Here is a 72,089-nt window from a genome sequence, read left to right on the forward strand (position 1 = left end):
GAAAGCCTTTAGGACCAATAAGCAGCCAGGAAGAGTGTGGCTGCTCCAAACAGCATACCTGATAATTTGATTGGGGCTACTAAGGAAAAACAGCATGGTAAAAAACCTGGACATGAGATAACTACTTGTCAGTATTTGAAGCAAACATCTCTGGAGAAACGTTTCAATACAGAACCTAGAACCAATATAGAATTAGATGAAGCAATAAATTCATGGTCAGGGATTATTAAACACTCAAGAATCCCATCAATATTTAGTGAAGTTCTGAAGAAACAATATGCAACTGATTTTAATCCTATGGATTATTTATATTGTGAGTGTCAATCACAGAATACAGAATATCTACATATAAAATGTTTAAATAAACAATTTATGCAGTTTCTAAATAAAGCATTCCAGAAGGGAAATGTGAGAAAAACACTTGGAAATAAAACTGAAATGGAAGCATCTAGAAATAAAAAATAACTTTGTTACAATAAAAAAAATCAATAGATGGTTAAGTCAATTGCTAAATTATGGGAAAAAAGAATTGTCTCACTCTGTTAAAAAATGATATAATTTGATGACTATTACTTTTAAAAATGCTTAGACAGAAATCCTTAGGATATTTGTAATATGCCAAAAATTATTTAACCTAATAAACATAAAGTAAAAATATTTTCAATAAACATAACTCTGAGTACTGAGAGAGGTATCTCCTTCATAATCAGGGGCAGGCCCATTATCACTATGTATATTCAACATTGTAGGAGGCAAATAGCTAGAACAAAGAAAAATATACAAGGATGAGGATTATAAAGACAGCAAGTAATCATCACTTGCCATTGACATGATTGTTTAAAAGTAGGATTGGGAGAAAGATGCTATAGGCATATCAGTATTAGCAATAATAAGATAAATAATACTGTGGACTGAAGCAAGAATAATAAGCAGATTGATCAATAAGCAAATTCAAATGCTTACAAGCAATATTTAGAAATTTAAATAGCAAGAAAAAAATAAAAGCATCTATATATTACTGTAATAGCCTGGCGTGGTGGTGCATGCCTGTAATCCCAGCTACTCTGGAGGCTGAGGCAGGAGAATTGCTTGAACCCAGGAGGCAGAAGTTGCGGTGAGCTGCGATTGCAATATTGCACTCCAGCCTGGGCAGCAAGATCAAAACTCACTCCATCTCCAAACACAACAACAAAAAAAGAAATTACCATAATAAACGTGCAAGACATGTGCACAGAAAATTATATCATTTAACTAAAAAGGTTAAAACTCTAAAATAATGAGATATACCCAATATCAATAGGTAGAATGAATAAATATCATAAATATATCATTCCTTTTCTACAGATCCAAACTTATCTACAGATTCAATGACTCTAAAATTTACATAAAGTAGTGAATGACTATAAATAGTTTAACCCTCTCTCAAGAAGAAAAATGTGGAAGAAATGTCTTTGCTAAATCCAGAGGCTTATTTTAAGTTATAGTAATTCAGACAGTGTAAAAAGTGTACAAAGTTAGGCAAACTGACATATAGAACAAAATAGTGAACCCAAAAATAGATCCACACAAATATGCCACTTTGATTTAGGGCTGAGGTGGCGAAATGAGCAGCAAAAATTTGTTATCCATATGGAAAGAAAAATGAAATTGAATTCCTTCATCAAAACACATCCATAATTGAAACCCAGATGGCTTAAAACTTGAAACACCACAGACAAAGCTTTAAAATGTTTGAAAGAAAATACAGATGAATATATTTTTGATATTCAGAAGTGGTAGATTTTTGAAAATTTGCAAAAGTGTTCACTATTAAAGCATGAGCATTTTAAATGTGGATATATTAAGTTCAAAAACTTCTATTCATCCAAAGATAGGTTAAAAAGCTAAAAATCAAGCTATAAACTGGGGGAAATATTTGTAGCTCATAACTCAAACACTGGAATGAAAAATGTATAATAAGAAAACAATGTTTTAATAGTCAGTTGCTATATAACAAACCACCCCACCATTTATTGGATTAAAGCAGGAACCATTTTAATTTATTTATTTATTTATTTATTTATTTATTTATTTATTTAATTATTGAGACGGAGTCTCACTTTGTCGCCCAGGCTGGAGTGCAGTGGCGCTATCTCGGCTCACTGAAAGCTCTGCCTCCCAAATTCATGCCATTCTCCTGCCTCAGCCTCCGGAGTAGCTGGGACTACAGGCGCCGGCCACCATGCCCAGATAATTTTTTGTATTTTTAGTAGAGACCAGGTTTCACCGTGTTAGCCACGATGGTCTGGGTCTCCTGACTTCGTGATCCGCCCGTCTCGGCCTCCCAAAGTGCCGGGATTACAGGCGTGAGCCACCGTGCCCAGCCGGGAATCACTTTTTTAAATTGGTCTGTAATTTAGGCAACGCTCAATGGAAATAACTTGTCTCTGGGCTCCATTGTATCGACGTGACAGACAGACAAGGACAGAAAAGTCCAAGATGACACGACTCAGACATTTCCAGCAACTGCTTTGGAGTAGCCAAATGCTTAAGAACCGGCCAGGACTCTGGTTTTTTGTTTGTTTGTTTTTTGTTTTTAACTTTTATTTTATGTTTGAGGGTACATGTGAAGGTTTTTATACGTAAGAAACACGTGTTGCAGGGATTATTGTACACATTATTTCATCATTCAGGTATTAAGCTCAGTACCCAATAGTTACCTTTTCTGCTCTTCCACAAGCCACCCTCCCGCTCAAGTAGGCCCCTATGCCTTTTCTTTCCTTCTTTTTGTCAATAAGTTCTTATTACTTAGTTCTCACTTATAAGTGAGAACATGTGGTCACATCTTTCAGGTCTTATCTCCATGTGACTTCTTCATCTAGCTTGTTAGTCAGACTTCTTTAACTGATGGCTCAGGATTTGGAAAAGTGAAAACAGAAGTACTAAGAGCTGTCTAAGTCTGGGCCCCAAAGTCACACAGCATGCTTCTCATTTCATTTGTCAAATCAAGTCAAGGGCCAGTTCAAAGTCAATGGGAGGAAATATAGAACCTAACTCTTGAGGGTAGAATTGATATCAGACCTTTGGGATGAAACAAATGACTGGGGTCATTTCTAAAACAATCTACCATGTAGCCCTATAGAAAAATTAGCAAATATATGCAGTCATTCCCCAGCAGGAAAAAAAAGATCACCGTAAAAAGAGATCCTCAGTCTCATCACTTTCATGATTAATGAGAGCGATGTTTGACCACAATGAAATTTCATTTTACACTCCTTCGAGTGGCAAAAAAAAAAAAAAGAAAGAAAGAAAGAGAGAAAAAAAATCAGATAACATGAAATACTTGAGAAGTATTGCACCACTGACCTGTCCTATTTTTGGCAATGAAAGTGCCAACTGACACAACTTTCTGGTACAAAATTCAGCATTGTCTTCTAAAGTTGAGCACCCCATATGCTATGACATAAAAATTACTCTGTGTTCATATGCATCACAAAATGTTTCAGAAGTCAACCAAAAGGCACGTATAAGAATGTTCATAGCAGTGTTGATTTTAACAACAAAACCTAGAATCAAACCCGATGTCCCCTGATAACAAAAATGGATAAATAAAATGTTGGTGTCTTCACACAAGGTGTCTTAGTAACTGTGGGCTGCTAGAGTAAGAATAACATAGACTGGGAGACTTAAAAGACCAATATTTATTTCTCAAAATTTTAGAAGCTGGGAATTCCAACTCTGAAACAATGGCAGATCCTGTGTCTGGAGACAATTGCCATTTCATTGTATCCTTACATGGCCTGAAGAGAGGGAAAGAGACAAAAACACACACAAAGAGGTAAGTGTAGTCTCTTTTCTTCTAAGGGTACTGATTCCATTCATGAGGGCTCTATGCTCACAACCTAACTCTCTCTCTCTCTCTCTCTCTGAAAGTCCCACTTCCAAGCACCATCACCTTGGGAATTAGGCCTCAACATATGAACTTTGGGGGGACATAAACATTCAGTCTATAGCATTATAGAATACTATTTAAGAGGGTAAACAAATATTATGATACATATAATAACATGGATGGATCATAAAAACATAATTTTGAATGAAAAGATCAAATCCAGGAAAATTACAGAGTATGATACTTGTTTTATACAATTCCAGAACTTCTATATACACACATATATTAATCACTATATAGAGTGATAAAATTATGTGTAAGCATAACAAACAACATGAAGTTGTAAGGACGATATTTGTACAGGATGCAAGAGGAGATCAGAGTCAGATAGGTGCCATTCAGAAATGTTTTAGTGCTTGGGTAATGATTTATGAATATTATTTATTTTTTAAGAAGTTGTACTATTCTTTCCTTCAATTCATGCTGACTAGTTCAGGAAAATTGGGATATATTTGTGCATTCACCTACGATATGAATTATAAGATTATGTATTTCATATTTTCCTTTTTTTCTTTTATCCCTTTTCTTCCTCACATTACTACAATTATTTTTCTTTTTGTATCGTTTATTTGGAGATACAAACTTATCCTCAAACTGAGCAGCACACAACAACAAATATGTATTTTATCACACTGTTTCCGAATATCAGGAACCTGGCTATATCTTAGCTGGTTAATTTTGACTCTGGGGCTCATGAAATTGCAGTCAAGACATAGGCAGAGGCTGTAGTCATCTGAAGAGTTGACCTGGCTCCTTAATGTTCCAGATTCACTTACAAGGCTGTTGGCAGGAGACCTCAGTTCCTTGCTGGCTGTTGTTCGGAAACCTCAGCTCTTCATCATGTGGGCCTTTCCATAGAGATACTCATGATTTGGCTTCCCATAGACCTAGTGATCCCAGAGAGAGCATTTAAGACAATACACAACCTCAGGAGTAACATACCATTACTTTGCCATATTCTGCAGGTCACACAAGACAATTCTGATATAAGATGGGAGAGAATTATGGGTTGTGAATATCTGAAGGTAGGGATCATTGAGGGCCATCTTGAAGGCTGGCTATTATGCTGATAAAATTTTATTTATGAATTTATTTATTTATGGATTTATTTATTATTATACTTTAAGTTCTAGGGTACATGTGCACCACATGCAGGTTTGTTACATATGTATACATGTGCCATGTTGGTGTGCTGCACCCATTAACTCGTCATTTACATTAGGTGTATCTCCTAATGCTATCCCTCCCCGCTACCCCCACCCCATGATATAACTTTTAATAACGAATACTAAAAACATATTACCAATATAACTATGTGAAGAAAAATGTGAATGAATAATACATTTCTCAATTTAATTTAGCAACGTGAAAACACTTATACTACCACATTTATAAACTTTATAGTCCTCATAAATTTCTCCAAAACTTCTAAGATAATTCCTGTATAGTTTTTAATACCCTCTTAATTAAACCCTCCTTCCGCTTACCAGTTTGTAAGAAAAGCAAAAATTACTATTTCAATTTTTGTTTACTGATTTTTCAGTTAAAATTATAACTTAGTTTGCAACTGATTGCCACTGCTTTCAGCACACAGATGTAATCTTTTATATTGGTTTTGAGTTAATAGTTTGTGTAAACTACTATAAAGAAAATCTCTCCGCATTCATTTTTTTAATGTTCTTTCTATACTTAAATCAATTGATACCTCAAACTGTAAGTATTTAAATAATCATGTTGGATATTTTATTTACCAATAAAAAAAGTAAAAGTAATTCTCCAATTGTCTCATCTCTGTTAAAATATGTCCTATATTCTTTCCATAAATTTCCACATATATACCTGTGCACACACATACATCGATTTTCACTTTCCAAAAATCTTGTTTGCATATTGGTAGTTTTGATTGTCCAGCATGGTAATAGGAGGTTTCTGCAACAATGAGGAGGTGTTCTTTTGGTGCAGAGTATGGACTTCTTGCTGTCAATCATCAGAAATGCATACTACCTTGAGTAGACAATAGGTATAATGTCAATTCAGAGATATTGGCAAAAATAGTTGCTGCTTTTAGTATTACTACAATGTGACACCACAGAGGGAAGAAGCCAGAGAGAGGAGTTAAAGACATTTTTGAAGTGATCTATAGAATTATCTGAAGTTTGTGACCCATATCTAGTAGAGATGCCACCAATCTCCCATAACTCCAAGCATCATTTTAGAGAAATTTCTGGATGTGTTCAAAATTTTGCATGCCTAAATGAAGGCAAATTCAACAAATTTCTGTTTTTTGACAATTATTTCCAAGCCCCTTTTATAGTCCTTCACTGCCAACTCCCACAGACACATGCAGTCTGGCCTAGAAGAATAGTAGATACGCTAATAATAGTTTCATTTTCTGTTTGACTCAGTACTAAAGAGGCATGGAAACAGAAACTATAGAAAAATTAGTGAAAAGAAGAGAAGAGCTATAGCTTGATAGTAACACATGGTTACTATCAAACGTTAGTTTGGATACTCTCCTGATTTTGTTTATTTCACATACCGAAAGGATAACATAATAAGAGACACTCAAAAAGACGTCTGAGTTTTATACGCAGGTACCAACAGGAAGCTGTTGAAGATATTTCACAGACAATACTAAATTTTGGCCTCGCTGTCTGAGGATCACAAAAAGTCATTTAGAAATATTGGCATGTTATTTTCTTATGAGTATATTTTAAAATAAAAGATTAAGCTTCTAGAAACTTATACATTCCAACTCCTTAGACAACTTTAGATATCACACATTTTATAATTAACAGATTTATCTTGAAGAAGACAGATATGTAAATGTTATAGATAGTATGTATCACACATACGTTGCACCTCTTCAAGAGGAATTTTTTCATCACAAATGTTCATATCACATTTAACATTTTAATAAACTACCTTTGGATTGATGCTGGTAGATGAAATAATTACTCCCAAACAGAGTCATGGAAGGTTCATTCTTTTAGTCACAAAATAAATATCTGTTGTGCAACTACTATGTGCCAAGGCAGAATCTAGGGAAAATGCAGTGGCACTGGGGATATCTTTAGTGTCTCTGAATATACATTAGTGCACAAATCCAAGGGAGACTATGACTAGTTGTCCTAGAAGCTAAATTATGTTTTTACATAGGAAAAAAAGAATAGATGAAAAACATTTGATTGTATAAATAAAAGAAACTTGGGCTTAAAAGCAACTTAGACCCAACTCTTCTCATCATGCATTTAACAGTTGGACACAGCATTTTGATTTTAAGTTAGAGGACTTTGTTTCTTCTCCAGGCTTAATCGTTTTCTAAGCTGGGGCCCTCAAATAAATCACTTACCCTTTCTATTTCTAAAAATTAATCCTACTTTAGAGTATTTTTTGGAACAATCAAATGAGATGATATAAATGGTACTCAATGTAGAACTCTCTGCTCTTATTACTAGAGATCTCTTCTAGTGAACATATCTTTAGAATTTTTGCATAATTTTGAGATTTTAAATACAATACAAAATATACTTTCTCAAATTTTTTTCTGTTTCTTTAAGACTTGTGGTTAACCCATGGGCAGTTATATGGTTACTAATTGAGGTGTTGATATTCTTTTTATCTGTTCTGGCAACTGTTGTTCTAGAATAAGATATAATTACTTTATCAAGGCGAACCTTTTCTATATGCTTCAACCTAACATAATGAATTAATATGATCTTAACTTTCACGATACGGTGAAATACGATACCAGTTATTTCATAGATTCGATACCCTTTATTCACAAATGAAAATATAGAGACTAAAGTAATGTTTGACACCTGCTTTTAGTGGCAAGCCATATAGGGAAACTGGACATTAGGAAAAAAAGGTAATGCTTTACTTTATTAGAGAGTAAAACTAGACAACAGACACTATTTAGGTGAACAAAAGAGGATGGCCCTCATATATTTTAGTTACTTTGAATACAAACTCTGAGGAGAAATGGCTCCAATTATTTGCTTCAGTAGTACTTTATTAAACCTTATCATTTTGGAAAATCATAATACACAAACACAAAACAAAACTCCCAGAGTTAGTAGTACAGAGTCCAATATCTTGTCATGGAAGCATATACAAAGTAGACATTCACATAAAAAAATTTAAATTTGTGGGTCTCACACAGTTAAGGAGAAGAGATTATGTAAAATATTAATCATAGTCCAGTTATAGGTCTCTAAATAAAACTATGGGAGTACATAAAATATGGTTGTGGTGAAAATTAGAGATCAAATACAGATACACAGAGAGATACTAGACCACTTTCATGAAACAAATTAGCAATTTGAAATACCACATTTTTCAAAAAACTAAGATGAAAAACATCAACTAAAAGAAAAAAAATACTGTGTGAAAGTATTTCTCAAGGTACTTATTCATATATTCAGTTTATTTGTAGACAATGAATGACCACAGCTTTGTTAATGCAGTTAAATAATGGAATACAATTTTGTATTTAAACATAGTAATTATGTGTGAATCACAATATAACTAATAATGCCACATCTAACATTCTGTAATTCCTGTGTTTCCAAAAATATTCCAAGTATTATAGAAACAATTTTCTAATTCTACTTTTACATATTGATTTATTTATGTATGATGTATTGTTCTCCATTTAAAAATATTTTACTCGTTTTTTTGAATAATTAACTTTGCTGTTAATTCATTTCATATGTGTGTCCAATTGTGATTACAATCTAAATTATGTTATATTTTGATAATCATAAATCTTTCTCAAATCACATAGTTTTTCTTTATTACCTTCTGATCCATTAAACATACTCCTTTAAACTACTCTGTATGTATCTCTATAGGCTATTAATACTATTTTTTATAGTTTCTATTCTGAATACAAATATCTCTTACAACCAGCAATATTACAAGTATAGTAGCATTTACGTGTATTCTCTGAAGGAATGTCTAGATTGAAATATCATAGAAATAGCCCTGAAAGATAGCCATGATATGCTATATTATTTCATCCTGAGTATATTGTGCCAATTGAAGCAGTTTTTTCAAGATTACATCTGCTTGGCAAAACTTTCTAACGATTAATATGTAGAAATATTTTGACAAATTGCTACTTGATCTTAATGTGGTTTCATTGATTTCTTAAAGCTGAGACTGCATATTTTTTTCAGTTCTTCATTTAATTCCATTGTTCAAGCTTCTCTTTCAGCAAATTTACAGGGAAAAAAAGCAATGCATTGAGTACAATGCTGAAAGCATTTGGATAGTTAGGCATTTTAATTATGATGCTTTTCATTTCATGTCTTTGTTCGTAATAAAGCAGATAGTCATGGAGGCACTTAAAGCTACCTGAACATAACGTAGACTATTTCAAATGTTCATGGTAAAGTCATGCATCTATCTAAAATTTAGATTTAGGTAATTTACCTGAAATTATGTTTGACTGGTTTATTTGTCATCTCCAAGCAGTCCTACATAAATCACTAAAGAATTCATTCATTGATTTTCAATATAAAATGATTCTTGATTATAGAATATGATAGTTGAAAAACACAGTTTCTCCCTAAATTTTTACCTTGCAAAACAAAAGTGTTCCATCTCTTCCAAGGGCACAATAATTCAAGGCTAGAAATGTAGTTTGGTTCCATACCTGAATGGATTGAAGCACACTCTTTGAATACTGTCTACACATATAAGTAACAGGATACAAAAAATACACAATGAAAATTTATGTAGTACAGTATGTTCTCCAATTGTCAATCTACCTTTCCAATTGTAAAGAAAAGTGACTGTTTTGTAAGAGTTATTCTTTTCTATAACTTCTGTCTTTTAATTGATCATATAATTGGTACTAATTAAAGAGCATGTAGCAGTCACTAATCTTTTTAAGTAATGAAATGAAGCAAATACGTAATGTGAAAGCATAAAAAAGATGGATAAATTGATTCAGATTTTAATGGAAATTCCTTGAAAAGCCTTCAGTGAATATATTTTTGGAAGTAAAGAGATTAAAAAAAAAAAAAGTCATCAGTTAAGCACAATAATAGTTGAAGAAACAAACAGAACAAGGGTTTGAGATGGAGAGAAAATTCTAAGAGTTGAATATGGAGTTAATAACGTTTTTTGATGCTAACTTACACAATATGCAGGTTTTATTATTTCCAGAAGCTCTTCACCAGAGTATTTGGTATAGAATAATGTATGTTTTAAATCTATTTTGAATAAGATAATTGTTTTATCTAACTTCTTATTACCTATTCAATTTAGACTAATTACTTAACTTTTCTGTTCCTCAGTTTCTTCATCTGTAAACTGGAGCTATTAAAACACCAAATGTACAGTGCTAGTGCAAGAATTAAGTGACATTATAAATGTAAAGTGCTTTAGGAAAGTATAGACTAATAATGTGCATTTAGTCAATGCCAATTATTGGTATTATGATTCTAATACACACCCTTAAAGGTCTTTACATAGTGATATAAGAAACTTTTTTTATTTAGATAGGATAAATATGTTCATAAAAAGGTTTTTTTTAAGTAAGTTAAAAGAGTGACATTGTTTTTACATCAATTTTCTATTTTCACCGGCATGACACCATCATAGCATTCAAGGAGAAACACTTTATTAAATATTTTGCTGGTGGAATTGTTCTTTACAGACTAACATCATCATCAATACTCCATATCAGTAGCTAAAGCATAGTTTAAGTTTTTGTTTATATCTGCTTTTGAAAACAAAAGTCATTGTACTAAAATGAGTCTTCAAAAATATCTAATATATTAAAAATAACTTTCCATTAAATTTTTTGGTAATTCTTCAGCCTTCCAATAAAACTATATTACTATCCCATGTAGGTGAATTATTTAGTATAATAGTGATTAAGTTTGCAACAAAGCACTGTTTGGCTTTAAATTCTAGTTTTACTATTTACTTGCTGTGTGAATTTAGACAAGTAATATACTACCAAAGTTTTAGAGTTTTCATCTGTAAAATAGGAATAAAAATAGTATCTACCTCACAGAGTACTTTTGAGGACTAAAGAAGCTCATTTATTTTGAAACCTCTTGTGTAAGTTAAGAGAACGCAGTTAGTATAGGTGTTGTCTTCACTGTAATTCTTCTGTTTTGTGATTGTCAGGGGTACTATTACTAAATCTGGCAATTTTCTCTTGTCCCAATGAAAGTCTCACCTCTAAATTCTTTCTCTCTCTCTTTCTTTCTTTCTCACACACATATACATATATACATATATGTATATATATTCTCTCTATTTTTTTTAGCTTCCTACTTAAATAATGTTTTCTGTGTTGGTGTCTAATTAATATATAGGTATTTCTTTATTCAATAACGTTGTTTAATTAGTCCATGTAGTTTGTGAATAGAAAAGGCTTTAGACCTGGCAATGGTGCTATGCAAAATATAAATGAAAATTTTGATTAACAGAAAAAATAATAGATGACAGTTTTTCTCTGAAGTGAAAGTTAAAATTAAGAATAAATTATTAATTTATTTAATTTTACAAAGAAATAATAGATTGAAATTCCAGAATTATTTGTGAAGGATCTGTGATAGAGGATGGGAAAAAACTTATCTGAAAATTCTGCAAAACGTAGGAATTTAAAGAAAAATAAAAGATTGAGCAGAAATGTATGCACCTAAAATTAGGATTTTTTTTGTTCCATCTTCATTTTCAATTCATTATTTTGCTCCATATTTCACTGAAAAAATTGAAGTAATTGGAAGAAAACTTTCAGAAACTTCCATCTGTGTATTTCTCCACCTGCCTGCATATACTCTGCTTTGCTTCCTGCTACTGTTCAAGGGTACTCCCTGAATCCATGTTAGGTCAATTCTGCCCCTTTTTACAGATGATCTGGTCTTGTACCACCATTGTTCTAAAATAATACTCTTATCAAAATCTCAAATTACTTTCATATTCTTAAATCCAATGACAAACTATCAGTTTTCATTGTATTTGACCTGTCAGCAGCCTTTAAGCTGGCAATGCACTTCCTTCTTTTTCATATACTTCATTTGTAATTTTGAAGGCATGATACTCCCTTCCTTTTTCTCCATCTTACTCCTACAACTCATTTAGTACTGCTACTTGTATGCCTTCTCTTCATCCTTTTAATATTGGAATGTTTAGAGCCGAATCTCTGAAACTCTTATCTCTACATGAGATTATTTTAGTAATTCCACACAATTATGTTAATTGACAGACCACTTATGTTGTGAAAATCCCCAATTTATAGCTCCATCTCTGATTTAGCTTGCAAAATATAGACTCTTACCTACAACTAATGGACTCAGTGTTCCCATTTGGAGCTGGAACACTCAGTTAAACATTACTATGAACTTCTCGTACTGTGCACAAACTCATTCATCTGATTTTCTTCTCATTAATGGCACTTCATTCTACCATTTGCTTCTTATCTTCTTTAATTTATGTTCTTTTAATGCCCATAGCTAACCTATCAGGAAAATATCTTGATTCTATTTTTAAGAGAAAAATGTAGAATCTGACCACTTCTCACTAACTTTACCTGATTTTTTTTCTCCAAATAATTCAATTATTATCACAGTTAGAAGATTAGCATTTTTCAAGTTTGAATGCTTATTCATTAGAATCTATTGTCAAAGCAGCATCACACGTCAAAAAATAAATCAAATCACTTTTTCAATGAGTCATACATTGGCAACTGTAATTAAAATTCCCTATCCCTTTTGTCCTTACCTGCTTTATTTTTCCCATAATAATTACCACCTTTTAAAAATTACACAATTATGCTTATTTGTAGGTCTCACGGACTCAGGAATGTTTTTGGTCTTATTCCTCAATGTATCTTTACATTTACCAAGGACCATTTACCAAGGACACACAGAAGAGTCCTTGGTAAATAAGTAGGTACTCAATAAATATTTGGCAAATAAAGAACAAAATATGCATTTTATAATTTAGGCAGATAGTACAAAAGAATAAGGATGATATGTAGTTTACAATTCAGTAAGGTACTAACTAAATAAGGACCAAAAATTTATATTTTAATAAATGTATAACAAAAGAATTAAATGAAAAAGGAAAAAATAAACTTTTTTTAAAAAGTAAATGCAATATTCAGTATTTTCTATGATTATAAACTTTTTTTCCTACCCATTTTAACTGATAAAACTTAAAACACAAAGACAGAAACTTCTCAACTGGGTATTAAGTTAAAACCATCCCCCAGTGCTCTCTTCAGATTAGCAATCCTCTCTCAAAGTTTTATTTGCAATGGAAAGCAGCTCTAATTGTGTCTTAGTTTTTTGTTGCTTACAACAGAATACTTGAAAATAGGTAATTTATTTTTTAAGAGACGTAGGGGTGGGGTAAGGTTTAGTTCTTACAGTTCTGGAACTGGGAAGTTCAAGTCCAAGGATGTACATCTGGGGAGAGCCTTCCCACGGACGGGAGCTCTCTGCAGGGTCTCGAAGTAGCACAGGGCATCCTATGATGAGGGGGCATGTTTGCTCAAGTCTTTCTTCCTCTTCTTACGAAGCCATCAATCTTATTCTAATAATAAACTATTAATTCATTAACTTATGAATGTTTCAACGCCTTATGAGGGTGCAGACCTTATGACTCAATTACTTCTCATGAGCTGCAACTGTCAATCCTGCCTTATTGGGGATTACATTTCGACATGGGTTTTGGAAGGTAGAAATATAAACAGTAGCAAATGTGATACCTCTTTGAATCGGCTTTTTGTATGTTTGGAGTTTTCTATCTAATCCTTCATAAAATAACTGAGGTAGAAGAGCTGTTAATATCTTGACATATTCTTGGCCTATGTAGTTGGTTTCAATGGAGAATTAATAACTTATGGCATTTCAAACTTAATTGGACCCAATGTCACAATAAAAGATTCACTTTAAACTTGGTACTGTAGTGATCTAATTTCTTTATTTTCTTACTAGCTTTATGCTGTTGATTTATTCATGCATTATTTATATAAAGTTTTATATGAGCACATTTACAAGATGCTAAATGCACAAAAGTTGCCACCAAAACAAATCTATAAATATTTATTAAATAGTACATAACAGTATTTACCAATCATAAGTAATATTTCAAATACAGCACCAAATAATGAATGGACATGATTTCCTTATATCCTCTAACTTCCAGAAGATATCAGACTTCCGAGTCTAGTCTCAATGTCTATCTGTTATCTTAAATTTCACTTGGGTGCTTATGTGATCTGACTTTTCTTTTAAAAAATGATATCATTTGGTTTTAAAAATGAAATTACTGCAGTTACACGGTTTCTACTTTTAAAAAGACAGTTGGCTATTTCAAGTGTTATCTTAATTCTCCAAAAAACATAATATCTTGTTTTCCTTTGATTATTTCAAATTCATCTTGCCCCAAATTGGAAGTCAATATTGACTTAGTCCATTTGAGCTGCTGTAACAAAATAACATAAAACTGGGTGGTATATAAATAAAAATTATTTATTTCTCCCAGTTCTGGGGTCTGGGAAGTCCCAGATCAAGGTATTGGCAAATTCAGTATCTGATTAGGGCTTGCTCCTCATAGATGGAGCCTTCTCACTGTGTCTGCATATGGTGGAGGGGGAAAAACAGCTCCCTGTGAACCTTTTTTATAAAGGCATTCATCCCACTCAGCCTTCGTGGTTAATCATCTCCCAGAGGCTTCATCTTGAGGCTTAGAATTTCAACATATAAATTTGGGGGTGGCAAACATTCAGACCATAGCAATGTTCTCTCTGTTCCTTCTGATATGAAAGTATCAATTCATTCAAAACTATTTATGAATTACCTACTATGGGTGAAGCAGAAGTGTAGGCACTGGCAACACAGTGATGAACAAGATAAACAGAAATGGAGCTACCGTCTAGTGATCAAGAAAATAAATCAGTAACATAAATAAGTAAAATACATTGCATGTTGGTGGTAAGAGCTAAGATAATCATGAAGGGAAGAAATACAGGAAATTTAAAACCCATATGACAGGAGAGGCAGAACCATGCATATATCGAGGGAAAGCTGTGCCAGGCAGGAGAAACTTCCAAAATAAAGAATCTGAGATGGGTATGTCCCTGCTAGACTCCAAGAGGACAACTAGGGGATAGGAGCTCAGAGAGGTGAGGGAGGTTAAGACAGATTATATACTATCTTATATTGCTTTATTTTCCCTTTATGTAAATGTATTGTCTACTCTTTTGCTATTCTTTAATTGGTTACCCTAAAGATTATAATATGCATTATTAATTCATTCTAACACAAATTATGACTTTTACCACTTCCAAAATGAAACTAGAACATTAGAACATTTTAATAGCATATATACTTATGCTTTTTGTATAATTTTGGTTATACATTTTAATTTCATATATAACAGAACCCCATAAAACATAAGTCTAATTGTTTTATACAGTTCATATTCAGTAAATTTTTAGTTATGTTTATCCTCATTGCCCTTCTCTTAGTTCTTTGTTACTGTCTTCATTTTTATGTTTCCCTCTCAGGCCATTTTGCTTCTGACTCTTCAAAGTTCTTCCTCTCTGGAGTCATATACCTCTAGTTCTGTGTCTTCAGCAGCTCTTAGCTGCCTTCAAATCAGTCTTTTCTATTGTGTGTGTGTGTGTGTGTCTGTGTGTGTATGTGTGTATGTTTGTGTGTGTTGCGTGGTCGTTCTAGGTATGCATGACCAATGCATTTTCTGTGCTATTTCATTCCACATCTTATTTCAGAACTTTATACATATTATTTTGTATGTATTTCTCACAGCAACCCTTCAAGAAAGGTAAAGTCAGTATTTCTGTTTACATATCAGGAATGTGATGTTCCTGAGACTAATCAACTTTCCTGAAATCACTCAGTTCGTAAATTCTATAGTCAGAATTCAAATGTGGGCCTGTAGAATTCAAATGAGTGTGTGTGTGCCCACACTCTTTCTACTTAGTAAAGACATAACCAAAGGCTCCATGAAGCTCTTGATTAGCTACGTGAATCTAAAGATAACTTACTCTGTTCCAAGCATCATACTAGGGGTTGAATAGAGTGTGGTCTGTGGAGATAGGATATAGAGAAGGCATACAAAGTTAGTACACCTCCCATAGTCTTAAGGAGCGAGTAAAATACACATATAACAAATTACCAAGAAATATAAGTGCTATCTATAGAAATAAAAGCTAATATCAGGAGTGGATTTTGGGAGAAATGTCTTCTTTCATAGAAAGAACTTATATTTGAACAACTTCAAAGGTGAGAAGAGGTTGTCAAGGTAGCAAATGAATAGCAGATCAAAATATTATGGACATTATCCTGTACATGATGGGGAACTGCTGCTTATTTGGGACATAGAAGAAATGTTAACAGCACCCTCATAATGATAGAAAGGAAATGGTTAAAAGAGAAAACTGGAACTGCTCTGGTGGGGTAGAGCTTGATACTGATGAGACATATTTCATAGTGTCAGCCTGTTCATATCTAGATTTCTTCCTAATGAGAGAGTCTACACCCTCAAAAAGAAAAAAAAAAAAAGAATATAACTCTCCCCATTGTTACAGATTGACAATTTTGTCGACAGAAGGTGGGAGGATCTCAAATTAGAGAAAAAAATAAAATATAAATCTAGGTCAATCATTTTAAAGTTAAAAATGCTATGAAGTACTATTCAGGCATATAAAAATAATCAAATTATGTATTTTGCAGCAACATGTATGGCACTGGAGGTCATTATCGGAAATGAAACAAGTCAGGCACTGTCAAATATCACGTTTTCGCTCATAAGTGGGAGCTGAAAAATATGTACACATGGACATAGAGAGTAGAATGATGGATAATGGAGACTCAGAGGGTGAGAGTGTGGGAGAGGGAGGATAATGAGAAATTACTTAATGGGTACAATGTACATTATTCAACTGGTGGATATCCTAAAAGCCCTGACTTTGCCACTACGTAATCTATGCCTCTAATAAAATTGCACTTGTACCCTATAAATTTATTTTAAAATAAATAAAAGGCTAGTGTAAGTATGCTTTCTTAAAAAAGTAAATAAAATATCACAGTGATTTAACAAGTGTACACAGATTATGAATACATTGTACACAGTACTAAAATCTCTGACAAAATCACAACTACACAGTAACAAAAATAGCCCATGTATCTATCTCTCCTACAAAATTGCAAATCCAAGATCAGAAATCATATTATTATTTGTTTTATTACTCCCTTGGAATACTAAATGACCTAGTTGAATGACCATGTTGAATAATTTACTAAGTGAAATACAAAAAAAGGAAAGAAAAATGACGATATAAAATTTTTCATTATAACTTGAAAATAAAGGATTCTAGACTATATGAGAAAAGTAAATATTTTCCCAGTTAACATCAGCTGAGGCGTTTCTCCAGTTCTTTGTAAAGAGAAACTAGATTTCTATTTGAACCCAACTGAAATGCTTCAACAATATGCATAGTTAAATGAGCAGTAACATATAATTAGTTTTGCTTCCAAAGTTTGTTTATTCTGTTATTGTCATTCTCTCTTTGTCTCCAAGACTTGAGATAAAGAACCCCCAGCAGTTTTTCTGGGTAGCTGTCTTGTCTACAGATTACACATGACTATTATAATCAGATACTGATGCAAACAAAGTAGATTAAACAAGGAAAGAAAGAACACCATCTACTGAATGAGAATCTAACAGTGTGTATGTGCTACACGTTGCTAGTGCAACAGAGTATTTTTAAAAATAACCGGAAAGGAATTATTTAAAATGTTTATTCTGTTGATTCACTTCAAGATTACTTTAAAAATTTGGTTAAAGAAGTTCTGATTCCTCATGTACATTTTAGATTCAATCTGATTTACACATTAGTTGTATTTATTTCTAGTGTTTCTTGTGATATGATGATAAACTGATGCCTTTGAGTCTATGATAAAGGAAAATTTTTATCTCTATCAACTTAGTTGTGCCACAAAGTTCTCATTTCTGCCTTCAAAAATTGTATTTTGATATAATTCAAATTAGTTTAAAAAATGCAGAAATAGTTAAAAGGATTCCCGTAGACTTTTTACATAGTTTGGCAAACTATTCATACATTCCCCCATTGACCTTATTATCTCTGTCTTTTTCTCTATGTGTGCATGAATATACACACAAATATGTATGTATGTATGTATGTAGATGTATAAATTTTCCTGAACCAGTTGAGAGTGATGGAATCATGTCCCTTTAGACATATGTGTCATTGTATGCTTCCTAAGGAAAAGCATATACTCTTACATAACTACAGTACAATTTTTAAAAATTGATACAATATTATTATCTAATCTACACTTAACACTCAGATAACATCAATTGTTCCAATAATGTGGTTTATAAATATATTTTCCTGGTTCAGAATCCAGTAAGGTATCATGAATTAAATTCTGTTTTCTCAGCTTTCTTGATCCAGAGCATTTGCTTGAACTTTCTTTGTGTTCCTTCCCTTTGGCATTTTTGGAGATTACTGGTGAATTGTTTTTTTAGACTTGTTCTTCAGGTTGAGTTTTGCATGTTTTGGTAGGAATACTGTAAAAGTGAAGATTGCCTTTCTCAGTATGTTATATCTGGAAGCACCTGACGTTCATTTGTCCCAGTATTGTGATATTAATTTGATAACATGGTTAAGGAATCTAACAAGCATTCTTACTATAAAATTATTATTTTTTTGTAAGTAATAACTGGTTATATTTATCAAAATTTGACCTATTGGGTTTACCACTTGCGATACTTTTCCAACTCTATACTTCTTTTTATATTAGTTGATCCTCTGTAAGGAAGAGATTTCCTTCCTCCCTTATTTATTAATTTCTTCATTTTATGCCATTATGAATTCAGATTATTATTATTAACATCTGGACAGTGACTGTCCCTGCAAAATAACTTCTTGTTCTTTACAGGTATTTTAATTATTCTTTGGCTATTTCTTACCTTTGGTACAACAAAATCATCCAGGCTCAATGTGTACCTTCCCTGTCCCAGACTCAGGATCAACTTCTTCACTAAGAATTCTAAATCCTTTTACTAAAGGGTATATATTACTTTCTTTTATTTCTAATGTTTTCTTTATTTGCCACTACTTTCTATGTCTCAAAAATAATTCATAGTAGGACCGGGCGCGGTGGCTCAAGCCTGTAATCCCAGCACTTTGGGAGGCCGAGATGGGCGGATCACAAGGTCAGGAGATCGAGACCATCCTGGCTAACACAGTGAAAAAATACAAAAAACTAGCCGGGCGACGTGGCTGGCGCCTGTAGTCCCAGCTACTCCGGAGGCTGAGGCAGGAGAATGGCGTGAACCCGGGAGGCGGAGCTTGCAGTGAGCTGAGATTCGGCCACTGCACTCCAGCCTGGGCGACAGAGCAAGACTCCGTCTCAAAAAAAAAAAAAAAAAAAAAAAAAAATCATAGTTAAAAAAGCCGAACACAAAGTTTGTATTTTTAAATTTACAATTACATAAGCAGCAAGATTATGAAAAATAAAGAGTAAGTTTTCTTTCTATTGGATATGTATAAAAAATAATTTTTATCATTATAAAATTCTCCTGGAAGTAATCTTTTGAAAAGATGAGTTAATTTTACCATTATAAAAGAGCTCAACTATAATAATTGCATCCTTTCTTGTATTAAGCACACACGATTTTAGACAAGACTATTAAACTTTCTGGGCACAACTCAGGTTTGGTTCTGCAGGTAAGCAAACATAGAGAAAGGATCTTCAGTTTCCTTACACATTTTTCAATTAACACTTACCCTTTGGATCAGCTTACTTCTCCCCAAGGTAATGCCACGGGCAGCTAAATGATGAACTTGCTTTCTCAGACTCCCTCAAAAAGCACAGGAACACTTTAATTGTGGATCCATGTAGAGGGATGATTGATGTGAAAAAGAAATCAGAGTTGCTCACTATCACACTTTATAAAATTCCCTTCCATTTATCATTCACTATCTAAAAGCCCTCAAGATTAGTTTTGTTTAAAGATTATTTGCATTTAAATTGTAGGGATATAGTAGAGTGCTTGCATTTTATGACTGAGGTTAAAAACTAAAGTCATCAGTGGTTTAATCTTTTTTAAAACAACATCCCCTAAAGCCACCCAAAGCATTGAATATGCTACAATATTTAGTGAAAAGTTCTTCAGTTATGGGGCTACTGTGGAGTCAAAATGTAAAAGAGAATTTAAAAAATGTCTTTATTCTCTGCTAGGTTAGAACTAAAAATACATTCCTGTAGAATAATTGTCCTTGATGTGAGCTACTCTAAAAACAAAAATGAAGCTTTTTATTTTCTGAAATTACAATTGTATAAGCCAATTTTTCTCAAGTATCATGCAGAGTTAATTGATTTCCAGTAACCTAAATTATGTTGTTACCTTACAATTCAATTTAAAATTGTTAAGCAGAGAAATTCAGAAATGCTTAGAATGAAAACATTAGGCATAAAATAGACTGTAATATTATATTATAGCAATTCTTAGTAGATTGTACACAATGCAGATTATAGCTGTGAGTATAAAACACAATTATCTATATTCCTTCATTTCAAGAGATCATGGGGTCATTCATATCAAGTAAACTATCACACTTTCGAATTTTTACCAGTAAAAATTCCTTATTTGAATAATTCTCAAAACCTTTCATTTTAAAAGGTTCAAGATAACTATTTTATAGCATTTATGGAATTTTTAAAAGGACTGTTTTTATATTAATAGTAATTTTTTTTACTTTGATAAATGCGGAAACGCTGATTTATATTTTTAAAAATGTTTAACATGACCATTTGTTTGAGGTTAAATCGACCTGAAGGTCTGAAGTGGGCTTGCTGAGGGAGAAACATGATATTTACTTTTCCTGGTTCACACTGCCTGATGCATCTTGATGGGAAACATGCATCTAATATCTAATGATTTGATTTTACAATAAGATATTTGGCTTGTCAAGTTTGATAGATTCTCCTTAAGCCATATGTTTATACTATATTATGTACAGTATTATTAGAGGTGAACCTGAAAAATCTATTTCTTTTTTATATCTTAAATCAGATCAATGGGAAAACTCCATGTGATTTTTTAAAATACGTTTCATCATTTGCATACTTGTTAAATTTAATAGCTAAACTGCTAAGAACATCAACCAGTTATCTACATCAATTTATTTTTATATTTATATAGTTACATAATTATTAAAACTCTTATCAAATATTCACAGCCTTATTTTATCTAACAACACACACACACGCATAATGTCTGAAGAAATATGTCATACAAATTTTAAATAAAATCCTAAAATAGATAACTGTAGTTTGTACATAATAAATATTATTATCTGCCCTGAGTATGAGGTATAAAGCAAGCAGAATAACATTAACAAACACATTTGTAAAATATGAAAGGAAGTCAAATGACAAATACAGGACAATATTATTTTTCACTGATCACCCCATCTCCCAGTTTTCACAAGCATTAATTGCCTTCCTTATGTTCCTGGATATAGGATAAAAAGTTATCTTTCAGGAACATCTACATTTTTACCTTTAAATAGCTCCTTTCCTTAATTCAAATATATTAATTATGCATTTAAGTCTCTGATATTAATCAGATATTTACAAAGTTTAAGTAGCTTTTAGTGGACCCAAAAATGGTGCTAGTTTGCAGATACTAGAGCTAGTAACCTATAAAAATTATTTTGGAACAAATAGGCTTCTAAGCACTCTACAAAGTAACTCTTTGTGTGATTATATCCTCTCAGTTTTTGGATTATTGACACACAATAGATTATTGAAATAAAGTTATAATTATTACCAGAGCTTAATCTTAAATGCCAAATATTCTAACAGGAGTAAGATTTTGAACTTCAATGGACTGTAGCAGATAACAATGTTCTATTAACATTATTCACTATTATTGCTTTGTTGCAGATGCAGACATTTCCTTTTTGTTTTTGTTTCTTTGTGTTATCCCAACTTTGAGGTATTTTCCTAGTGGTGACATTTTCCTGGTTCTTCCTGGGCATTTTGGATATTATGTTATATGCCCCTGTGTTTTATTTGAACCCTCTGTTTTATCAGGCCTCCTGTGACACCATGCCTGTTGAGGAAGGAGGCAATGCATCATTACTCCCAAGTGAGAGTGGAAGTTGAGGTTCCCCACTTGACTTGTTTGACAGTCCAGAAGGGAAAGTTACTTCGAGTAAGGGTGAAATTCAAGCTTCTCCGTTGGACCTCTGCTGACACGATTATAATAGTCTTTGTAGGAGACAATCATCATCAAAATTTGAGGAATGTCTTTGGAGAATGGCAATCAAAATTTAGTTGTAAGAAACACAGAAGAGTTAGAATAAACTCTTCGGTGCCGTGTGGAAGGTAAGGAAAGAGGAGTCAAAGATGGCATCCAGATTCATGTTACATGAATTAGTAAATGGGAATATTATGAAAAAAGCATGGTTTTTAAATGACTTTTTTAGTAATTTGTAAAGCTTTTATATGAGAATCATGTTTAATGTGAAAACTTCCTAATTTTAAAACATATAAAACATTTTTATGTGTTGAATTTATTTCTACATTTTTTTCTTTGGTACAAGAAAAGGGGTATACCTGCATTGATCTTTCTGATTGCATTATCATGACTTTTTATGAATTATGCCATTTTGATATTTAATATAGTGTATCATATGACTAAATTTACTTTTTAGTCTAGCTGCTTAATGACTCCTAGTACATTTTATATTCTCAGTCATATTACATCATTATTGATTAGATATATCATCTTTAATTAGATTGTAATTGGATGGTATTCTTCTCTGAAATTATTTTATAATTACCCATTCTTTTTGAAATTGTAGTTGTTAAAAACTAGTTTGAAAGAGAAAAGTGAATAAATTCAAACCTTCACATTCTTCATGCATTAAGAAACTTCACATTTTTTTTAAAAAAATGAAAAGGTGAGAGAAAATATTAATTGTCATAGAACAGAAATATAGACAGGTAAATTTAAATGCATGAAATATAAAATGTGAGTAACATCTAAAATAGTAAGCACAATAAAAAGAACAAAATCAAACTTGTGAAGTTTCCCTTCAAATATGGCAACATAGAGCTCATATTTGTAAAAGCATTTGCTAATAAATAAAACAGAAATAATTTAATTTAAATTTTAAAAGAAGACATGAGTAGATAACAGCAAGAAATTTAGAGATAATACATTTAATCAAAGATCTTTACCATCTTTCAATGTCTATAAATTTTCTTATTTGGAATTATCTTTAAGTTCATCCAAATACATTAAATATTATAATGTCAATATACATTTATCCTTTGATAGCAGACTTAATTTTTTGAAATGACTCAAAAATCATGGTTCTGTAAATCTGTGGGCAAAAAAGCGTCCAAGGAAGTAAATGTTATTGAGAACATGTACAAGAATAAAATCTATTTTCACATGAGATGTGCTATCACTGAGATATTCACATGTTAGCTTAGTAGAAAGTGAAAAAGCTATCAAAGATATTTAGTCCATCCTATGGAGAGGCAACGGAGAAGTAATTATCAGGAGGAATTAAAATTTCAGCTAAATCTTGAAAAATTACTTTGCAGTATTTGGCTACACAAGAGTTGAAACAGAGTTCTTGGCAGATGGAGTAGCATGGAAAAATGTCGGAAGAGTTCAAGAATAATACAATTTTAAAGGAATTTTATGTAATATGTTCTGACTGCCAAAGATAAATGACAGAATTCAAGATGAAAGTAGGTCAAATTATAAAGGGCTTAAAGATGCAAACCTTGCCATATAAGTAATGATGCACAAATATGAGGTTTGAAATAGAAGACTGATGTACAATTTAGGGCAATTTGGAGGATGTGTTGAATAAGTGTATGGTAGTTAGCGTCATTGCTATTAATAAAGTTTCTTATAACTTGGTCCGTAGCCCCCAATTTATTTATATATACTTTAATGTAACATTCTCATCCTATACCTTGTATCCTTTTGATAAGAACTACTTTTAAAAATTCTAAACATATTGCATTATAGTTATTTCATTGAAAAAATCTCCCAGAATCCAGAATATTTAAAGTCAAGAAAACAACAGTTTTAGAAGAGACATCATACTATTAATGGAGAAATGGTATGTTTTCAAACTTTATGTTTATATTAAGGAAATTTTCTAATTAAATTAATATTAGGCTGATCACTGGCTAATGTGTGGAATAACACATTTTAAAGACCATTTCCAATGATTATATGCCTATTTTATATATATTACATATTTATTTGTTATAAAACAGAAAACTTTATAAATAAAATGAAAACCTGTGTAAGTTCCTAAGACTGTATTACTTTTAAAAGCGTTAGAAATAAAATCGTTTTCTATCTCTTTCAAAAGCCTCTATCTAACAATTTTAAAAATTAAGTGTGGCTTTGCAAACTTTTCACTATTCGAATAGAGTGAGAAAAAATAAGTAACACATTTTATTTTTAAAATGTTTCAGATGCATTTGTTTATCCAAATAGTATATGCCACTTACTTTGCTTCAAATACTGGTAAATGTTACATCATCAAGAACCTTTTAGCAAAATCAAAATTCTGTAATTTCTTACAGAGTTTACAATAATCACTTCAACAATTATAGTAAATGTATGCCTCTTGCTAAGCATCTTGGAACGTATTTCAACTTTTAATGCACATTTTATTCACTATATGTATATACACACACAGAATATATATAATTCCTTCTTAACATGTAATAAAATTTATTAAATATTAAGCTTTGTTAAGAGGATATAAGTTATTATTACATTAGAAAGCTTTTTTTTTTAATTTTTCAAATTATTTATTCATATTAAATCCTTTCAGGTATTTCTACACATTACAAACACTGTGAGATAATCATATTTCAAAGTAAAAACAAAACTACTTCTCCACAAATCACTTTTACCAAGTGTCTTCATCAATGTTTACCCTTTCAAAATATTTGTATCTCATATACAAGAGATAAAGTGATAATAACATAATTAGGGGTGAGTAGAGTGAGTAACCAGTTTCTCTGAGTATGTGCTCCAATTACTTTAGGCAATGTGATGAAACAATGATTGGTGGGACTATTGGAAACTATATGAGTGGAAGCAGAGAAAAATAAGTTAATCAGTTACTTAGGTAAAAATGATCAGTTCCATCTGAGACCGTCCTCTACCAGTCATCCCCAGAAGCAATGTCAGCTCATCACACTTACTGTATGTTCCCTCATCCACCAATCAACCTCTCAGACTTTATCTTCAGTTTCATATCACAGGTGGTTAGAACAATCCCTGGAAAAGGCAGTTGGATCAATTACAATAGTGGCCCCAAGTTTTCACACCCTACCTGCATTTATGGCTTTTGATGGTGCACTCTCACACGGCCTCAGCGCTTCACTTGTGACTTTTTATTCAATTCAGCAGTGGCAAACATGACCCAGAGGTTTGAAAAGGTAATTTCTACTTTCAAGTTCTTTCTTGGACACTGTCACTGCCCAGGATAGCCTGCTAGAAGAATGAAGAGGTGTGCAGGGTGTGTTGTGTCAACCGTCTGAGAGGTCTCTGAAAGCAGGCAGCCTCCAGCCAAACTGCCACTGGGGTGCATGAGCAAGCCTGCTCCAGATGAATAGAACTGCTCAGCCAACACACACAACTGTGAGAAATAAATGGTGATTGCTTAAGTCACTACATTTTCGAGTGGTTAATTGTCAGCAATAGCAGGTATTATACAGGAATAATTCCTGAAGTTTTACATAAAGTGCATACAGGGGTGATTTCCAAGGTGTTACATAAATTATTGATTTCCAAGGACTCAGCCACTGGATCTCCAGACTCAGAGGTAGCACCCAAGAACTTCCAGTCATTCTGGGTGATGGATATTCACGGCAATGCCCTGCCAGTGCAGTAGCTGTTGGCTTCCCAAACTCTATGGAGCAGCAACATTTGACTAATGCAAGGAAAAAATATATATGTAGAAGGAGAAGAGAGGGTAGAAAAGATGAAGGCTGGGGCTAGGGGACAAATAATGCTGGACTTTTCTAAATACAGCTTTTTGTGAAGATTTAATTTTGAACCATGTAAATATTTACATGATTATAAATCAAAATTACATTTTAAAATAGCAATTCATAAAATCAGAGGCAATTTGAAAAAGTGAAACTGTTGTGTTCCTGTTTCAATTGATCTTAAACAAAGAAAGCAACTGCACATTTTCACAGATATAGATTAAAAAGTAATGTAAAAAATGTTATAACTATGTTTAGCATTATATAGTGATAGTGTTGAAATGTGTTTTGTTATTACAAAACTGTTGTGTGTGTAATTGGTGATAAAGACATTAATTCTGTATTTATTTCATTAAGAACTTGGATTTTGAGTTGAAGGAAAGGTCATATAGATGAAAGATTATGTAAGAAAAATTATATAATTTCAAAACAGAATCAGATATATTACTATGCATTCATCATGCATTTTTCTCTTTAAAAATAAATCTATTATTTGTATCCACTAAAAATGTTTAACAACAAAAAATAAACAGAATCTATGGACAACTTATAGCACCAAAATTGTGATCTTCAAACAATACAATTTCACATTAAAAGGAACTAGAGCTCTTTGGCAGGAAATGATTAGTAGTGTATCTGAGAATAAAATGTAAGAGATGAAACAGACAAATCTTGCCATAACAAAAAATAACAAACAGCAAGAAAGTTATCTAAGACTAATGATATGTCAGTAGAATCAGGAGCCAAATTGAAGACATTCATATTTTTTAAAGGATATTTTCAGTATTAATAAGACTAATAAGCACAATGAACAAGAAAAAATATATAATTAAATCCATGGAATGATAAGGATACTTAAAACAACAAATTATTAGTCAACTTAGTGGTTTCCTAGGAAACTATGTTAATTTTCTATTGCTGCATAACAAAGTACCACAAACTTAGTGGCCTAAAACAACACATACTTATCATCTTATAGCTTCTGTGAGTCAGGAGTCTGAGCCCAGTTTAGATGAGGCCTCTGCTCAGGGAATAGTTGCACAGTGCTATAATCAGAGTGTTATCCTGGGTATATTCCCATTTAGTGGTTCAACTGGGAAAGAATCTGTTTCTAAACTAATTTAGAATTGGAAGAATTCATTATGGCTTTAGAACTTCATTTCCTTGTGGCTGCTGAACTGAGGGCCCCAGCTAGCTATCAGCTGGATATCACCTTCATATCCAAGAGGCTTCTCACAGTTCCTTGCCTTATGAATTTCTCCAAAATGTCTAATTCATGGGACCTGCAAGGAGAATCTCTACCTCTAGTCTGCTCAGATGGAGTCTTGCATAACATAAGCACATCAGTGACAGCCTCCTACTCCCTTTGCTACCTTATTTTGGTTGGAAGCATGTCACAGTTCCCACTTAACTCAAGGCAAAATGATTACACAAAGGATTGAAACAGAGTAGAAGAATCATTGGGAGTTGGGGTCACATAGGAATCTGCCGTAGAAACCACCTTAATATTTTGAAAGCTGATAAATAATTGGAAAGAAGCAAACATTTGTCTTACCTTTTCTGTGAGAACAATACCTCAGAGTAGAAAAATAGTTGTTGAATGAAAATTTATCATTATAAAGGACATGGTAAAGAAAGAATGCCGAATTTAACGTAGTACTGTGTTGTAATCACTAAAATAATAATCACTTATGCTTGTTAACAATGGCATTATTTGCCTTCTGATAGAATTATGCAACACTGTATACACAGTCTTTTTTTCCTAAAATGTCTTGTAAATGTTATAAAGTTTTTTATGTTTAGCTGCAAATTTATTGGCAACTAACCAAGTGTAATTCCAGATAGTGAAAGTCTCTAAAGAAAAACAAATTTTTTTCCCTTTGTTTTTAACACAAGTGGAAGAAATAGATAGATCAAGAGACTTAATATATATATAAACATAGTTGATATATTTGTATTTATTTCATTTAATTCTTCATTCAAACACTATAAAAATGTGAAACAATCATAGATATTTGATCACTTATGAGACAGCTGATGATATTAAGAAATGACTATGAAGCACTTTTTAGTTGTGAGAATGTTATTGCTGTTAATTTAAAAAATAATCCTATTTTTTACAAAACTATTAATTATTAATTAAATGGCATGTGTTGAAACACATCCAAATAACTGGACAGGGAATATTAGATGGAGAGATCGACGAATAAAGATGGAGAGATGGATGAATGATAAGGTGTTATTGGCCAACTATTGGTAAAGAATTGTTGAGGGGCATATGATGGTTTATTTTCCTGTTTCCAGTGCTTTTATACATAGCACTTTCCCTTTATCCACTGTTTTACTTTCTGCACTTTCAGTTACCTGCAGTCAACTGCAGTATGAAAATATTAAATGGAGAATTCCAATTTTAAAATAATTCATAATTTTAAAATAGTGAACCAATATGAGTAGCATGATGAAATCACACACTGACCTACCTGGAATGTGAATTCTCCCTTTGTTGAGTGTATCCAGCTGTCTATGCTACCCTTTCATTAGCCACTTATTAGCCATTTTGGTTATCTGTCATGGTCACCCATTGCATATGTTCCAGTTACCCTTAATGTATTTAATAATTGCCTCAAAGAGCAAGAGTAGTGATGCTGGCAATTTGGATATGCCAGAGAAGCTGTAAAGTGCTTCTTTCAACTGAAAAGGTGAAAGTTCTCCACCTAATAAGGAAAAATGTAGGGTTTGATATTATCTGTGGTTTCAGACATCCATTGAGGATTGTGGAAAGTATTCCCCATGGATATGTTTAAAGATTTTTTTTATAATAAAATGTTTTTAAATAAATCAAAAAATTAAATATTATAGTAATGTGATATCCAAACTACAAAATGATTAGCAAAAATATGCAATGCCCGGTCATTGGAGTCATTCATTTTCTTAACATATGGAAAGTTTATTAAATATGTTTTATTAATTAAATATTTTATAATTTAGAGTCATCTTTTTAAAATGATACATTTAGAAAGGGTTGGGAAATTTAAACAGTTTAAAATTTCATTTTATCATTTTATTGCAGTATATTTCTATTGAGGTATATTTTACATACAATGAGGTGCATAGATCATAACAGTACAGTTCTAACATCATTGACAAAATCATAAAGCTAGGTCGTCCACACCAATGTCAAGACTGATAATATTTTGATTACTAAAAGAAGCCTAATAGTGCCTACTCCTAGTCAATTCCCTACCTATTCCCTGAAAGCAACTACTGTTTTAATTATTTTATCACTGCTTAAGTTTCTCTGTTCTATAAAAACAATGTATGCAAGTGGAGGAATGGCACTAGAAATCTGATCTGTGAGCTGGCAATATGTGGTGCATTGCTGGTAGAGAATTTAAAACAATAAAATCCAACTAAAATTTAGTCACTATAAACTGGTGATTTTCAAGAAAGTCAGTGTTAAAATACTCCACCCAGAGGAGACACCACTTATACTATTACTCTCTCCTTTTTGGAATGCCATTGTCTAAAATTATATATACCAGAATGATGTTCTATACAATCCTATGGTAAGATTCCTTCAGATAGCATTTTTGAAGAGATTCATCCATGTTATTGTGTATATTGATAGTTCATCCCTCTTTAATGATGAGTACATGTCCATTATGTAATAGATCACAAATTATCCATATTTCTGATGGTAGACATTAGGTTATTTGTAACTTGAGACTATTTTAAAGTTGCTTTGAAAATTTTCATAAAAATATGTTTTACAAAAGTCATATTTAAATGTATAAAAAAAGTCAAAGAATTTTCCAAATTCGTTGTATCATTTTACACTGTGATCACCAATACTTCCCAACATTTGGTTTTTATCAGTCCTTTTAATTACAGCCACTTTGTTGCATACATATCTGTACCTCAATATTTTTTTTTTTTGCATTATCCTGATAACTCAATCATGCATGCTCATGGATAGGAAGAATCAATATTGTGAAAATGGCTGCTCTTTTAAATAATCCGTTATTGGTCATTCCTACAAGTTATTTGCATAAGGTCTGTTTGAATATTTTACCAATTTTCCTGGTATGACTTTTCTCTACCATTGAGCTTCAGCAGTTGTTTATATATTCTTTATTTAACTATTTTGCCAAATATTTGTATTGCAAATATTTTCTCCACAAATTTGCATTATAATTCATTTTAATGTATTTTGAATTATATATATGTAGTTCATAAATATGTATTTAATTTTTTAAGATCCTTTTAATCAGATATTTTTACGATTAGATTTTTGGGGTAATTTAAGGACAGCTTTTGCTAATCCCAGATTACAAATATGTTTTCTTATATTTTCTTTTAAAACTATGTAGTGTTGGATTTTAAGTTTAGGTCAGTAATCCATCTCAAAATAAATTTTGTATATAGTGAAAGGCAGGTTCTAGGTTCATCATTTTTCATACAGAGACCTAATTTTCTTGTACCATTTTTTCAAAATGCACTTCATTCGGAATTGAACAGATGTAGTTGCTTTGTCAAAAATTATTTGATCATATAAGTATAGGTCAATTACAGAAAACTATTCTATTTCATTGATTTCTCTCTCCTTATGCCAATACCACAATGTCTTGATAACATTTGTTTTAGACTGAAATTTGAATTCAGATAATGAAAGTCCTCCAATTTTGTTGCCTTTCAAAATTGTTGGGATAATTTATGTCCCTTGCATTTCTGTTTAAAATTTAAAATATTTTTCTTGACTTACTATTATATATTTGAGGTACGCTTAAGAATATTATCTAACAATATTCTTACACATAACTCTCCTTTTGTGTTATTTTCAAGTTTGTTTCTATTTAAGCTAAAACTTACAGTGCATTACTGTACATTGTTGGCACCAGTTCTATCTAACATGGTACCTCAAATTCTCACCCGGGGAAAAAAAAATAAAAGGCATTCAAATTGGAAAGGAAAAAGTAAGATTATTTACATTCACAGAACTCATAATATGGTATATAGAAATCCTAAAGTTTCCATAAAGCATCGTTGGAGTAAATAAATCTAGCAAAGTTGCATAACACAAAATAAACACAAAAAAACTAGTTGTGTTCTTATACAATTATAAGGAGCAATTTGGAGAGGAAATTAATAAAAAACAATTCCTTTCATAGTAGCAACAAAAAAATTAGACATAAACTTAACTAGGGGGTGAAATATATATGCATTGAAAACTGCAAAATACTACTGAAAGAAATTAAAGACATCAATAAATGGAAAGACATTCCATGTTCTTGTATTAAGAAACTTAATATTGTTAAGAATTCATGCAACCCAAAGGTTTCTATAGATTCAATGTAATCTCTATCAAAATCCCAATAACATATTTTGGAAGAATAGAAAATTCCATTATAAAATTTATTTGGAAACACAAAGGACTCAGAAGCCAAAACAATCTTGATAAAAGAACATAGTTGTAGGTCTCACATTTCCTAGGTTCCTTTTTCAGTGCTCTGACAGACTACCATATGCTGGTGTCAATTTCACTCTGTTCAATGACTCCTCTCCTCATCACAATTTGTGTAAAGCTACAACGACAGCATGAAGTCAACAGAAAGCACCAAAGAATTAATGCCCTTACCCTATAAGAATATTTTTAAACCAAAGAATCTTGAGAGCTAATACAAAAATATCTCAGCTCCCTTATCCCTCTCATCCTGGGGACCAGATGAAACTGAAGCATATGTTGTGTGCCATTTTCCAGGGTTTCACCATAGAGTAAGCTCCAGGAGACAATAGAAGAGACTGGTGCAATAGAGCTCTCTTTATAGCCGACTTTCCTTTCCTCTATCATTTTTCCATCCTCATCGTCTTGTCCCTTGTACTTCTCAAATAAACTACATTCTTTTAAATTCTTGTCTCAGAGATATCTTTGAAGAATCTAAACTAAGACAACGGTCACATCACTAGCTAGAGATAACAGTAAGCCCTATCTATGCCAATAGCTACACTAATGTGTCAAGCAAATTAAGTTATAAACCTAACAGAGTCAAAAACCATCCACCAGAAAAAAAATTGAAAGCGTTAATTCACAGTAAGTTGATTTAAAAAAAACTTATCAAACTGTCATTGAAAGTATAGAAAATGTGTGATTATGTGGAATAAGTAATTAGGAAAATACCTATTCCAGAAAATATTGTTTTGATTGTATTTGTTAGATTCAGTAAACTCACTTATAAGTAAACATACCTGGTTATAAATAAATGCAAAAGAATATTGTTATTTTATATCCTAGAGAAATAATGCTACTGTTATTTTATCTAATCTTTCCTTGTAATCTGCTAGCATAGAGTTCAAGCAACATAAATCATTTCACTACTTCAGAAATACATACTGTTGAATCAGTGTCTCCATTTCAAAATTCATAGGATTTTTTTATGGCCAATTATAAATAGAACATTTTTAATTAGAAGTGACATTCTTTAAAAGACAATTGTTGTTTACAGAAAATAAGTGTGTAGAGAAGAATCTCATAAAATTTTCCAAAACCAACCGCTAGCTCTGAAAACATTTTTAGAAGTAAAGGAAATATACTGGTATAACTGACCCATTAAGAAGGTGATAAAGTAAATGGAAAAGAGATGCAATAGCATTTCCACTTCAAAAATTTGTCACATGAACGTGATTTTGTCTTTTCTATTAATTGTACTCTATCTTAGGTTTAATGGGTGCTTTCTGAAATAGTGAAGGGTAACTAGGGACAATACAGAATGCTCCAACTTTGCTTCCCCCCGCCACCCCACAAAGGGGCCCAAAAAAGGTTATTTTAAAGACATCCCTGGAATTTCTGTTTGTTAGATTTGCCACCATGACTGATTCTACAGCCACAACTTAATTGTTCTTAATACACTGGGCCAGATACTAAAATATCTACAGTGTCATATATATGACATGTCATATATATATACACACACACACACACACACACACACAGTGTCCATATATACTGTATATATACATACACACACAGTGTCTATATATAGTGTATATATATACACACAGTATCATATATATATAAATACTCATCATTAAACTTATATATGACACTGTAGATATTCATATATATGAAGAAAACTAGGAGGTCTCACCATTAGGGTTTGCATGTATTCCATCCAGAATAAAAACCCTCCGACACAGCCAGCCAAGGTGGGCAGGGCAATATAGTCCTCAGCCTTTCCAAGGAACCACAGCCTGAGTTAGAATATTCCATATATGATTTGTGTACAGTATTTTCAAAAACAATACTACTGAACCTAGGCTTGACAACTTCAATCCATGTATCTCTCTCTCTCTCTCTTACTTTTTTTTTTTTTTGATGGTATAACCTTCGTATGCAGTACTTCTTGAGATAAATTTATCAAAAACTTGTATTTATGAGGTAATTTCTTTGGACTGCAAGGTCTGTGCAGATATAAACAAAGACTTCAGTTACCTATTGCATTGTAATTTTCTTTTAAAGTTTCTAAAACCTGTTTTTTTCTACACTTGTAAATTTGAGGATCATTCATTTTAGTGTAAGTAGTAGAAGATAACAGGATTGAAATTTTCCCCTGCTCTCATTTTCTTCTAATAATAAAAAACATCTCTATTTGTTGGCTTTGTTGCTTTAAAAACATTTTACTCATGAAATTTTGATATAACAAAATGGTATGTAAGTTATAAAGTGAATTGTTTGAATGAACACACCATCCTTAAGACTGCCCAAATTATAAACTATTTCATTAAGTCCTATCCCCTACTGAAAAGCAAGCACCCTGCTTCCGGTCTATTTTCATCCCCAGCAACTTTTATTTAAAATACTTCATTTACCATTCCTTGATTTTCTTTATAATTTTATCCTTAAACAACATATTATAAAATGTTGCTTGTTGTTGAACTTTTCCCTGAGATTCATATATCTGATTAAACAATATAGATGCATGCAACTGCAGATGATTTATTTTCCATGTTGTATATTAATATATAAATATACTACTATTTCCCATTCATCATTCATCAAATATTCATCACATAGATATTTGGGGTATTTTCTTTTTTTCCATTCTAACCCTATTATTGTAAACGTTCTTAAAATGTTCTCCTGGAGTACGTGTCTGTATAATATAATACCATTTGTATACATTTCAAAACAAACATTTGATAACTTCACTGTATGATAAAGGAAATTCCTTGTGGACAAGGGACAGACAGAACTCAAAGTCATCCCTCTGCTCATGTAAGACAAATATATATCTGATTGCTTTCTCTGCCCTATTGTTTCACTGAGCCATACTAAGGCAAAAATGACTATTTCTGTGAACTGTATATTCAGTGAAAGGCTAATCAGAAAATCAAAAGAATGCAATCATTTGTCTCTTATCTACCTATGACCTGGAAGCCCCTTCCCTGTTTCAAGCTTTCCCGCCTTTTCAGAGCGAATCAATTTACATTTTACATGTATTGATTGATTTCTCATATCTCCCTAAAATGTATAGAACCAAGCTGTACCCGACCGCCTTGGGCAGGTGTCGTCAGGACCTCCTGGGGCTGTGTCAAGGGTGCCTTCTTTACCTTGGCAAAATAAACTTTCAAATTAGACTGAGACCTGTCTCGGATTTTGGGGGTTCATAACTCAGACTTGGTAGTTTCCAGTTTATTTTTTAAAAACGAGTGTCTGCAAAATATATATCATATTGGCTTTACTGTACACGTTCCTCTATTATCTGCTACTGTGAGTAACATCATATTTTAAATCACAGCTTAATATTCCTCACTAACCACGTGGCTAAACCTTGCTTATCACATTCCTAATCATTGAACTTTTGTATCTGGTGCAAGCAAACTGCAACTAACTTACCTGGGTGATTCATAGCATGATTGTTTTCCCTGCCTTATACTTGCTCCTGGTTTCAGTTAATAATGGCTTTTCTTTCTGTTTGTGGGTCAGGGAGGCTTAAAGCATCATTTCCCTTTATCTTCCCCACTGAATAGTTTCCTGCTGTGCTTTACCCCTGTGTCTGTAATGTGAAAAACATCCGTCCTACCTAAATTACCATTCAAGTGTAATACCTTTTTTATTTAACCCTGAGTGCATGACTGCTCCCTTTAATCCTACTCAATCTACCCTGAACAGGGAAATATCTAAAGGAGAATTTATGGTCCCAAGCTTCAAATGCTATTTCTCAGTGTACTTGGAAATGATTTCAAAACTGATGTTCACTGAAGTTTTAGATCAAAAATTGAGCATAGATAAAGCCAAGGTCATGACTAGTCAGCTCACAATTATTTCTGTAAAAGCTTACCTAGAGAGAGTAACACTGCTGTGCTTTGTATCTCAAATGATAAATTAACATTAGAAGCCAAATTAAAGTATTACAGGATAAGGGCTCATGATCTGGCCAAAAAAGTATTCAGGCATGACCTCACCAATTAAACCACTAAAGTGATATGGCAGACAGGTCAGACAGTTTTAAAGAGTGTCTAGAACTCAAATAGTAACTAAGCTCTGGTGAACATACACAGAGGAAAGTGACAGCTTAGAGCAATAATTTATGTATCCTAGAATAAAATTCAAAACTGCATGGACTCTCTAGAAAATTCTTAGCAATCATTACACTAGAATATTTTATTATTTTACAGATATTTGATGAGCATTTAGTCATTTGCTTTCCACATCCACAATTTCCAAAGCTAGCAAAGTAAATGTGGTAATATGCTAATTATATTATCTGTGAATAGAGAGAAGATATTATTCTTTAACCCCTTGTCCAATATGTAAAGAACCAGCAAACAACATTTTTCTATATAGTGTATGTATTATGATTTAACTAACTTACATTAATGTCTGTATAAACATATAAAAGTCAAAAATTATCCCCCAATTTTAATGAGATGACAAATAATTACACGCCCTCAAATTTAAAACAATCTGTAATTTGTGAAAACGAGAAGGGTAAATTAGAATACTAGTATACAATTTATTTCTAATTTTGGCTTATTTCATATTTTAATAGTATTACTATTAAGAAATTTTAAAAACCTCACATTGTATCAATTTTCATCATTCTTCATCATATTTTGTCCTCGGAACATACCAGACAGCATCTGAAGATACGTGTGTGCCTTGACTCATTGTAAAAACTTATCTGGCACATATTTGTCTGACCTGTGAACTGTGAAAAATCATTTTTGACTTTTTAAGCCTAGGTTTGAGATATGGATCAAGCAGCGACAAGATACCAGCAAGCCCATAAATATAACAGCGCAAAGCGTGAGGAGCAGAACCAAACTGAGAAAATGATCAAATCGGAGGAGTCTAGCACTCATTTTATTCTCCTACGTCAAATGTACTCTCATTAAAGCAAGGAAAATATGAATGTAAAATACTAACAAGGCCAATGTAAAGGCAATGTTACTGAAGTCAGTTAATTAGCAATGTTTTCAGCTTCTTCTGAACGTTGAAATAATAATATATTTTTGTAATTTTCTTTACCACTCCACCCTTTTCTCTGCTGAGTAGAAGTAAATGAAGCATTAGAAAGGTTGGATTCAAGTCCTCATACAACATGAGTCTACAAATGAAGTGATATACATAAAGCTTCTTTCAGAAGTGTAAAATGACAGCAACATATATACAAGTTGTAAGTTATTTCTTTAAATGTACATTAAATATGTTAGCCAGTATAATTATATTCTGTAACAGTGTTTTTTTTTTTCTTAAAATGTGAATCCAAGTCTACCCTGTTCCATCCCAGAATGATTATAGTCAGAGGACCCCATCGCAGAAAAAACACTTTCCAGGCTCTAGCATATTAATATCCCTTATAAGGTGTTCCTGGTGCATCTCTCCAGCCTAATAGCTCCCTGTCCTACAACTGTGTTAGATTTTACCTCCTAAGCTTTTGAGCGGTTTACTATTGCCAGGAGAATACCACAGTTCCTTTGCCAAGTAATTCTAGTCCATGAGCATACATGCCCTTCTCGTGCTCAGCTCACACAGTAGCTTCCTGATGAAACTCCTGATCATGCAAACAGGACTTACTTTTCCCTGATATGCATCTTTACTTTCCCTTTATGTGCATCTTCACTTTTCTCTGCACATTCTACAGCATGGAGATATGATATTTAGCATTGATTTATTACTGTGTCTGCTTCTTTTCACTTGGTAAAGGCCTTAAGGAGAGAGTGTTTCAAAAGACTCTTCTTTCTCTAATCCCCATAACAACCCTTGACACAAAGATGTGTATAAAATTCACTATGTCATCATTGGTAGTACTCTCTTTATTTTTATAAAATAGCATTATGGCTACTCTTCAGTATGGTAAACAGAAGAGAAAGTAGCCATGTAAATAAAACTTACTGTTGAATTAAAATTATCTGTTGGAATTAAATGAAAACTGAGAGTACCTGATACCTACAAGAAACTTTTGCTGAGGAAAATAGGTGATGTTCACATATACATTGACTTCAAGGGGCTTAAAATACAGCAAATTAGACAGCTATGCAATTCTGTGTAAAATAAAACAGAATACTCAATCATGCACAAAGACCTTTGAAGTTAAAGATAATGAGAATGTTATAAGTTTAAGGGCTTCGGATTAAAACTATTCTCCTGAGTGACATTTGAGATGAGACTTAAGAACCAAATTGATTTTTGGTGCATATAATGCACTTCATGAATACCGGGATATATTGCGAATATGGCTTAGGACTATCTTCTATAAGATTTAAAATGCTGAAATAATATTTTGAATTTCATATATTAGTGTCAAGCTAGTGAAAGCTTAGGACTAGAAGAATCAGATGATTAGGAATATGCATTTTAGAACAATTCAAACAGGCCACCATATGTAGAGGATTGTAATAACATGAAAAATGTTCAGGAGGCAGGTAAAGGCAAATAAACAATGACAACAATACTGAACTATGACTGAATACAAGGTAGTGGCAGTGCCTTGGAAAATGGAATGAGAAAAACTGGAGTTTACATGAATGTAGAGTTCAATGATTCATCAGCCAACTCATTCATAAAGAGCAAGAAAGGCATTAAATATTAACCTGAGAATTTGAGCCCAGATAACTAGAAGGATTATGGGCAAATAAAATAATAATAAATTCATGAGAAAAAGATGCTTTGGAAAGAAAATGTACGCACAAGAAATAGTCAGTGCATTGTTTTAGCATAAAGGGTACTGCAGTAAAAATAACAACAGTAGTTGTTTCTATGTACATTATTTTTTCTTTACCATAATCCAGGAAAAAAAGTGTTATATCAATCTGAATCTCAAACAATCTATGTCAATCATTGACATATCCACTGCCATTACATGGCAGAGTAAAAAATCAAAACCACAGTACTATAACATTCCTACAGCTTTTTACCTACACTTGTACTGTCACTTAGCTTACTGCTTAACCAGTGGAACAATAATAAATGTGTTAGGCAGCTGTCGTTTGTTACAGATCAATAATAAAAATGTTAATTGTACTAAAACTGCAAGTGTGCTTTTTGTACTAGATAATAAAGAAGTCCCTTACAACCACATTTTCTGACAGAGAAACATTTGACATAATTTTTTTAAGGTTTTTTTTCTGTTCTCTTTTAGAGACATAAATAAGGTTTTTGTTTGATGTGATGGGTTCTATAGAGCCATTGTCATGATAAACAACATAATATCATTAAAACTAAATAAATTTATTTATCCTACACACTACTTTATTTTATTATAGAACATCAACCAATCTAATAGATTTTTTGTACCAAATGGACTGAGTTTATTTTATTATAACTGTGTAACTGAAAAGATTGCTTGAATGATTACTTTTGTTAAGGTTGTATCCTTATTTTTAAATTTATTGATGTCAGGCAGGTAAGTAATAGATAATAATGAATTACTACTACTGTCCATTTAAGAAGAAAAATTGATGATTAATTACTGGATATGTTAGAGAACAATTTTTTTTTATTTTTAAATTATAGTTACATAATAGTTGTATATATTTGTGGGATACATGTGATGTTTTGACAGAGGCATACAATATGTAATAATCAAATAGGGTATTCGAGTATCCATCACCTTAAGCATTTATGATTTCCTTGCATTAGGAACACTCCGATTCCACTCTTTTAGTTATTTTAAAATATACAATAAATTATTAGCTATAGTCACCATATTGTGCTACTGAATACTAGATCTTATTCATTTTAACTATATTTTCTACCCATTAACTCATCACCAATTTACCCCCTCCCAGACATGCTATTATTTCCTGCTTCTGATAACCATCATTCTACTCTATATCTATGAATTAAATTGTTTTTATCTCCGATATATGAGTGAGAAAGGGTGATATTTGTCTTTCGGTGCCTGGCTTATTTCACTTAGCATAACATCCTTCTAGTTCCATCCATATTGTTGGAAATGGCAAGATTTTATTCTTGTGAATGAGTAATATTCCATGGTGTATTTGTACCACTTTTTAAAATTCATTCATCAGTTGATGAACACTTAGGTTGATTCCCTATCTTGGCTCCTGTGAATGGTGGTGCAATAAATATGGGAGTGCAGATATCTCTTTGATATACTAATTTTCCTTCTTCGGGATATATACCCAACAGTTGAGACTGCTGGATCACATGACAGTTCTATTTTTAGTTTCTTGAGGAACCTCCACACTGTTCTTCATAATGGCAATACACTAGTTTACATTTCCACTGACTGTATAAGGGCTTCTGTTTCTCCACATCCTCGTCAGCATTCATTACTGACTGTCTTTTGTATATAAGCAATTTTCACTGGGGTAAAATACTATATTATTATAGTTTTGATTTGCATTTCTCTGATGATTACTAATGTTGAGTATGTTTTATACATCTTGGACAACTGTGTGTCTTCTTTTGAGAAATATCTATCCAGATTTTGCCAATCATTAAAGCAGATTGTTTTTCCTTTCCTATTGCAAAGTTTGAGCTCCTTATATATTCTGATATTTATCCCTTCTCAGATGGGTAGTTTACAAATATTTTCTTACATTTTATGGGTTGTGTCTTTACTTTGTAGAAAGTTTTCTTTGCTATGTAGAAGTATTTTTGCTTGATGTGATATCATGTGTCTATTCTTGCTGTGGTTGCCTATGCTTTTGAGTTGTTACTCAAGATATCCTTGAATAGACCAATGTCCTGGAGAGTTTCCCCAGTGTTTTCTCCTGGGAGTTTCACAGTATCAGGTTTTAAATTTACGTCTTTAATCACATTTGATTGGATTTTTATACTGTGAGAGAAAGGGGTCTAGTTTCACTTTTATGCATGTGGATATCTGGTTGTCCCAGCACCACTTACTGAAAAGACCATCTTTCCCAAATGTGTGTTCTTGGTGCTTTTGTTGGAAAAAAAAAAAAAATGACTAATAATATATTTATTTATTTATGGATTTTCTATTTTTTCTCCATTGGTCTATGGGTATGTTTGTATGCTAGTAACATGCTATTTTGGTTACTATAGCTTTGTAGTATAATTTTAAGTCAGGTAATGTAATTCCTCCATTTTCGTTCATTTTGCTGAGGATGGCTTTAGCTATTTTGGGTATTTTTTAGTTCCATATAAACTTTAGGATAAGATTATTTTTTCTAGTTCTGTGAAAAATGTCATTGTTAGTTTGATAGAGATTAGGTTCAAGCTCTAATTTGCTTTTGGTAGTATAAACAATTTAAAAATACTGATTTTTCCCAAGCATGAAAATGGAATATCTAATTTTCAGTATTCTTTTTGATTTCCTTCATCAGTCTTCTATAATCTTTCACTTGTTTGGTTAACTTTGTTCTTAGGTATTTTATTAGTCCATTTTCCTGCTGCTGATAAAGACATACCCGAGACTGGGCATTTACAGAAGAAAAAGGTTTAATTTGACTTACAGCTCCGCGTGCCTGGGGAAGCCTCACAATCATGGCAGGAGGCAAGGAGGAGCACATCACATTTTATGTGGATGGCAGCAGGCAAATAGAGAGATTTGGCTGGGAAACACCCCCTTATAATACCATAAACTCTTGTGAGACTTATTCACTATCACAAGAACAGCATGGGACAGACCTGCCTCCATGATTCAATTACCATCCACTGGATCCCTCCCATAACACATGGGAATTCAAGATGTGGTATGGGTGGGAATACAGCCAAACCATATTATTCCACCCTTGGACCCTCCCAAATCTCACGTCCTCACATTGCAAAACCAATAATCCCTTCCCAACAGTCCCCCAAAGTCTTAACTGATTTCATCATTAACTCAAAAGTTCACAGTCTAATGTCTCATCTGAGACAAGGCAAGTCCCTTCCACCTATGACCCTGTAAAATCAAAAGCAAATTAGTTACTTCCTAGATACAGTGGGGTTACAGGCATTGAGAAAATACAGCAATTCCAGTTGGGAGAAATTGGCCAAAACAAAGGGGTTATAGGCCTCATGCAAGTCCAAAATCCAGTGGGGCAGTCAAATCTTAAGGTTCCAAAATAATCTCCTTTGACTGTATGTCTCACATCCAGGTCACACTTATGCAAGAGATGTGTTCTCACGATCTTGGGCAGCTCTGCCGCTGTGGCTTTGCAGGATCCAGCCTCCTTCCCTGTTGCTTTCACGGGCTGGCATTAAGTGTCTGCAGCTTTTCCAGGCACACAGTGCAAGCTGTCGGTAAATCTACCATTCTGGGGGCTGGAGGAGGGTGGCCCTTTTCTCACAGCTCCACTAGGTGGTGCTGCAGTAGGGAGGAGTCTGTGTGGGAGCTCCGACCCCACATTTCTCTTTCGCACTGCCCTAGCAGATGTTCTCCGTGAGAGCCTCACCTCTGCAGCAAACATCTGCCTAGACTTCCAGGAATTTCCATACATCCTCTGAAATCTAGGCAGAGGTTCCCAAACCTCAATTCTTGACTTCTCTGCACTCACAGGCTCAACACCACATGGAAGCTGCCAAGGCTTGAGGTTTGCAGCATCTGATGCCACAGGCCAAGCTCTATGTTGGCCCCTTTCAGACACAGCTGGAGCATCTGGGACACAGAGCACCAAGTGCCTAGGCTTCACACAGCACAGGGACCCTGGGCCCAGTCCATGAAACTATTTTCTCCTAAGCCTCTGGGCCTTTGATAGGAGGGGATGCCATGAAGACCTCTGACATGTCCTGGAGACATTTTCCCCATTGTCTTGAGAATTAGCATTTGGCTCCTGGTTACTTATGCAAATTTCTGCAGCTGGCTTGAATTTCTCCTCAGAAAATGGGTTTTTCTTTTCTATCACATTGTCAGGATGCAAATTTTCCAAACTTTTGGGCCCTGCTTCCCTTATAAAACTGAATGTTTTTAACAGCTCCCAAGTCACCTCTTGAATGCTTTGCTGCTTAGAAATTTCTTTCACCAGATACCCTAACTCATCTCTCTCAAATTCAAAGTTCCACAAATCTCTAAGGCAGGGGCCAAATGCTGCCAGTCTCTTTGCTAAAATGTAACAACAGTCAACTTTGCTCCATTTCCCAACAAGTCCCTCAACTCCATCTGAGAACACCTCATCCTGGATCTTATTGTCCACATTGCTATCAGGCTTTTGTTCAAAGGCAATCAATAAGTCTCTAGAAATTTCCAAACTTTCTCACATTCTCCTGTCTTCGTCTGAGCCCTCCTAACTGTTCCAAACTCTGCCTGTTACCTAGTTCAAAGTCGCTTTCACATTTTTGGGGTGTCTTTCAGCAACGCCCCACTCTACTGGTACCAATTCGCTGTATTCGTCCACTTTCACACTGCTGACAAAGACACACCTGAGACTAGGCAATTTACAAAAGAGAGAGGTTTAATTTGACTTATAGTTCCACATGACTGGCAAAGCCTCACTCACGGTGGGACAAAAGGAGCAGAAAGTCACATTTTACATGGATATCACCAGGCAATGAGAGAGATTGGGCAGGGAAACTTCCCCTTTATAACACCCTAAGATTTCGTGAGACTCATTCACTATCATGAGAATAGCACGGGAAAGACCTGCCCCCATGATTCAATTACTTTCCACTGGGTGCCTCTCACAACACATGGGAATTCAAGATGAGATTTGGGTGGAGACTCAGCCAAATCATATCAGGTATATTATTTTATTTATAGCTATTGTAAATGGGATTAAATTCTTGTTTTCTTTCTTTCATATTGTGCACGGTTGGCATATAGAAATGCTAGTGATTTTTGTATGTTGATTTTGCATCCTGCAACTTTACTGAATTTGTTTATGAATTTTAATCATATTACGGTGGATTTGGGTTTGTTTTTTGTTTCTAAATATAAAATCATAACATTTTCAAAAAAAGAAGAATTTAATTATGTACTCTCTAATTTGGATTCTCTTTATTTCTTTGTCTTTTTCTTTTTTCTTTTTGAGATGGAGTCTCGCTCTGTTGACCAGGCTGGAGTACAGTAGCACCATCTCGGCTCACTGCAAGCTCCGCCTCCCAGGTTCACGCCATTCTCCTGCCTCAGTCTCTCAAGTAACTGGAATTGCAGGTGCCCACCACCACGCCTGGCTAATTTTTTGTATTTTTAGTAGAGATGGGGTTTCACCGTGTTAGCTGGGATGGTCTTGATCTCCTGAACTCATGATCTGCCTGCCTCGACCTCCCACAGTGCTGGGATTACAGGTTTGAGCCACTGCACCCGGCCTGGATGCTCTTTATTTCTTTCTTTTGTCTGATTGCTCTGGTTAGGACTTCCTGAGCATCATGATGAATAAATGGTGACAGAGGGTATCCTTGTCTTTTTCCATATCTTAGAGGAAAGACCTTCGTTTTTTTCTCATTCATTACAATACTAGTGGTGGGTTTGTCATATATGGCTTTAATTATATTGAAGTATATTCTCTCAATACCTAGTTTTTTATAAAGGTATGTTGAATTTTATTGAATACTTTTTAAACATCAATTGAAATGATCGTATGGTTTTTATCCTTCATTCACACTATATGATGTATCACATTAATTTTCACATGTTTAATTATCCTTGTATCCCTAGGAGGAATCCCACTTGATCATGATGATGATCTTTTAATTGTGTTGCTGAATTGGTTTGCTATTTTTTGTTGTTGACATTTTTGCTCTATGATATCAGAAATATTGACCTGTAGTTGTCTTTTATTTATCGTGGGTTTGTCTGATTTTTGCGTCAGAGTAACGCTGGGTTCATAGAATGAGTTTGGAAGTATTCCTTCCTTCTAGATTTCTTTTTAGTAAGTTTGAGTAGGATTCGTATTAATTTTTATTTAAATACTAGAATTTAGCAGTGAAGCGAGCAGGTTCCGGGCTTTCGTTTGATAGAGAGATTTTTTTTTTTTTACTCCTTCTATATTATTACTTGTTATTGGTCTGTTCATGTTTAGGATTTTTTTATGGTCTAATCTTTGTAGTTTGTATCTTTCTAGAAATTTTAACATTCATTCTAGATTTTCCAATTTGTTGGCATTTAGTTGATAATAATAGTCTGTAAGAATCCTTTGGATTTTTATAGTATTAGTTGTAATGTCTCATTTTTCATCTCTGATTTTATGTTTTGGTATCTTCTCTCTTTTATTTTTAGTCGAGCTAAAGAATTGGCAATTTTCTTGATATTTTCAATACACCAACTCTTCATTTCAATGGTATTTTGTATATTTTTAGTCTCGATTTTATTTATTTCTGCTATAATCCTTATCATTTATTTTCTTCTATGAATTCTGGGTTTGGATTGCTCTTATTTTTAAAATTTTAACATGCAAATATAAGTTGTTTATTTGAAGCTTTGCTGCTTTTTAGATTTATGTGTTTATTGCAAAATATTTCCCACTTACTACTGCATTTCCTATATTCCATAGCTTTTGGTGTGTTATGTACCTACTTTCATTTGTTTCAAGAAATATTTATTTGCCTTCCTACTTTCTTCACTATCCCTGTGGTCATTCAGAAGCATATCGTTTAACTTGGATATGTTTATATAGTTTCCAAAGTTCCTCTTACTAATTTCTAGTTTTATTCCATTTGGTCAGAAAAGATATTTGATATCATTTCAATTAAAATAATGTTTTTGCATGGCCTAACATATGTTTCATACTGTATTGTCTGCGTACTTACTATTCCCAAGGGAGTGGTGATTTCTTGTTGTTCATCAGCGTCCTTTTCTTCCAGACTGAAAAACTCCCTTTAGCATTTCTTATAATACAAGTCTGGTGTTTACAGTATTTCCCAGCTTTTGAATGTCTGAGAAAGTATTAATTTTTTCTTTATGTTTGAAAGACAATTTTGCTGGTCATAACATTCTAGACTGAAAGATTTTTTTTTTTTCCTTCACACTTTGAAATGCCATCCTACTTTCTCCTGGCCTGTAAAGTTTCCACTGAGAAGTCTGCTGCCAGACATATAGGAGCTCCTTTACATGTTGTTTGCTTCTTTTGCTTGCTGATGTTAAAATCCTCTCTTTTATCCTTGAGCTTGGAGATTTTGGTTAACATAAGCCTTGTACTCTTACTTGGGTTTAGTTTTCTTGGTGTTCCACGACCTTCTTGTACCTCAATATTCATATCTTTCGCCACAATTGGAAAGTTCTCTGTTGTTATTTCTTTCAATAAAATTTTCACTATGGTCTCTCTGTGTCTACATCCTTTTTATGGCCAGTAACTCTTATATTTGCCCTTTTGAAGTGGTTTTCTAGATCTTGTTGGCATTCTTCCTTTTTTTAAATTCCTGTTTCCTTTTTTCTCCTCTGACTGTATTTTCAGACAGCCTGTCTTCAAGCTTATTATTTCTTCTGCTTGATCAATTCTGGTGTTGATAGGCATTGATGCATTTTCAGAATGTCAATTGAATATTTCATTTTTAGTTTTTCTGTTTGACTTTTTTATTAATCTTTTAAAAATTTCTCTGAAAGATATTTGAATTCCTTGTGTCTATTATCTTGAAGTTCATACAGCTTCCTCAAGACAGCTATTTTAAATTCTTACTCTGTAAGTTCACATACATCTGTCACTGCAAGATTGGTAACTGAGGCCTTATTTAACTTGTTTGGCGAGGTTGTATTTTCTTGGAAATTCTTGATGCTTGTGGATTTTTATTAATGTCTGGGCAGTAAAGAGTTAGGTATTTATTTCAATCTTCACAGTATGGGTTTGTTTGAACCCATCCTTCTTGAGGAGGCTTTCATCATATTCAAAAGAATTGGGTATTACGATTTAAGCCTTTGGTCAACGCAGCCATATAAACACTGCCTTGCTGATTCCTAGAGGCATCACCTTGGTAGGCTTGGGTAAGATAAAGGAGAATTCTTTGGGTTATCAGGTGACATCACATGCTCTCTTCCTCCTCTTTCCCCCAGTCTTCTTCCTTCATTTTCCTCCAATCTTAAGGAGTCTCTCCAGGGATACCTGGAGTTGGGGTTGGGTGATATGACCACTTTCATGACAACCATAGCTGGGACTGTGCTGGGTCACACCTGAAGCTAGCAAAGTTCTGGGTCTCACCCAAGGCCTATGGTGAGTACTGCCTGGTTACTATTAAAGTTTATTCAAGGGCCAAGGGCTCTTTTGTCAGCATGTGGTGAATCCTGACAGCACTGGGTTCTCCCTCAAGGGCAGTGAATTCCTTTCTGGCCCAGGGTAAGTTTAGAAACATCATTCATGAGCTAAGGGCCAGAACTGGGGGCTTCAAGAGTTTGCTTGGTGCTTTATTTTACTGTGGCTGAGTTGTTGCTGAAGTTGCAAGACAAAGTCCTCTGTACTTTTCTCTCTCATTCCCCAAGGAGTGTCTCTCTAAGCTACACTGGCTACAGGTGAGGGAGAAGTGACACAAGCATTTCCTGGGCACCACAGTTGGTGTTGCACTGAGCTGCATGCACTTCAATTCCACAGCCTCTGAGACCACGGAAGCTCCAGAGCTTGCCCAAAGACTGTGGTCCTTGTGGCCTGACAGCCACACAAATTTATGCTGAGTCCCAGGCCACTTTAGTCAGCTGGTAGTGGAACCAAGAGGGGCTCAAATTCCTAACCTTGGTGCTGAGAATTATCCTGTCACCCAGGGTTAGTCTAAATTCTCCCTCTTTGGACACTGGCAGAAATCTGCCCTGTGTTGTATTACACTGTGACAAGGCAGCACTGAGTTCCAATGCACAGTACTACATTCACTTCATTCTCCTTCCTCTAAGCAGAGATACTCTCTCCAAGCAGAGTACTCTCTCCAAGCAAAGATACTCTCTTCAAGCAAAGATACCCTCTTCAAGCAGCAATGATGGGAGTTGGAGGAGGATGGTGTAAGCAATGCAAGATTTTCTTTTCCACACTCTTGAATGCCTTTTTCCTTGACATTATGTTAAACCAGATACTATGATTGCTAATTTGATTTTGTGGTTCTTATGTAGTGCTTTCTTGCATGGATAATTGTGCAATTTGTTGGTCCTCTGGGGGAATGATAATTGAAGCATTCTATTAGGCCATCTTGCTCCGCCTCCTAATTCTCAAAAATGACTTTTTAAAAATCACTATTCCTAAGTGAGAGACTTTCAAAAAGTAATTTTCTTTCAAGAGAAAAAATCTTGCTACGTAATTCATTAAATATTCTAAATAGTGATTCTTTCAGTTTCTACAGATCTAATTGTTATTGCACTTATGAGTTTAGGTGACATGACAAAAAGATTAACAATGTAATTGAAACTTAATTGAATGCTAATAAAGATGTGACCTGTGGTTATTATGATTTCTAATTGTTTTCTCTTGATGATACTTACCTTAAACAACAAACAAAAAAGTAATACACATGACACTTATTTATACTATAGAATTACATAACTTGTCAAATATTTTAAACTATGTATTTGGTAGTTTAGAATACTTGAATGGTTTTGCACTCTATGTTGTAAATACAAAAATAGTAATTATTTAGTTATGTCAAACATGGAAATGTCTTTTAGCCTGTATTTTTTATGCATTCTTATATACAATAGGACTTTTCTGACTGACAACATTTATCATTAGCAATTTTCCAACTGGGTTTGTGTCAGGACCTGCCTGATTCTTTAGACTGTGAACTCTCCCTCCCATTCCTGTGTTTATCTGTTCTACATTAAGTATAGATTTCTTGAATGCTTATTCTAAGCCAAACGCTAGTCTAGGGGGAGAGAGAAACAGAAGTGAATAAAACAATAAATATCTTTACTTATACCATGCATAATATCACTTGCTATCCAACACTAAAATTATAAATACTATTAACCACAGAAACTTAAAAACTCTAAGTTAGACCCACTTTCTGACCCTTGCTTCTTGTCTCATTCTAAGCTTATGCAACAATTCCACTAGCTGAGCCCTTGCCTTATCCCTGAGATCAAACTCCTAACAGATGATAGCCAATTTATCATAACTAGAGCACCTTAGTGGCCTCTGCTTTTTATCCTGCTTGGGGCAAACTGCTTAGTACCCCAGCTCCTACAGTACTGAAGTTGTTGTTTGTGGGAATGGGAATACTTTTCTATATAATCAAACAGTAGGATCAAACTACCAGCACACACATACTGCCAACGTCTTTGGCAACAATGGTTTGCCTATTCCTTGATAAATCTGCAAATTTTATCTGCCACTGGATTATCTATAGTAATCTCCAGTGTGAAGTAGGGTCACAGTTTCCTGGCTACCAATGTCTGAGTCTGGTGTGACGGAATGAATGCACATGCAACAAGTTATATGAAGTGAATTTACTATGTACAAATAGGCAACAATGGACCAAAAAAGTCTAAGGTTTGTGAGCTGGTTCCCTAATTCTCAAGAAAACTGCCTGGGGAGGGTAGAGTCTTAACTGCATGTGTCCCACTTGCATAGGACCCAAAATACAGCACACCATGGGTTATGTAGTTCAGGGAAACTTGACTGACTGAACTAAAGCTTGGAAGCTCTGCTTGATTTCACAAGCGAGAATAACAAAGCCCAGGCTTTTTCAAGCAGTTTCTACCTATCTCAGGATATTGCATTCCCAATATATTTTGCAGTTATTCTTGAAAACTACAAGCAAGAGATGGGGGAGACCTGAGTAAGTACAAGCCCACCCAGAGAATTGTGCTGCACCCTATTAGAACAACTATTACTTTATTATTTTGTCAAGTCTAGTAAATGCCTATGAGTCTTCATATCTTACCACCTCTGGCAGTGCTCCAACTTAACAATCAATACCAGTTCCAGAGTATTATCCTTCTCATTTAGCTCCTTTTGCAGCAAATTAAATCATTCATGCCTACATCCCAATCTATAACATCTTAGCATAGACTGTGGAAGCCTTTGACCAAGACATTGCTGCAATAACAAACATAGACAGTTAAGCACAACTTTCTAATTTATAGGCAAAGTTGCAAAGCTATGAGTTCAGAAATTAGAACTAAAATCGTAGATCAGTCGAATAAAGGTAGAATAGAGGAGATATAATTAACATTGATCAAGTTTTATAAAGAGTTTCAAAATTTAAGACATGTTTTTCTCTAGACAGAGTGAAGTGTTATTATGGGGCCTATCAGGTAAGCATAACCACCAAAGAGGTTATGGTAGTCCAGCAGCAGCTATTACCAAGGTAGCATCTGCAGAGGAAGTCCATTTGGTCCTGAAATACAATTAATCTGGGTATGATAATTTAGCCTTGAATTACTGAAATAGAAGGTAGAAGAAACCTAGGTGCAGGACATAATCAGCAACTGAACTGATAACTTATTAGCACCTGTCTGGCAGGCAGGTGCCTTTTTTTTTTTTTTTTTTTCTTCTTTTGAGATGGAGTCTTGCTCTGTCACCGAGGCTGGAGTGCAGTGGCACAATTCTGGCTCACTGCAACCTCTGTCTTCCGGGTTCAAGTGATTCTCCTGCCTCAGCCTCCCGAGTAGCAGTAGCTGGGACTACAGGCACCCTCTACCACACTTGGCTAACTTTTGTATTTTTAGTAGAGATGGGGATTTCACCATATTGGCCAGGCTAGTCTCAAACTCCTGAGTTCAGGCGATCCACCCACCTCGGTTCCCAAAGTGCTGGGATTACAGGCGTGAGCCACAGCGCCCAACCTGGCAGCCTTATTAGGTATATAGTATACCTGAGCCAATAAACACAGGGCCAACGATGCCAAGGTTGGGAGGATGCATTTACTCAGATATATAATTACAAGCAAAATGTCATTTTTATGGGTTGAATTTTTTAGAAAATCAGAGATTATCAAATCCCACAATAACAATAAATATTTCAAATGGAATTGCTAGTAAAAATAAAATTTAAACCACATGAAATAAAAAGTATCTATGAAAAGTCTTCCTGATACTTTTTAAATCAATTTGTACACTTTCTAAGTAGTTTCATATTTCTTTGTGAACCCGATTGTTTCTGTTAATATTTACACCTACCTATTGAGACAATACTGACACTATTAAAATCACCCCTTTGTCTCAGCTATGTCCTAGTAAATGAAAATGTGATGTCATTCATTAGATTTACGTCATCCATATCTTCCAGCAGCATGCCTTACCTTTGACATAACCATGCCATAGTATCACATAGAAACTGAGCAAGATGACAGTGAGGTATCCAAGAATAAATTAACTACATCGGAACTTACATAATTTGGTGTTATCATTCTAAAAGGCAGAGCCAGCAAGCTCAAATTCATAAGATGTGACACATTTCAGAACAATTATTTTGTAATTTTCCGACCAGCAGGGATTTCTTAGTTTTCAGACAAATTCATTCCATATTTGCAAAACGCATTTTATCTCATATGGCAAATGTGTCAAATTTTGTTTACACATATTTTTTATTTTTATGGGTACATAGTAGGTGTACATATATGGGATACATGAGATTTTTTTGACACATGCATGCAATGCATAATAATCACATCAGGATAAATGCAGTGTCCATTACCTGAAGCATTTATCATTTATTTGTATTACAAACATTCCAAGTATATTCTTTTATTTAAAAATAAACAAATTGTTGTTGACTGTATCCTGTTGTGCTCTCAAATACTAGATTTTTTGTATCCATTAAACCAATCCCACTTCCACCTCCTCCGACTCCACTACCCTTCCCATCCTCTGGTAACCATCATTTTACTTTCTGTCTCCAGGTGTTCAATTATTTTAATTTTTATCTCCAACAAATTAGTGAGAAAATGTGAAGTGTGTCTTTCTGTGCTTGGCTTATTTCACGTAACAAAATGTCCTCCAGTTCAATCCGTGTTATTTCAAATGACAGAATTTCAACATGTTTTATGACTGAATAGCACCCCATTGTGTTTATGTACCACATTTTCCTTATCCATCCATATTTTGATGGACATTTAGACTGCTTCTGAATCTTAGTTACTGTGAATAGTGCTTCAATAAAAATAGGAGTGCAGATAACTGCTCAATATACTGATTTCCCCTCTTTTGCATAGGTACCTAACAAACAGTAGGATTGCTGGAACATATAGTAGCTTCATTTTTAGGTTGTTGAAGAACCTCCATACTGTTCTCCACAGTAGTTGTACTAATTTGCATTCCCACCAACAGTGTATGAGGATTCCCTTTTCTTCACATCTTCACCAGCATTGGTTATTGCCTGACATTTGCGTAACAGTGGTTTTAAGGGATGTTATGATATCTCATTGTAGATTTGATTTGCATTTCTCTGATGATCAGTAATACTGGGCATCTTTTCATGTTCCTGTTTTCCACTTATATGTCTTCTTTTGAGAAATGTTTATTCAGCTCTTTTGCCCATTTTTAATTCCGATTATTAGATTTTTTTCTTATTGAGGTGTGTGAGCTCCTTATATATTCTGGTTATTAATCCCTTGTAAGGTGGATAGTTAATAAACATTTTATCTCATTCTATGTGCTGTCTCGTCACCATGTTAATTGTTTATTTTGCATAAAGAAGCTTTGTGTGACCACTTTTGCTTTAGTTGCCTACAATTTTGGTATAGCCCTTGAGAAATCTGCAGACCAATCTCCTGGAGAACTTCCCCATTTTTTTTAGTAGTTTCAAAGTTTAGATTTTAAATTTAAGTCTTTAATCAATTTGATTTGATTTTTTTTAATATGGTGAGAAATAGAGGTTTATTTTCATTTTTCTGAATATGGATATCCTATTTCCCCAGCACAATTTATTGAAAAGACTGTCCTTTCCCCAATGTATGTTCTTGGCACCTCGTTTGAAAATTAGTTAACTGTAAATATATGGATTTATATCTGGATCCTGTATTCTGTTCCACTGGCCTGTGTGTATGTTTTTATGCCAGTACCATGCTGTTTTGATAACTATAGCTGTAGTATAATTTGAAAATAGGTAATGTGATTTTTCTACTTAGGTTCATTTTGCTCAGGATAGCTTTGGCTATTCGGGTCATTTGTGGTTTCATATATATTATATGATTGTTTTTTATATTTCTATTGCTGTGAAGAATGTCATTGGTATTTTGGTAGGGATTGAATTCCATCTGCAGTTTGCTTTGGATAATATGGACATCTTAACAATATTGATTATTTCATGATCAAGGAGTATTTCTCCTTTTTTTGCGTCTTCTTCAATTTCTTGCTCAATATTTTAAAGTTTTCATTGTAGAGATCTTCCACATTTTTGGTTAAGTTATTCTTAGTTATTTAACTTTATTTTATTTGTAGCTGTTGCAAATGTCATTATTTTTGTGATTTATTTTTCAGATTGTTTGCTCTTGGCATATAAAAATGCTACTGATTTTTTTATGTTGATTTTGTATCCTACAGCTTATTGAATTTGTTTATCTGTTTTAATAATTTTTTGGTGGAGTCTTCAGGTTAAAAACATAAAATTTGTCATGGGTATTCAAACTAGAGACAAGGAATTTCGATGTTTAGACATAAATTGTGGAAAAGTCTTTTAAAGAAAGGAGGTTTACAGGTTTGCTTTTTTACTTTCCTCTCCTCCCTCCTTCTCTTGGCTCCTCCTTCCCTTTTTTTTCTCCTTAAAATCATTTTTTTTTCTTCCTTTCTCTTTTGAATTTAGGCACATGTAAGAGAGTTTATTATACTACACAGTACATGGCATAGCAACAGTTTTGCAAGGCCTTTCCTTTATTTAATTTTTTTTTTAACTATCATTTCTATTTCTCATTTACAATCTCTACAACCTTCCCTTATGGTTAAATGTGTGTGTGTGTGTGTGTGTGTGCGTGCGCACGCATGCATGCACGCATGTGCATGCATGCACTTGCTCATGCGTGTGCACCTACATCTTGGTAAGCCAAAGAATGTTTTTGTCTCTGTGATCGTACCTCCTTATTTCTGTTAAATAGCATTGTGTTATGAGTCTTAAACTCTTTGTTAATATAACATTTAAACAAAAATGATTTCAGTTGCATATAAGCACGTATTTTCCTACTTCAATATGTTCCACAATATTTTTATGCAGGCCTCCTCCACGTTTTATTGTACATTTCCCATAAGTAGACATATAAGTAGCCTTTATCTAAATGCTAGCAAAAACGTTGCTTCCATGAATGTATCTGTATGTGAGTCTCATGAAACTGCTCAAGCATTTCTGGAGTATAAGAATTTTAACTGCAGATCACAATATATACTTATGTTCAATTTTGTTTTATATTTCCATATTTATTTCCATAATGACTTTTCTGATTAAACTCTTTTCAGCATTATACACATGTTTCAAAGTATCTATATATCCACCAAAACATTTATACAATCAAACTTCATGTTTTGCTAACCATACATGCATAAAATGCTAATTTACATTTATATTTGTATGATTACCAATGAAATTGTCAGACACTCATGTACTCCATATATGAGCTGCCTCTTTATATACTTTGTCCATTTTTTCCCCATTGGATTTTGTATTTCATCTCATTGATTTGAGGATAGATTTTTCTATCAATTATTTAATCTTATATTATTTTAAACTGTTTTAAATATAAATAACAAATGATAGTTATTATCACAATCTATTACTTGTCAACTTTTTTGTAGGTATCCTGTGTTAAGCTGAACTCCTTGATCTTAGTGTAGTAAAATAATACATATTTTTGTTCCAAATTTTCATTTTTTGAGACCTTGTTGTAAGAAAAACTTTTTTTGTTCTAATTCACCAAATGTTTATTAAACACTTACCGTGTGTCAAGTATTTTCCTAGGCATTCTTTTTTCCCAAATAAACCTGTTACAGTTATCCGTGACTCTGAGAGAGTGAGCTATTTTAAGAAATACCTCTAGGGTAGACAGTAATGTTCTATTGTGAAAGTTCCTCTGGCAATATATGATTTCAGAATGATAACCTCCTTCCTGTCGTGCTTTCTTCCATCCTAGATATGCATTGTAGATGATCAGGTGGTCTGAATCCACCTTGTCCAAAGCTGATTTTGCGAGATCTGTGTCATCTTTTCGACCAATTGGTGTGGTAAAAGGAGACTTCTCTGTTATGACTGCAGCTAGTTTTGCCACTGGGTTAAGGCAGCCAAATACTGTACAAAAAATAAACATCTTACCAATCTTGACATACACAGGTAAAGCTGCAAGGTGTTGGCCCAACGGAGTCAGCTGAGGCTCATTTAGCTTACAAGCTCCAGTTTTTTGGAGGAAATTCATTGAATGGCTGATCACTGGGAACTGAGGTGAATCTAAGGCTTTGAAAGGGAAATCTTCATGAGAATCATGATTACACTTCATAGTATGAAGGCATGATTTCTCTAAAGGCACATGTAAGATTTCAGGAACAGAATAATCCACAAAGCCTTCAAATTTTTCTCTTGTGTTCCCCCAGAATCAGAAGCCATCTCTGACCTGCCCAGCTCTCCCCTGGCTCTGCAAAGCACTGGCTTTACTGACAAATGTCTCAACCAAAGAACTCATCTATCTGCCTTCATGGCGCTTATTTTCTTCTGTTTTTCCAGTGTCAATTACAAACTCAGTATCTGGAAGAGCGCTACCCATCTGTGCAAAATTTGTTGCTAAAACAATCTTTCTAACTCCTGCAGGAGGAAGTGTGAGTGCTGCAGCTTGATCTTGAGTTGAAAGAATAGAGTGCAGAGCTATCAATTTATATCGTTCAGAATACAACCTTCTATCATTTGATAGGAGATCATACAGCTGCTGAACACGAGCCAGGCCTGGGAAAAAGATTAATACTGCTCCTTCAATATTTCCAAACTGGGGACTTTTATCTAAATATGCAAGAAGTTCCAAAATGAAATCCAGGTTGATTTTATGAGGATTCATGTGTAGAGAATAGCATGCTGAGTGAAGTTGCTGTACTTTTGGTAAAACAGATTTAAATCAGCATTTGCTCTAGTCTGAACTGAAATGTATTCTTAATTTTTTTATTCCCCCTGCTTTGTTTGTAACATTAATGAATATTTCTTCTTCCTACTCCAGGAATTTCTGACAATATCCTGAGTCTTTTCACAGTACAAAGTCTGTTTCTTCTATTATATATTCATGATGAAAGGTCTCAGCAAGATAACTTCTTCCTGAAATTCTGAGAGTGGGGCAGTGTGTGAAATATGTGGAAAATTGTTCACTGCCCACAGCCACACTCATTAGAATCAACTAGAGATGAGACTGTTTTTGTAAAACTTCCTTTAAGATAGTCAGTAGGAGGTCTGTCTGGACACTTCTTTTACGAACCTCATCTACAATAACATGAGACGCATTCGCAAAAAGACCATCTTCTTGAAGTTTCCTTGGCAAAACCCCTGTTGTACAATAGAGTAAACTGGTAGATTCACAAGCTTGAGATAACATCCGGATCTGATATCCACACAAAGAATTCCTTCCTCCAGGTGCATTTTCACAGCCCAATTCATCACACAGTCTGGTGGCTAAACTCACTGCTGGGATCCTTTGAGGTTGGGTACAGGCAATGTTACATTTACTTGCTCCCTACTCATTTAGAAGCAAAACTTCCAACAGAAAATGTGGTACCTGAGTACTTTTATCACTCCTTGTTTTACCTGCCACAGCCACTCAGCAGTGCCTTTAGGAACTGAACAATGAGATCACTTGGACTCCGGAAGGGAAACATCACACACCGGGGCCTATCACGGGGACAGGGGGAGGGATTGCATTGGGAGTTATACCTGATGTAAATGACGAGTTGATGGGTGCTGACGAGTTGAAGGGGGCAGCACGCCAACATGGCACAGGTATACATATGTAACAAACCTGCACATTATCCACATGTACCCTAGAACTTAGAAAGTATAATAAAAAAAAAAAAAAAGAAAGAAAGAAAAAAAAAAGAGTTTCAACACTTGAATCCCAATGTTTAAATGCAGGAAACTGCTGTATTTCCTTTAGAAGTTTCTAATACTTAGGTGTGCCTTGCAACTTTCTAGAGAGGTTTCTAACAGGTTCCAAATCTTCCGTGTTTGCTGATTCCAAGGACAGTGCAGAAAAATCAACAGAAGCTAAATTTTCCCAAGATTTCTCAGGATCGTTAGAGTTTTCTCTCTTATTTTCGGAATGCTGTTTTTGCTGCTGTTTCAATGTGTTCAAAAGTTTGGCAATGAAAATATCACATGGTTTATTGGTTTTCATTTTATTTAATTCTTCCCTTTTCTTTTCTGCATCACTACACTCCAGCCAAACATCTTGGGAAGTAGGATGAAATAACTGATGAACTGACTGCCCTTTAACTAAATGATAAAGAACTAAAGTACCTCTCAGGTGCTGAGCTTGCATGCCATCCTCTGTTAAGGTTGTAGGCATCCTACCAGGACAGCACCTCCAGACTTGCTTACCCTAACCCTACAGTTCCAGTATCTATCTACTGTAACTTTTTCAAAGGAAGGATTTGGACTCTTGGGAAGAGTCTTCCTGAACCAGTCAATCAGAAATTGTTTGGGAGATTTTCCAGTTCAACTTTGAGCGGTACAGTCAAAATTTCTTACATCATGAGGTTCTTTTTATCTTTCTCTTCTTCAGTAGCAGCTGCAGATTTTTCAAATAACTTAAAAGTTCAATGCACTTCCCCCTCTATGGCCACAGGAGGCTTTCTTCTTTCATTTTGTTGATGTGAAATCTTTATGGCTGGATTAAGTACTGGATCATCTTCTAAAGTTTCCATTTCTCTTTGAAATTTCCTTATTTATTTATTTTTTTCCTGAGCCTCCTTTTGGTTTTGCTTTTTTTTTTTTTTTTTCCAGTTTAAAGGTAGCTAGTTGCTCCTTTGCATCCAGCAGTTTTGCTGCAAAATGTAAGTACCTTTTGTTGAGATCATTTTTTTCTCTCTTCTTCTAAACTTTTAGAATTCTCATTCTTTTCTTCTTTATTTATTGTTCAGTGTACCGTGAAATCCATTCTTTCATATTTGCTTCCATATTTCCTTCTTCCTTTTTTGGCTTAATCTTTGGGTCTTTTGCTTTTTTGTTTGTTTTTGTTTGTTTGTTTTGTTTTGTTTTAGGTTGCAATGGAGGTGAAATAGTGGCTTGTACGGGAGACTGCAATTTCAGCCCACTTTTATGTTGTTACTCTTCAAATTCTTGACTGAATCTTTCAGTGCATCATTTGCAAGGTTTAAACAGAGCCAGTCCAAGGCAGAATGAAGGTCACTTCCATGTAAGAGATTATTGGTCATGGCATCTTCAATGTCTTAGTCTTAAATAAAAATGCTTGTAAGGCCGTATAAAAATCCTGCAATTTTTTTGGCAGTAAGTCATCCAGAAATCACTCCTTTGTCATTGTTTTGCTTTTTATGTTCATTGATCACTCCCATAATTCCTTGCTCTAGTTTGTTATTAATTACCACTTTCAAAAGAGATTTACCCAGACTTGCAGGACCACCAGAATCATTTGTAGAATTAAAACTATACATTTTTGAATCTTGCTTGACTCGAGACTTCCTAGTGCTTGCAGCGGCATCGGGCAGGAGGCCTGGACACCAGCTTTTTGTTTTGGGCCTCCAGCCCCAGTGGTGTATTTGGCTCTGAAAGCAGACACGGAGGCCCGGACCACAGTACCGCCGTGGCCTCCAGAGCCTTGTGTTTCTTGTCCTTGCGCCAATGTGGCAGCTGTGGCAGAAGATCATTAGCGGTCCTGGCCCTGGCGCTGCCATCAAGAGCTCTTCACATTCCCCAGCTCCTGCTGCAACACCCTGCGCCCTCGATCCCAAGAAAAGCTTTCCTGCAAGAAGGTAATAAACATATTTTCTTGTCCTTTCTCCTTTATGTTTTTTACTTGTCATATATATGAGTCTGCTGTGTGTATATTGCAAATTAGCTATTCTGCTTTACTTTTCTCCATGTCTTGGATCTGTTTTTACAGCAGCACGTACTAAGTGATGTTTCCTCACTAATGTCTCTTTTCATCTATATGATATCCACATGGATCTATTTCTGAACCCTCTGTTCTGTTCCATATCTTTGTTTGGGGCAAGAGCATCATAGTGTTGATAACTATTGTTTAGGTGCATTTCTTAAAATCTTGCAGGATGAGTCCCCTCCTCTTTTAAACAAAATTGATTTAGATATTTTGACCTTTAATCTTTCATAAATTTTTTAACTCCTTCAACCATCTTGCTGAAATTTATCTTGATACTTCAGTGGTTTTATAAATAACTTGGGTGCAATTATGTTTTTAAAGAAGACAAATTTTGTCTTTAAACTTATTCTTTTATCTATTTTGGTTTAGATTTTTATTATTTTGCATTTTGGTAGGATTTTTTTTCTGCATACATTATAGTTTTTTTTTGTTTGTTTGTTTGTTTTTGCTTTGACTTAAGGTTTTTCTATTTTTTTTTTTTTTTTGGAGTGGGGGTCACATTATCTTGTAATTTTTTTTTATTCTGACATATACCCTAAATAGAAGAGGTATGCATCATGTGTCTGTACAATTTAGAATAAAATAAACATCCAATAACTCACCTCAAGCTTAAGAAACAGAACAATACTCTCCATGATTACATCTCCCCACTACCCACATACCCTATGGAGGAAACCGACTCTCTCTATTATTGGGTTATTCACGTTCTTCCTTTTCTTTATGATTTAATCATAAAACTATTCTCATAGAATATCTTAATTTGTTTCACATTGAATTTTATACATTAAAACATGCTTTATACATTTTTCTGAGATTTTTCTTTTGCTCAAAATGAGAATGAGCTACGTTATTGTATATAGGTGTAGTTCATTCTTTGATACCACTATAAAATGTTCAATTGTCTGAATATACTCTGAGTTATTTATAGTTTCTGTTGTTGATTGACATAATAAATTGTTGTAAATACTTTATAATAATGATTGATGCTGCTATAAGCTTTCCTATACATGTCTTTTGGTGCACATGTTCAGACTTCTGTTGTGCATCGGCTCTCACAGTGTGAACCCTGGACCAGTACCATCAATACCACTTGGAAACTTGCTAGTAATGCAAGTTATCCAGTCCCACCCCAATCCTACTGAGTCAGAAATTCAAGGGGTAAGACCCAGTAATCTGTGGCTCCTATGGCTGCTATATTTTTAAATTAGTAAGTGCATTTATGAAGAAACATTATTGATTTTGTAAGTTGATATTGTACTTGACCATCTTCCTGAACTCTCTTATTATTTGAATATTGCATAACAGTTTTTCATCTTAGTTTTTTGACAGAAGCACTACAGCAATTCTAAATTCCTGCACTAACTTGACCTTCTGGAGTATCAAATCTAATTTTTAATGAAGGCAATGGAACATAATTGGGAGTTTATGTGAACAACACAAACTGAGCAAATGCTAGCATTCTCCTGTGTCTTCCAATTGCTTCCTAATTTTCTGTTATATTTAATAGATGTTTAATTCTCTGTGCTACAAAATGAGACCCTTAAGACATGGAAAACATAAATAAAAAATCATAATGTCACTTTGTCAGGCTTGGAATTTTCCACAGCTCTGTGTCTCCTGTCTATTATTTAGCCTCTACTCCGTTTAGCATTTATTCAACGGACAGTTCCTCAGCCCAGTCTCTGTTTAGTTGACTTGTTAGCTCCAAGAAAATGACAATCTTTAACCATGATTTACAACCTACGTTTTCTTTATGATTAAAAATATGAACATTTTTAATATTACTGTGAGCCCCACATTTTGCTCAATATATTAAACTCACTACTTCAATTTACTTTATGAAATGCTTAAAGCTTGTTGTTGACTCTTAATGAAGAAGCAAATAATCAAACTGCACTTTTAGCCCTGAATAGATGTTAAGTGGTAACCATATCCTTACCTTTAGGGAATTTAGATTCATCATAAAATTGAATTTATTATTTTTTTCTAGCTTTCTTTACTGTAATTCAGATTTTTTTTCTCAGAAAGTCTTCTTTTAGTAGGAATGGTCAGAAATTTACTTGTATTATAATAAACACATAATTATTTTCAAATTATTCAGTTTTTAGAAATGCACCAGGATGTTCAGCTATGCATTTAGTACATCAAATGACCCAAGTCATTAAGAGTAAGAGTAAGAGGAAACAAAATTGAATCATCGAATAGTCTTTACAGAAAAAATGTTCATTTTATTACATTTCGAGATCTGAGTATGCTTATTATTTCATTTTATCTGCACTATTAAATCTAGTTGAAACATGAAAAACAAATCAATTCATTAAGTTGAAAAAAGTGAACCAATATTTCTGAGAAAGCTTATGCTGTTCCAATGACATTTGTAAGCTTTTTGATAGGAAAGGGCTTAAGGCTGTAGCTGTAAGAAGAAAATAAAAGGCACAATGGCAAGAAAATACTAAAAACACCAACTAAATTAAAGATCAATATAAATTATTATAGGTATATTGCGATTTTTTATTTATTGCAAAGCATAGTCTTAAAATAATTCAGTTACCTAGTGGTGAAGTTGATAGCTTTAGAAAGAGCCTAACAATCAACTTGAGCACTATTATCAAATAAAGTTTTTTAATTTTTCATTTGGGTTTTTATTGCTCCTTTTCTAGTGCTTCAACCATAATATTCATTTAAAATGAAGAGATTAATTATTTAATTGTTCTATATATTCTGTGTCCATCAAAACAGTTCATTAGGGTCTTCAAGTGTGAATCTAAGATTTGTGGAAGGTAGTATTTACTATTAAGTACACATTCTATATTTCTTTATAAATACTATCAACTTGTTAATAAATATTTATGTAGTTATGGATAAAATGTGGTAAAATTAAAAATATTTTTTTGAAAAAACTATTTATTGAATAAAAAGATTGTTTACTAAAAGTAAAAGCCATCCAGAACTTCAGCTTCTATTTATAAACTTAACAATGGTTGTTTTTAGAACATTGCAAACACTTTCAATTGTAGACAAAGCATAAACAAAATATAACAACACTCATTATAATACTTACATTTATATAAAATGATAATATCTCTGATTTAATTAATTTCTTATTTCCATGTGTTCTCATATCTTCTAAAAATTGCAGTGCACTAATCCATAATAATTTCTGTATCTCTGGAATTATATTAACGTTATCAAACATGAGTAGAAAAGACTACTTCTTCATCCAAGCTAAGGTTTTAAGTTCTGGGTTACTAAACAATTGATTCCTGGAAAAGAAGTAGATTTGCTAGCATAGCTAAACCTCCATGAGTCAGCAAACCAACTTACTATAGTCAAACTCCATGTTTACTTCAATGAGTCTTTTCAAGCTCATCAATTTGATGAACGTATAATTGTCATGAAAGCCAGTTCTTTCTCCTTGTGTTCTTTTAGCTATGCTTTTCAGACATTACTTGGTCAATTGGCCTGCCATTTGTTTCATATTGACTTCATCAGTTAATACTGTCAAAAATTTTTGCCTATCTTTGTAAATAACTCATTCTGATTAACAGTGTAATCCTGAAATTTTCATACTCCAATCATAATGTATTATGTCTATTGAGTCACCTTTTCCATTTACAACATTTGATTAAGCCATAATCTTTCAAAAATATAGTTTGACACCATTTTTTCTTTGCTACATTGGTAATAACTCACAGTTTTAAAAAATATATCCATATTATTTGCTACTTCTATCTTCCAGAGTTGAACCCAAATTCTTCTTCTGTTAAGTGTGGCTGGGACTTAGTGATTATCTTGTAACAATTAAAGTGAAGTAGAACACCGGGTGCGGTGACTCATGCCCGTAATCTCAGCACTTTGGGAGGCCAAGGTGGGTGGATCACCTGAGGTCAGGAGTTCGAGACCAGCCCGACCAATATGGTAAACGTTCATCTCTACTAAAAATACAAAAATTATCTGGGTTTGGTGCCAGGCACCTGTAGTCCCAGCCACTCGGGAGGCTGAGACAGGAGAATTGCATGAACCCTGGAGGCAGAGGTTGCAGTGAGCCAAGATTGTGCCGCTGCACTCCAGCCTGGGTGATAGCATGAGACTCCATCTCAAAAAAAAAAAAAAAAAAAGGAAAAGAAAAAAGAAGTAGTAGTGATGGAAGTGATGATGAGCAACTTTCAAGGATAGGTTATAATAAAAAGTAACTTTTTTTCCTTTTTTTTTTTTTTTTTTTTTTTTGAGACTGGGTGGTGCTCTGTCTCCCAGGCTGGAATGCAATGATGCAATCATAGCTCACTGTAGCTCAAACTCCTGGTCTCAAGCGATCCTCCACCCTAGGCCTCCCAAAGCACTGGGATAACAGTGCCACCACACTCTGCCAATTAGGACAATCCCTACAGAAAATGGTATGAAGGTTTTTCAAAGAACTAAAATTCGAATTATCATTTAATCCAGCAATCTCACTACTGGGTATCTACCCGAAGAAAAAGAAATCATTATATAAAAAAAGATGCCTGCAATTATATGTTTATCAAAGCGCAACTCAAAATAGCAAAGTCACAGAATCAGCGTAAGTACCCATTAATGGATGAATGAATAAAGACAAGGTGGTGTATTTACATATCATGGAATTCTACTCAGTCATAAAGGTTGAAATGATATCTTTTGCAGCAGTATGGATGGAACTGGAGGTCATTGTCTTAAGTGAAATAACTTAGAAACAGAAAGTCGAATACCACATGTTTTCACTTATAGGTGGGAGCTAAAGAATGAGAACACAGGAACATACATAGTGGATTACTAGACATCGAAGACTCCAAAAGGCAGGGGCGTGGGAGAAGGTTGAGAGAGGAGAAATTACCCACGTGGTATGATTTACACTATTTGGGTGATGGTTACAGAAGAAGCCCAGACTTCACCATTACCAATATATCCATGTAACAAAAATGTTCTTGCACTCTCTAAATTTATTTTTAAAATAAATACAAAAAATGGAAAGTACTGCGGCTTCCATCTTAATTTGTCTGTCTCTTTCTTTCCATTGGGATAAGCCAAGATCCAGTAGCACCTGAAAGGCCTTCAGTAAAGACCCTTGAGAATCAGAGGCCTGCCAGCATCCAGGTGTGTTAGCTCAGTAGCAGATTCTCCAGCTACAGTGGAACCTTGAGATGGCTGCAACCTGACCCTGAGCCAAACTACCATGTAAAACCACTCCCGGATTCCTACTACTTTGAAAGTGAAATGATAAATGTTTCGGTGTGTATTACATGTTAGATTTTCTATATTATAGATGATATCGATGTTTTTATATATATTCACATTATGAGATTCACATGACTTTCTATGGAATCAATATATTCTATAACCCAAGCTTTATCATTCTCTTTTTATGCCCAAATGATCACAACTTGGCCAAGGGGAGGCGCTTTTGGTCTTTTAGTAATAACAGATATCTTTGGGTTTCATTCCTCCGACTTGAAATACTAAAACTTTCTGGCAGCAGACTGTTTCAAACACGTCCTATTTTTGAGGGAGTTGGGGTCATGTATAGAATGATACATACGCCTCCAAGCTGTATTACTTGTTTTCTCTCCACTTACAGTACAGTTTCCTACCACCTCCTTCCTCTTGTCAGTTAAGTCTGCATAATGCTGCCTCCTAGAAAAACTTACCTGGCTTTCCTCCTTAAAAGGGCCCTGGCACAGCACTTTCTATGCTCTTTTCTTATGGCACTTACGCCTATGAGAGAAATTATATACACGACTTGTAGCTTTTTGTATTGTAGACTATGAGAAGGTTTTTTTTTTCTTAATTGATCTGTAGGAATGTATTACCATTTTTCTGAAATAAGGAAGTACATTTAAATTTTGATGCAAGTGTTTCAACTCTTTCCCTAAAGTTTTCTAACAGTAAAGTGGATGATTGTTCCTCATGTAAGTATAGGTGCAGTTTGAACTTTTATCATTTAAAAATCAAGAAAATTCCTTCAGTCATTTTCTAACTCCTGGCCTAAGCTGAAAATAAAACCAGGTCAGATTTATTGAAGACCAGCAGTGTGTCCTACACAGCACTATGCGCTATATATGTGTCATCTCATTTACTCCTGCAGATTATTACCCTGTGAGGCTGCTACCAGCATTACTCTTATTTTAGACCAAAGAAATTAAGTCAGAGGGAGACTTAGCAATAGGCTCAAGGTCACAGAGTCAGAGCAGTGTCAGAATTTGAAATTTAACATTTGAATTCTAAAATCTATACCTTGACCACGAATATCAGATTACTAACAGATTTCTAGAAAATCTATCTCATGAATGTGACATAAAATTTGAAGATGCATTTTGACAGACATATTTTTATTGACAATTTTTATAGAAATGTAATTCATGGAAAAATAAAGAGCTTACAGAAATATCAAATAAAAAGAAAGTTTTCATGATGCAGCTATGCAGGAAAAAAATGTTCACACTTGGAATATATTTAGAAACATATAAATTGTTATAAGGAAAAAATTAACATATGCCCCAGTAGTAGAATAATATCAAGAGAAGTTCCTATCGACTAGTTTTTATTATGTTTTTTCTTATATAGGAAAAAAATGTTTAAGGAATTTTTTATTTTTATTTATATCCGCAACTTCTTAAAAGTAACCTTATGTGTTTACCGTGCCCATTTTCCACATACGCAAAAATCAGCAGCTGCAGGGAATAAAATATATAAGTGTGATATTATAATGTATCGCAAATTGTAAGTATCAACATCACAACCCAGAGAATACAAATTAGCTTAAAGGAAAGATCAGAGGTGACTTGGGAATAGGCTTTAAAAAGGCACAATCATGATTCAAATTTTGTAACTGGCTATCTCTTAGCTGATACTTTTTAGCCTACATGAAAGACTATATTAACCTTGAAAGCATAAAATATTTTGTTTGCCCTCACAAAATATTGACCTAGATTTTATACAGTTTATAAATTATATTTTTCTTTCACGTTATTATTTTAAAGATACATTACACTGTCAATTCTACACAGTTGGAAAGTGAGATTCCCAATATTAAGGTATCTCTTTTCCTTTAATTATCATTTTTGTTTATTTTGTTTATCTTATCTTTGTGTAGTTTTTTCTTCCTGAGCTAGAAAAGCGTTCATCAGAAGTTTTATAGGGAGAATATGGATTCAATACTTTAAAATTTTATCTTTGAAATGCAAAATATAGAAATAGAAATGAATAATTCAGTGAGTCATTCACATACCTTAAAGACATCTATTTGCTTATATTTACTTGGCCTTAGTTGAGTCATCTGCTAGCAACTTTCAGAAAAGGGGCATTCAAGGAAACAGAAACAATTTGTCTCTCTCTCTCTCTGTTTCCCTCTCTCTCTTCCCTCTCTCCTTTGCTTTATTTCTTCACTCCCTTCCTTCACTTTCTCTGTTTCCTCACTCCCTTCACTCTCTCTCTTCTCTCACTGTCATTTCCCTTTCCTCCCTCTGTTAGATTTGTGAATATACTGTTCTCCCAGAATGTAAGAAGCTGATAATATCCTTTTGGTTACCTTAAGTAATCAAAAGCCACGTATTTAACAGAGTAAAATAAAGAAACTATTGGACAAAGTCTCATTTCTTTTACATATTTTTAAGCTTTTAAATTGTTTAAAATATTCTATTAGATTTCATACTATTCCTCCACATTGCTATTTTTCCACGTATAAAGGCAAGTCCGACAAATCAAAGACAAAGTCATATTGAATATATTGATTATTTTTCTAAATTATCTTATCCTCATCCCATTATTTTTTAAAATAAATCAGAACAAATTTTGTATTAATCTCAAATGCATGTTAGGAATGATTGATCAGCATTTGAATTTATGGACATTTATGGAAATTTGAATTTCTGGAAATCACACAAAAGGCAAAAGTAATTCATCATCTACAGGCTCAATCATAGTAAAATGAAGCATTTAAAAACATTTATTGTAAATCTTCCATACCACAGTTCCATCCATGAAGGATTTCATTCTTTTTTATGGCTGAAGAATATTTTGTTGTGTATATGTACCATATTTCATTTATCCATTCATTCACTGATAGGCATTTAGGTTGCTTCTGTATCTTGGTTATAGTAAATAACGTTGCAAGAAACATGGAGGTGCTGACATCTCTTCAAAATACTGATTTCTTTTCCTTTGGACATATACCCAGCAATGGGATTGCTGGATCATATGGTAGTTCTATTTTTAGTTTTTTGAGGAACCTCCATACTGTTTTCCATGGTGGCTGTACTAATTGACATTTCCGCCTACAACGGTGTGTAAGATTTCCTTTCACTCCATATCCTTGCCAGCACCTACAATGGTGTGTAAGATTTCCTTTCACTCCATATCTTTGCCAGCATTCATTCCTGCTTATCTTTTAGATAAAAGTCCTGTTAGCTGGGGTGTGATAATATCTCATTGTAGTTTTGATTTCCAATACTCTGATGATTCGTGGTGCTGAATAAATTTCTATATATGTGTTAGCCATTTGTATGTCTTCTTTGAGAAATGTTTATTCAGGTATTTTGCACATTTTAAAATCAGATATTTTTCCTATTGAGTTGTTTGAATTCCTTATATATTCTGGTTATCAATTTCTTGTCAGATGAGTAGTTTACGAATATTTTATCTCATCTCATGGGTTATCTTATCTCATTGTAATACCTAGTAAACTCCCTGAAGCTCTGGTCAAATAATAGCATTGCTCTGTTCTAATTTAGAGTAACTCGTGTCATTTAACTTTTGCTACAGCTGACATTACCAGCTCCTCTACACTACCCCATGATCAGAGCAAAGAGGCTATACCGACAGCCTCACGATATATTCTGCGATTCCTTCCGCTAACATGCCTTTGGTTATGCTTTTCTATAATGTAGAAAAAGTGTGGAGAAAAAATGGTCCCATCCTTCCTCATTTCCCCAACTCCAGATTTTTAAATCAGATATATCCTAAAAATGAAATGACACATCCCCTCTGTTATTTTTCTTTCATGGACTAGAACTATTTTTTTATATATACTATGATAGCATTTAATTTATTTCTCTCTAAACGCTCTCACCATTTTCTACTGTCTTTTTAAATTTGTATTCATGCTTTACTTCTCCTGATAGACACAAAGCAGGTCACATTACTTATATATCATTTCATCACCCACAGAGCATGGTGGCAGATCTTTCAAAGAGCAGGAGCTTGATCATACTTTAGGGGAAGGGGGAGAACTAATAAATTATGCAAAATATGTACAGCCAAAATTAAGAGTTACAGATTCAAGATATTTTGGAAATCTATAAAAACAATTGTAAGAATAAGTGCATATATTTCTTCATCTAATATCTTATGCAGAGTAAAAATAACTGATTCATGGATTTCCCAATTCCGGAATTTTGCAGTAATTTTGAATTTGAAAAAAATCTTAGGAAAAAGTTTTTGGAATAGTTTAAGAAATATATATAAGCATCTGGAGAAAATGCTTTTTTTATATTCTAATTTACATTTATGACTATCTTCCCTCAAAAAATTAAATTAAAAAATTGAGTCAAGAGAATGTGCTTGGTTTTGTCTTTTTATATGGAGTTAATGAATAATTCTCTCTTTTCCAAATGTATTTTCTTAAGCAATAAATATGTACAAGGAAATAGAAGTTTATTCTGTCTCTGTAATTTTGGTAAACATGGAAAAGATATTTTAAGTCAGATTTTTAAGAAGTCTAAGAGACTAATGCTTAGTGCTGTTTTTGCAATTAGGTTCACTAACTTAGATTGAATGTTTTGGGAAATCTATTGTAAATTGATAGTATAAATATGGATTACATATATCCTTACAAAATTCATAAATATACTTCTTGGTATAACACTGGTTCCTGACTCAAAGAGTATTTTACGTTCTCCTTTAATTACTCAGATTACAAATATAGTATTTAATTAATGATTACTCATTAACAAAAATTATCTTTATTTCTCACATTTTTAAGATAAAGTGAAAAAATTCTGCAAACAAAAATTTCAACACATTTTAAGTTAAATCCAAAAGCAGGTTTTTGACCTGGATTATGCAGTTTATAAATATCTAGTATAAGTATAAGAATAAATATAAAACATAACCAAACAAACTGTCTAGCAATTTTTTTCCTTCTTTTACTTCATGGATATATTTAGGAACAACTTTTTTCCTGACACTGTATTAGCTGCCTCATGTTTTGTAACATATCACTCCAAATCCTAAGTAGTTTAAACAATTGTAATTATTATGTCTTTATAATTTCAGAGGATCAGGAAACCCAGAACAACTTGATTACGCAGTTCTCGTTCAGAGTGTTTCATAAGGTTCCAATCAGTTATTCTGGGACTCTGGTCATCTGAAGGTCTTACTGGGATGGACAGGCCATTTGCAAAAGGTTAACTTATGTACAGTAGCAAATTGGTACTTATTATTTTATATAGTAATAGAGTCTTAGTTTTTCTCCACATGGGCCCCTTACTGGGGTTGCTTAAGTGTCCTAATTCCATAGCATCTGGCTTCCCCAGAACCAGATCAAGAGCAAGAAAGATTTAATACGCCTATCCTAGCCTCAGAAGTCACATACTCTCTCCTCTTCCATACTCTGTTGTTCACACTGGCCAGCACTTCTTCAATATTGGAGGAACAACCTGTATATCAAGAACTGAGACTAATCCCAGGCTATCTTGAAGGCTGTCTACTGTTAAGCTTAATAACTTTAATTAGCATATCTAAAGCTCAGGGTTTTTTTTTCTGTAAAATGAGTGGTATGGACTAGATTAGAATCTGCAAACTTTTTTTCTGTAAAGAGCAACAAAGTAAATATTTTAGGATCTATGGGTCATATAGTCCCTGTTGCATCTACTTAACTCTCTGATTTAGCACAAAAGAGGATGTAAATTACACAAATGAATGTACATTGTTTTCAAAAGAAAATAAAAACTTTGTTTATCAAATAAATTTGGATTTCATTTACATAAAATGTAGCTTGCTGACCCTGGACTAAATGATTGCCAATGTTTCTTTCATTTTCGAGATTCTAATTACATATTATTTATGTAGGATATAGAATTTCTATTCCATATTAATTTAAAAGAGTAAGCACAGTGTATATATACAATAATGTTGAAAAATATTAAAGACATATGCTTGTTATGGATAAAATTGTGTCCTCACCAGATTTATATGTTTAAGTCCTAACACCCAGTGTAACTGTGTTTGGAGATAGGGTCTTTAAGGAGGTAATTATGGCTAAATGGTGTCATAAGATTGGGGCCCTAATCCAAAAGGACTAGCGTCCTTATGAGAATATCAAAAGGCACTGGAGATCCCTCTCTGTCTCTGAGGTCACAGAGAGAGGGCCATGTGAAGACACAGAATAAAAGCACCTATCTGCAAGCTAGGAAGCGGGGTGTCATCAGAAACTAAATTTGTTGTTACCTTCATCTTGAACTTGCAATTTTCAGAACTTTGAGAAAATAAATTTCTGTTGTTTAAGTCACTTAATCTGTGGCATTCTGTTATTGCAGCCTGAGCAGACTAATACTACTCACAACATTTTTAGATTTTATTATGTTAATAACATACAAACTTATTACACTTTCCCCTTCTTAAAATCATCCCTTTCTTTAACCTTACATTTCCCTGTAGGCTACATCTTTTTTCTATAATTCCTTTTATTACAGAGTTACTACAATAATTATCTTTTACTATCTCTACTTCCTATAATGGCATTACAATTACGCTTTCTTCCCCACCACTGTACTGAATTCTTGTCAAAGTCACCATATCCAATGGTCAAGGCTTAGTACTCATTTATGGTCCTCTCACCTGCATTTAATACATATTCTCACTCTGTTCTTTTGCAACACTTTTTTTTTTTTTTGTCTTCCTGGGTGTCACACTATGTCATGTTCCTCTTTCCTCAATATTCTTTCTCAAGCATCTTCAGATGATATTCCTACTTAGTGAAATATGCCAGGATCCAGGTCTAGAGCCTCTTTTCTTCTGCATCAATACTGAAAAACAGTGTTATTTGTGATTCTATCTGCACTAACGGTTCTAAATACTTTTATGTACTGTTTTTAATACATGCAAAATTGTCTCTAGCCCTGACCTCCCCAGAAATTCCAAATTTATATAGGTAATTGTTAATTAGAAACCATGTCTAATAGACCAGGTGTCTGCAACTGGATAGCTGTATGAGGTGTGTTAGGGACCCGTCCACACAGCAGGAAGTAAGCAGTGGGCAACTGAGCATTGCCCCTGAGCCCCACCACCTGTCAGATTAGCGGTGGCGTTAGATTCTCACAGGAGTGCAAACCCTATTGTGAACTGTACAGGCGAGGGATCTAGGTTGTGTGCTCCTTATGAGAATCGATGATAAATGTAATGCACTTGAATCATCCCGAAACTATACTCCACTCCCTCTGGTCTGTGGAAAAGTTGTCTTCTATAAAACAGGTCCCTGGTGCCAAAAAATTGGGGACAGCTGTAATAGACATTTGTAACTAAAAAGCCCCAGTGTAGTTGTCAATATCCACTGCTCACCAGTCTTGTTACTTTACCATGTTCCTGATATCAAGAAATGATGCCACTATACATGGAGTTGCTCAAGCCAGAACCAGAGAATCAGGTACTGATTTGTGAAAACCTTGACAACAGAGGTGAGCCGGAGAGAGCCAAACCTTCAAGATTATCCCATGCAACTAACTGGGCCTAAATTTTCTATAGAGTCAAATGGCCATTTGCTGACTAGAGGTCACACAGCTAAAATAAGTTCCCTTAAAATACACACCTCTGTTTAACTTTGAGACTTTTCCAAATTTAGCTGTATCAACCAATCAGGGCTCATATGCATTAACCAATCAAAACTCAGCTGCAGTGACCAATCAGAACTAAGCAAGTTTGTGTCTTTATTTACATAAATGACCTGGTTGGAAACCTGAGCAGGAACTTTGGCTTTAAAACTCAAACCCTCCATTTGTTCCCTGGAACACACCTTTATTTTACACCAAAGTCCACATTTCCTGGTTTGCAAACTTTTCATTGGAATAATGTGTCTTTCCTCCAAATTCTTTTTCAGATAACTATTCACAGCTTATTGTTATTTCGTTAGAAATTTTGTGACATGATTTTTAAAATAATTCACTATTAAATTATTTAGAATCAAACTATATTAAGTTACCTGAAACTATACAAAAAGTTCAGGTGATAAATAGTTTTAAGTGAGAAATAGTTTTCAAGTGAAAAAACTATTGTGATCAGTACTGATCACATTTAGCTGACAGACATTTCAGTTCAATAAATATAAAATTGTCAGTGAGAAATTAATAGTAAGTTATTATTCATGGTTGAGAAATTAACAGTATGTCACACATCAGGTTTAATGATAATGTACTTAATAAGAGTTAGTAAATTTTCATTCTACTCTATTTGTCAAATCATGGTTGAATCGCAATCACAGGTTATCTATAGATACAAAATTTTGGCAAACAAAAGAACAATCAATAATATGTCTTGAATAAATTGGTTTATGAAAAGCATAATATTTTGTATCTCATTAATATTTGGATATTGTGAGCTACAAATATACACATACATAATTTTGAAACGCCATTTATCAAACATTTACTGGTACACTGTTGCTTAGATTCATCTTTGACTCTTCTCTTTTCTTATGTTGTGTATCCAATCCATCAGCAAATTCTATTAGTTCCACAAAATAGATCTCCAATCCATG

The 72,089-nt window shown here is 33.8% G+C and overlaps 1 pseudogene; it reads right to left on the bottom strand.

Annotated features, from left to right (window-relative positions):
- Window positions 1–54,181: 54,181 nt before the first annotated feature.
- LOC135969963 (ATP-dependent RNA helicase DHX29-like) lies at window positions 54,182–58,965 on the bottom strand (annotated as a pseudogene).
- Between the last annotated feature and the right edge of the window lie 13,124 nt (window positions 58,966–72,089).

Source organism: Macaca fascicularis, chromosome 1, assembly GCF_037993035.2.
Source record: "Macaca fascicularis isolate 582-1 chromosome 1, T2T-MFA8v1.1".
NCBI lineage: Eukaryota > Metazoa > Chordata > Mammalia > Primates > Cercopithecidae > Macaca > Macaca fascicularis.